The following is a 60,948-nucleotide window of genomic DNA, read 5'->3' on the forward strand; positions in this document are numbered from 1 at the left end:
AGGACTCACTCTCCCTGTGAACAGCCACAGCGCCACCTGCTGGGATGAGCTGGCCCGTGTCCCTCGGGTCTCCTGGATGCTCAGAAGCAAGACGGCTGTGGTCCAGCCCACAAATGGCTACAGGGACCTGACTCAGAGCAGGTATTTACACCTCTCCTTGAAAGACCCCGCGGCCACAGAGTTCTACAGACTGCCTAGCCAAACACAAGTGTGATCCCAGACTGCCTGTCTCCAGGAACAGTGTCTGCTTCCCGGGAGGGCACCTCGATTAAAGCTACCCAAACTGACCGCTCCTTTGCTCTTGTACCACTGAAGTTTCTAGGCAGGAAGCTGGCACATTCTAGAAGGTTACATAGGAAAGAGCGGGGTGGATTTTCAGGCAAAGTGACCCTGCCAGGCTTGAGTGATCTATTCCAGGGCCCCCCTTCCCATGTGGAGCCCTGTTTCATCTCTGCCTTCACTATTAGTCTTGGGTTCCCTGTGGTGGGAGGACCATAGGCAAAGACACAGAAATGTGGGGTAAATACGCATCATAACAGCAAGGGGGTGACACAGGGACTGGCCAACAATGATGGCTAAGGAAATTAAGTTGGCTTAAAGGAATGTTTGCTCTCTCTTGGGCACCTGACCAGGGACTTAGGTGTGTCTCTGCCTCCTAACCATCTACCTGTCCCACACAGGCGCAAGGCTTCCTGGTGGAAAAGTGTTTCTAGCCATGCTCCTGGCTGAGAGTAGCCCAGGGCAGAGGCCAAACTCGGTGTTGCAACCCTCTGATTGCCTGAAGTTCGGCTGAACGCCTGGGCTATGGGTAACTATAATAAATGGAAGTGGAGAGCAAAGACCTGGCCTGAAGTCGGGCATGGTGGTTATCCATGCACCCATGGTGCTGAGGCAGGAGGATTGATGTGAGTTTGAGAACCAGCTTGAACCACATAGGAAGTAACAGGTTGGTTCAGACCCTGACTCAAATACAAAAAACAAAAACAACGGTAGTGGTCTGGGCTCAGAAATAAATAACATGGCCATGGGACTGGGGGTGGCACTACTGTAGCTCACTAGGAAAGTGTCAGCCTAGCGCATGCAAAGCTCTGGATTCCAGCCTCAGGAGCAAAATAAATAAAAAATCCCTTGGCTTTGTCCTGCTAGGCCTTGGGAGATGACAGTGTGGGGACGTGTGTGGGCATTTTTATTCCTCAGGATTATGGAGATCTGGCATCACTTGTATGCAAACCAGGGAACCTGCCAAAATCCCACAGCAGTCCAAACAGCCTCACCCCAGCCCCAGAGACAAGATCTGGTACAGGTCATCAGTCCTACTGAGCTCCTGGCTGGGCTGTGGCTCCGTTGGTGGAGCCCTGGGTTAGATCCCCAGCCTACATAAACTCAGTACATTGCTGTTTGTCTGTAACCCCAGCCCTCAGGAGGTGGAGGCAGAAGGATCAGAATTTCAAGGTTACCTAGCAGTTTAAGGATAGCCTGGGCTACATGAGGGTCTATCTTTTTTTTTTTAAGTATCAAAATAGTGCTGAGTTCAAGAGGCATCACTGCTGTCTGACTAGCCATGTTCTGTGTCACTTGGCTCAACAGCTGGTTCCCATAATCACCTATGAGTCTTAAAGACTCTGTGGGGGCTGGGAATGGAGGTACGCAGCACCCCATTTAGACTTCCCATCTTAGATTCCAAAAAGCACAGCCCTTCTCTCCCGCCTCGTCTTCCTCTCCCTCCCTATCCTCATCCACTCTTCCAGGTAACCAGATTCATGGAGAAGCCCAGGTCTCCCCGTGCTGAGCATCTGGGAGGTTTATGGACAGCTCCCACGGGACAGGTTTAAAGGCCAGCTAGGCTGGCAGCCAAAGGCATGGGCCTCCTGGGGGCTTCCTGGAGACTAAGTGCGACGGGAACTAAGAAAGCAGTCCTCTAGGTATGAAATACCGCACCAATCGCATCCACAATTTATAAGCTTGAGATTTGGGTTTCCAGCCAGAAGGCAGGTTCTCTGCCTTTCAGTCTCCAGCCTCAGCCTCAGCACCCTCGTGTGGTCACAAGTGGACACTGCACCCACAGCTCAGACAGCCAGGGAGGAAGGAAGCCAGGATGGTTGGGGACCTTCCAATCTCACCCCCTCCCCAGACCTCGTACACACACACACACACACACACACACACACACACACACACACACACACACACACACACACACACACACAGCTCTAGCATGAGAGGGAATCAGGAAAATCAATTCTACTTTGACCACACAACATTCCCAGAGAAGCCTGGGTTCTCCTGACTGTAGGCCAACTATTCCCTGTGACTTTCCCTTCTTCTTCTTCTTCTTCTTCTTCTTCTTCTTCTTCTTCTTCTTCTTCTTCTTCTTCTTCTTCTTCTTCTTCTTCTTCTTCTTCTTCTTCTCCTTCTCCTTCTCCTCCTCTTCCTCCTCCTCCTCCTTCTTCTTCACTTATTATGGACACAGCGTTTTGTCTGCATGTACTCCACATGCCACTATAGATGGCTGGGAGCCACCATGTGGTCACTGGGAATTGAACTCAGGACCTTTGGAAGAGCAGGCAGTGCTCCTAACCTCTGAGCCATCTCTCCAGCCCCTCAGGCAGTCTTCTCAATATCACACTGTCTACAACCCTATCTCTCTGCCTACCTGTGAGTGGGGTGCCACATCCCTGTCCCGTTCTGGTGCCTCTGAACTGAAGAGAGAAATCCAAATGGATGAGCCTTCAGGGTTCCCGCTGGATGGGGAGGGGAAGAAGAGGGCTACCTCTCAACGTCCTTGCTTCTCCCTGCAGCAGACCCTGCCAGGGCCAGCTCCGAGGCAAGCCCATAGATCAAAGGAAGAAGGGCGTAAGACCAGAAGATATTCCTTAGACCCGACTCTCACCCTGTTCCAGCCTCCAACAGCTCTGCCTAAGAGTCCCCTCCCAGGCCCTTCTAACCTTGTTTCCGACTCTCTATAGTGTCTCAGCTTCCTGCCTGGGACTCTCTAGTGCTCCCTCCAGGCTTCACAGACGCAGTGGCCCTGACCGGCATAGTGGAGCTCACCCTGGCCAGCTCTCAAGTCTGAGCCCCCTCTTCTCTCCTGCAGGATCCCCCTTTCCCATCTCCCATCATGCCCAGGTCTTGCATGAGGGAGTGGCTCCAGCCCCTTCTTGTCTGAGTCTCAAGTCACATCCCGACACCTGAGGTCACCAATCTTTGACACTGCGCCCCCACCCCCACCCACCCACCACAGTAGCTGCCGTGTATTTTGTAATTTGTTCCCCCTTGGGGAGCTGGAGAAGACCTTGGTCCTTGAACTAATTTGCCTTCGTGTTTGCTACTATGCGTCTTACACTCTCTTAAATCACACAGCTCAAGTGAGCCAACATCTGTCTCCCCAGGAAGGCTGCCAGTGGGAAGCGCGGCCCCTCCTCTTATCCACATCACCACCTGATTGGTGCAGCAGTAAGGAGCAGAGGCACCAGTCATTCACCTAACATGTATTTGTGCACCTACTGTGTGCTAGGGACTGCTTGGAATAGCTGACACAAATCTCCCCCTTCCCGTTTCTTTTTCTTTCTTATTTATTTATTTATTTTGGTTTTTCGAGACAGGGTTTCTCTGTATAGCCTTGGCTGTCCTGGACTCGCTTTGTAGACCAGGCTGGCCTCGAACTCACAGCGATCCACCTGCCTCTGCCTCCCGAGTGCTGGGATTAAAGGTGTGTGCCACCACCGCCCGGCTTCCTGTTTTATTTCTTACTCCCTTTGTCCTTCCCTCTTTCTGTCCCTTACTATAGTGGGTGCTTTTATATGTCACATCCAGCTTGAGAATCCTCCAAAGTCAGCATTGAGCACCTACTGTATACATGAGTATCACATTCAAGACCTGCCCACAGAAAGTTCTGCCTGCCCTGTCCTTTGCCCTCAAACAAAGTCAGCACAAATACATGAAGAGTTTAGCCCTGCCGAGGGACTAAGGACATAGCTCAGATGGCAGAGTGCTTGCCCAGCATGCAGACGTCCTGGGTTCAGTCACTAGCACCAGGCATGGTGGCTCACAGCTGTCATGCCAGCACTCAGGAAGTAGTGGCAGGGGGTTCGGAAGCTCAGAAAGGCCATCCTCTGCTACACAGGGAGGCCAGCCTGGACTATAAGATACCCTGTTCTTAAAAAAAAAAAAAAGGCAGGGTGTGTTGGTGCACGCCTTTAATCTTAACTCTCAGGAGATCTATGTGAACTCAAGGCCAGCCTGGTGTACATAGTAAGGTTCAGAATAGCTAGTTCAACACAGAGAGACTCGGTCTTTAAAAAACAGAGTTTACAGCCGGGTGTGGTGGTGCCAGTAGTGACAGAGACAGGCGGATGGATCGCTGTGAGTTCGAGGCCAGCCTGGTCTACAAAGCGAGTCTAGGACAGCCAAGACTCTACAGAGAAACCCTGTCTCGAAAAACAAAACAAATCAACAACAAAAAGAGTTTACCCCACCATCGCCACACGGGCTATACAGAGGTGAAAAAGGAGGGACATCAGAGCTAAAGGTCTCCCCCAAGTAGAAGACAGAATTAGCTATGAAGGGGCACTGTGATATCTGAGGGGACAGCAAAGAAATCCCTGTAGATTAGAAGCACCCAACAAGCTAAGAGGCCCTTGGTTTGACTTGAGGAGTAGGGAGGCAGAAAGGACCAGAAAGGCACCTGCCCAGTCGAGAAGCTGGCGGCAAAGTCGGGCAAGTGAACTGTGGGCGTGCCCTGGGTCAAGGTTGTGGGCGTTCCCTGAATCAGGACTGTGGGCGTGTCCTGGGTCAGGGTTGTGGGCGTTCCCTGAATCAGGACTGTGGGCGTGTCCTGGGTCAGGGTTGTGGGCGTTCCCTGAATCAGGACTGTGGGCGTGCCCTGGGTCAGGGCGAAGAGCCGCAGTTCTCAGATTAGATCTGGCTCCCAGGCATTTTACGCAAAGCCCAGCGGCTTCGCCAGTGGTTACCAGCAGATTGGTTTTCAGTTGCCGAGACACAGCTAGTTCTGTTCCTGAAAAAGACTCTTGTACAATTAGTTTTTCTGCCCTGTATCACCGGGAGACAGGAGCTCCACCAAGATTCCTTCAACAGAAGGGAGGGGAGGAGGGGAGAGAGGTGTAAGCCTCAAATAAAACTCATGGCCAAGCGCTCATCCTCCTCTAGGGGGCTGATCCACAGTAACAAGTACAAGACAATTACATTCTGTTGTGAGTTATTAAATTGGGGGGGAGACAAACATAATAAAATGGAAACATTTGTAGAGAGCTTGAAATAAAATAAAAGTGGTTAAAAATAAAATCAATAGTTAAAGTTTCCTGGAGCCTAACCTCCAAGCCATTATTATATAAGAGTCAAGGCTAAGTAGGTGCTAAGGAAGTTAGTGCTGGGTGAGGGAGGGAACTGGGAGGAAGCCAGCGGGCAAAGGGAACGCTGCCTTCCCAAAGCTGACACTTTCTAACATGTCTGAAGAAGTGATGTGTGGTGGGGACTGAGCTGAGGAATCCGGCCACGGGAGGCTCAATTCTTGGCTTGGGCGATAAGCCACGTCTGCTTACCCAGAAGTTCTGCCCCACCTGATAAAGTGAGACATACAAGTGTCCCTTTAGAATATCTTCATTTCTGCCAGGCCTGTTACGAGCATGAAGAAAGCGGATGACCTGACTCTGTCTCAAAAAACAACAACAACAACCAAACAAACAAATAAACAAAGCCAATCACTTTTGCTCCTGGAGAAAGAGCTTGGTCCAGAGGGAGGGGTTGGCAGCCTCACTATCCTTTCCTTTTAGGAAGCTGCGCTACTAGTCTGAACCAGAAGAGGGCAGGGCTGCCGAAATGGAAATAATGAACGCCCAAAAAAAGGTTCTTGGTCCTTGGCAGACACCGTATACAATTTCCTCCGTTGGGCGGGTTTAACTTGCCCGGAAGCGGAAGCCGCGTTCTCTTTCCGTTCTTTTCGGTTCTTGCCGCTGTGAGTGTTTTGGGTACGGTGGGGGAAGGAAGTTAAATCCGAGGCAATCCGCAGCCTTGCGGGGTCTGAGGAGCGCGGGTCTGCGGGGAGAGAGGGAGGGAGGAGCAGGCGGGGCGGCGTGGAGAAGCGGGATCGCGGCCGGTTAACTCGGAGGTCTCTTCCCACAGGTGCGATCCCCAGCGCCGGGCACCCGTAGCCATGGTAAGTCCAAGCCGAGGGACCGGAGAGGGTTTACGCGCTCCCAGGACGCGTGTGTCCCCTCCCAACCCCCGAGCTTATTCTCTGCTTCTCCTGTGTTGCAGCCTCGGAAAATTGAGGAGATCAAGGACTTTCTGCTCACAGCCCGGCGGAAGGATGCCAAATGTGAGTGGGGGATGGGGGGCTCGGGATGAGCCCGTGGGGCGAGCCGACGGAGGGGTTGGGCGTCGGGGCGGTGGGGATCCAGCGTGTCATAAACGCTAAGGTCTGCAGTGCCGGTTCCGAACAGTGGACCACAAGTGATCAGCAGCGCGCTTCACCGTTTTTAAGTACCTTGCCGGCCCTCACGTGGCGGAGGCGGGAGGATTCCTGTGAGCTAAGAGACAGGGCTCCATAGTGAGACTCACTCTGTCTTCAAAAGGAAAAAGAAAAGTCACATACCTGTAATAATATCCACTTTCCAAATGAACAGGAGAAGTAACTAACCAGAAAGCAGAGCCGACGTGGTGCCCGCCCCCCACCTGCTTAATCTTAGAAGGCCATCCTCTGCCTGTGTAGCAAGACTCTTTACAAATCCAAAGTAGAGTTGGGTCTGGGGGTGTCGCTGGGTTGGTAGGTTGCTTGCCCAGCATGCAGGAGGCCCCTAGTTCACTCCTGCCGTGTCAGACCTGGTGCACAGAGAGTAATCTCCAACGTGGGAGGCAGAGCCAAAGGATTGGGGGAGATTCGATGTCCTCCGTGGCCGCATCATCCCAAAAATAGATGATTAAAACAAAACAGGTTCAAAGTTGTTTTTGCCAGCCCCTGCTGTTTTTGTATTGTTCTATATACGGGGAGGGCATTGTCCCCTATTTAAAGGATGTTTGGGAGGATGTGCCTAATGAAAGACCTTGGGCGACATTATCTCACATAGCAGGAAAAAGGGAGCCTATTTTTCTGCTATGTGGGATAGCCCTGCGGGTCTTCCTTTTCCTCTCAGATATGTGTTTAAAAGAACCAGATAATGAGTGGAAGTAGAGAGCGTTGGGCTGTCATGTTGGCTTGGACAGGAAGAGCCTTTGAATGATCCGAAAAGGTCTTAGGTGTGCCCTGTCACGTCAGACAAGCAGTAGCCTTTGATCTGGTGCTGTGACGACTGGCGGCCACCAGTGGGAAGGATGTCTCCTGCTGGTGGGCTCAGCGGTGTTTTCCATCTGGGCTGTAACATTTGACCCCACCTTCGCATGTCTCAGCTCTGTGAGAAGTGACAGCTCTTTCTTTAACATGGGTGGTGAGGACGTCTTAGCAGACCCATCAAGTTCTTTAACAGATACAGAAATTGAGTCAGGCTGCGCATGGTGGCCCACGCCTTTAATCCCAGCACGCGGGAGGCAGAAGCAGGCAGACAGCCAAGGCTACACAGAGAAACCCTGTCTCGGAAAAAGCAAAATGAAGAAAGAAACTGAGTCAAGCCAGGTGTAGTGATGCATGCCTGTAGTCCCAGCACTCTGGGAGACAGAGGCAGGAGGATCGCTGTTGGGCCGGCCTGGTCCAGGACAGCCAAGGATACACAGAGAAACGGTGTCCTGGAAAAAAAGAAAGAAAGAAATTGAGTGTAATGGATTTGTTGGGAGGGTGCTTTCGAACCTGGTTTCTGGTGGGTTTGGTTGGTTGGTTTTAGAAATAAGCGGCAGGCCTGAGTGGCCTGGCGCTCTGTTTGTAGCCTAGGCTGACTTCAGATCTCGAGCCAGTGATTCTTCGTCAGCCTCCTGAGTTAGGATTGCAGACCTGTGCCGCCATTTCTGGTTTGTTTTCTTGTTTTGCTTATTGTGTATGTGTACACACGAGGTCAGAGGGCAGCTTGAGGGCTTGATGCTCCTATAGGGCTCGACTCAGGAACCATACTCAGGTCATTGGGTTTGGCAAAACGTCCCTTTGCCCACTCGGCTGTTGCACGGGCATCTCTACTTTGGCCTTGAACTGTCTGTCTCTCAAGTGCTGGAATTACAGACATGTGTTGGGATGCCCTGGTCAGCATTTCCACTGTGTGTGGGCACTATGTTGAGTTTTCTCTCAGCCTGACTCTGCATTTCTTCATCTTGGCTATCTACCCAGAAGTAGAATTGCTGTGTCGTGCTGTATGGCCACCCTTAGAATAATGCTTGGGGGCTAGGGGTGTGCGAGCACCTACCTATCACACCTAAGGTCCTGGGGTTGCTTCCCAGCACTGACTGAACTGGACATGGTGAAGCACCGCGGTAACCCCGCGCTTTTGGTTGGAGGCAGGAGTGTCGGGGCGCTCAAGGTCCTCAGCCACACAGTGAATATGGGGTCTGCCTGTTTCAAGAACTGCCTCACTCTGGGAGCAGGTAGGGGTGCTACCGTCAGATGTCTGGACTTGGTAAAACAGAAGCCAGAGTGGCCGATTCCTTGAGCAGGGCCTCAGGGCTTCCTGTTATGTGCCCTGTCCCAGCAGCAGTTACTGGCAGAGGTGGAGTTGAGAGTGCACACGAGTCTTGTGCTGTTTCTGTGAGGCTAAGGGCCAAATGCATGTTAGCAACTTGAGTCTTTGGCGCATTGGGCACTTCACACAGGTTGCTGATGGTATCTGAAAGGTTTGCAAGGAAGTTGGGAGCAAGAGATTTGTCGAGTACCTAGATGCCAGCTCATTCCTAGGGCGTAGATGACTGTCCTGCTGCTGCATAGCTCAAATGTCTCCACGTGGAACAGAACCAAATCGTGTTGTTGGATTTGAGGCACACCCGGACCTGTCTGAGCTAGAGTCACAAGATAAAATTAAGAGTAAGAACCAGGAGACTGGTGCTGGAGAGTTGAGAATCCCTAGTGTTCCTGCAGAGTTTGGTCCCTAGCACCCCTAAGCTCTCATAACTGTAGCAGTGATGTCCTCTTCTGGACTCCAGGCACCTGCAGCTATGTGCCCATGCTCACTCACATTTGCACATAATTGCAATATAGTAAGAATTTAAAAAACAAAACAGGTTCCACAAAAATCTAGGAGGTGTTTTCCTGCACACTGGAATGGAGTGTCCACAGTGCAGAGAGTTGGTTTCCAGAAGTGGGAAGATATTAATCTCAGCAGATAAGTCATTTCCTTCCTTTACAGGCTGTCCCTTTAAAAAGCTTGTCAGGGATCATTCTAGAATGTTCTGTGGTGCTTTGTTTACTGTGCCACATGCAAATGAATTGAGTAAGCCCAAGACCCATGAAGTGAAATGAGACCAGCACACTTTCCAGTACACTGAGCATTTGAAAGCAGAGGGAAGTGCGAGGAGGTGGGGGCTTGCTCGGCTCTGGTGGTGTGTCTTGCCACTTGCAAGAGTGTAAGGCACGTGACCTGTGAGGCTCTGCACCAATTCTCTGTGTCTGTGGCAGCTTCATCCTAATTCTGTTCTCCTTGGCAGCTGTCAAGATCAAGAAGAACAAAGATAATGTGAAGTTCAAGGTTCGCTGCAGCAGGTACCTCTACACCCTGGTCATCACAGACAAGGAGAAGGCGGAGAAGCTGAAGCAGTCCCTGCCCCCTGGTAAGCAGGCCTGGGACAGTGCGTAGGGGGGGCAGGGGCCTGTGCTGCAAGTCTCCCCGGGGTTAGGAGAGCCACTTTGGTGGTGTTTATATTTATATTTCTAAGGTTCTGTCTGATCCCAGAAATAGCTTTTACAGTTCATTAATGCCCATAAGACCATACTCTGATATCCTGAGTTTGCAGTGGGGTGGCTCAGAGGGGAAATTTTTTTTGTCAACCATCTCTCTCTCTCTTTCCCCAGGTTTGGCAGTGAAGGAGCTGAAGTGACCCAGTCCTCTGCATTGACTATTAAAACCCCTGGAAAGTCTTTGTGTGTGTGTGCTCGGTCTTTACACAGGAAATGGTATTGCTATGGCGGAGATGAGAGGTGGATGGAGGTGCTGCCTTCTGCACCCCAAATCTTGAACTGGGTTTTCAATGGATGAGTGAATCACCTTCCTTTTACCCTAAGCTAAAAAAAAACACTGATCCCCTGAGAAGGCAATGTACACTGCCGTGGCTTGGAAGTGGTCTGTGAGGTGGCCTACCTTCTGGTGGGCGTGGGTGTGTGGAAAGGGTGGACTTGTCTGGCAACTAGCTGCATGCTGTTGCCCCGGGTGTGAGAGAAAGAAGTGTTCCGTGCTATGAGGCTTGGGGTGTGAAGTCAGGAGAGCATGGAGCCCAGTGAGTGGAGAAGAAAGGGAGGTATGTGATAAGAGGGCAAAGTTTGCATTGACATCTTAAATGATTCCCTGCCTGGGCTTAACAACCAGCAATTTTCAGTCCTGCATAGTTTCTGTGAGCCACACGGGGCCCGCCACCAGGTGGCGCTCTACTACAATGAATAAGCCTCATAATTGGGGAGGGGGTGGTTTTTGAGACATGATCCCATGTATCCTGGGCTGACTTTTTAAAAATTTATTTTAGACAAGGTTTCTTTGTGTAGCCTTGACCTTTCAGATTAACCAGCCTTTGCCTCCCATGTCCTGGGCTGGCCTTGAATCCCATCCTGCTTCCTTCCCCCCTCTTGAGTGCTGGGGCTGCAGGTGTGCAGTGAGTGCCAAACCCAATTTAATGTGCTAAGATTGGAAGTTCTGTCTCTGCTCTTAGAAATGTAGTGCAACATGTTGAATGCCTAAACAAGCAGGCTGTGAGCAGAAGCAATCTGCTGGAAGATGACCTCTTTGCATATGCTGTGAGCTTTTCAGAAGATGGTGCTTTTGTTTATCCTGAGAGGGTGGGACCAGAGACAACCTGTAGTTTAGGATTACCAAGAAAGACACTTTACAGCTTTGGCTTTGTCCCCAGCACATTTCTCAAAGTCTCACCCAGCCGCCTAGGAGACTGACAGCATTTGTCTGGCCTGTGGTCTACTGAAGGTGCCTTTTCATGCGGTGCCTCCTACTCTGGCAAGCCTGAGTCACTTAACGGTGCTTCTGCAGTCCCATGCTGGCTCCAGAGACGGAATGTCTCTGTGCCCTCAGGTAACAGGCTCACCACTGCTGAGGTCCCAGGTGGTGCTGGTTTGTCAGCTGTGAGGAACACAGCTCCTGAGTGGCTTCTCACTTCTGCGTCAGTCCACCAGGAGCAGCTAAGATGCCCTTGTGCTGAGTTCTCCCTTGGGTACACAGAGGTGGCCGTGCCCTATCCCTGAGAGAGCTTGGACCTTTGCTTTTGCCATGTAGTCCTTCTGGCTCTGTACCAGGTCCAAAGCCAGTATAAAAGTGAACAGGGAAAAAAAATTAAAAGTGAACAGCATTATCCTGGGGTCACTGAGGGTTAGGTTTGCAGGAAACTCACTGGGCAGCACCTCAAGGGGTTCTGGCTAAGGCTGCATCTCCTGGCTGTTACTGGGGTTGTGACGGTGCCTCTAGGAGATGGTTCACATCTCCCTTCCTGCTTGGCAGCCAGTGGGCTACATCAAAGATCTGGAGGCTGAGGGCACATGGATCTGCCCCATAAACTCAGTTCTGCTAAGATAGGTTTTCTTGTGAGGCCCTCACCTCAATGCCCGGGTTGCCTTAAGCTTGCAGTCCTCTGCCTTCACTTATGAGGGCAGCAATCAGGCTCACTGGCATAGGTCACTACCTCAGCTGTTTTCCTCTAAGATTCTCATGCAGTGATCTCAGTACTTGAGAGACAAGCAGGATTGCCGCAAGCTCGAAGCCAGCCTGGCTACATAGTTCCAGGAAACCAAGACCACCTGTCTTAATAGAAAACACCTTTCTGGGTATGGGCCTACAAATCTTAGCTGTGTAGCAGCTGCTCAAGTCCACAGGAGTTTCCATCAACCCCAAAGCCCCTCCCACTCCCACCCCGGCCACTGGGAAGCAGCCCCCTACAGCTCTCGGTTTTTCCTGACTGGATTCCCCTTGTGCCTCGCAATCTTCTGGAGACATCCCCAAACTACCCTCGCTTCTCATGCCAGGACAAGACTCTGAAGCGCTGGACATGTTAATAATTAATCACCAAGGTTTAAAGCCACACACACACACACACCCCGTCTAAACAGGAAACGGGTCTTAATCATCACTAGGTGCCCTAGGATAGGAGGGAGGGTTCAAGACAATGTGCTGGGTTTGTGAGACATCCTGAGAACTGGTGGGGCCAAGGGGAGAACGGGACATGACGCATGGAGGACCTTGAACCTTGACTGTCAAGTGCAGATAGAGTAGCAGCCAGGTCTAACAACTACAGAATGGAACTGACCATGAAGAGCGGTGGCCAGACAGGACTCACTAACAGGGTTCTTTGACAGCAGGGGCACCTGTCCTCACACCCCGCAGAACTCTTGCTCTCTTCCGGGCACCACCAGCACTCAGTGGATTCTTCCAAACCTTACATTCCCCTGCCCTTCTGGGGCCTCCGTTCTTACCTCTGCCTGCAACACCAAGTATCCTCCAGCTGGCTGCCCAGCGCTGTTCCCACCCCAGCCTGACCCAGAATTTGTCACCATTGCCACCTAACAGGTGACCACTGGCCCTTCCCTGCCTCTTGCCTAAGAGCCTTGCATTGGCCATACTACCTACCACATGAGCTGGGCTCGGCCAAATGTGACTGCTTCCGGTGTTGTCGCACCTTGTTTTATTTTCACCCAAAAATACTTTCTAACCTAGCATGTGTTTCCTTCATGTGTGTACTGCCATCCACACTCAAAGTGCAAGTCGGCAAGGGCTTTTGCGTGCTCTGGCACTCAGGTGGCCCTCCTTTCCTGTGCTCTTTTACCCACCCATCCCTTCTAGGAGCTCAAAAGCCCTGTCCTGCCTGCCCTACATATTTAAGCAATTAGTCCCCCAAACACCTGGCCTCACTTGGATGCCTAGCCAGCAGGTGATCGCTGCCCTGGGTCAGCAAGCCCATCTTTGTTTGTTTGTTTGTTTGTTTGTTTTTTGAGACAGGGTTTCTCTGTGTAGCCTTGGCTGTCCTGGACTCACTTTGTAGACCAGCCTGTCCTTGAACTCACAGTGATCCTCCTGCCTCTGCCTCTGCCTCTGGGAGCGCTGGGATTAAAGGCGTGCACCACCACGCCTGGCCACCCATTTTACTTCTGAGTGCACATGATTTATACAGTAAATTCCAGAATAAGCAATTCAGACTGAATCTTGCCGTGTGTGTCATGTAGCCAGCCCTCAGAAGGCTAAGGCAAGATAACCCTGAGTTCAAAGCCAGTCTTGATAACGTAGGTTTTTATCTCTTCCTCCTTTTCTTTTTTTTTTTTGGGGGGGTGGGGGTGGGGGGGGACGTTTTGTAGCTCTGGCCATCTTGGAACTTGCTCTATAGACCAGGCTAGCCTCAAATCCACAGAGATCTGCATGGCCTGGGGTTAAAGGCGTGGACCAAACTGTCTTTAAAGGGCTCAGTGGTAGATGCCTTAGCCTGCCCGAGGCCCTGTGTTCTAATTCCAATGCTGCAATAAACAAACCAGGTGTGGTAGTACATTCCTTTAAGCCCAGGATTTATAGGCAGAGGCAGCTGATCACTGTGAGTTCAAAGCCAGCCTGGTCTGCATAATGAGTTCCAGGACAGCCAAAGCTACATCATAGTGAGACTCAGTCTAAAAATAATAATTATAATTAATAATAATTATCCACTGGCACTTTATGGTCATTTTTTCCTTTCCTCTTTTTTTGTTTTTTTGGCACGAGGTTTCCCTGTGTAGCCTTGGCTGTCCTGGATCACTTCTCACTTTGTAGACCAGGCTGGCCTTGAACTCACAGAGAGATCTGCCTATGATTAAACCTGGCTTTTTGTTTGTTTGTTTGTTTATTTAAGAGCTGGGCTAGAGAGATGGCTCAGAGGTTAAAAGCACTGGCACAGGTCCTGAGTTCAATTCCCAGCAACCATATGGTGGCTCACAACCAACTATAATGTGATCTGACGCCCTTTTCTGGAGGGCAGCCACACATGCAGGCTGAACATTGTATACATAATAATTAAATCTTTTAAAAAAGAAAAAATCTGGTCTAGACTGGCCTCCAACTCACTACTGAACTGAACTGAACTGAACTGAACTGAACTCTTGGTTTGTTTGGTTTGGTTTTGATTTTCAAGACAGGGTTTCTCTGTGTAGCCTCGGCTGTCCTGGACTCGCTTTGTAGATCAGGCTGTCCTTGAACTCACAGTCATCCTCCTGCCTCTGCCTCCAGGAGTACTGGGATTGTAGGCATGCACCACCACGCCCAGCAACCTTTGAACTCTTGATCTTTCTGCCTTCCCATCCTAAGACGTGAACCATCAAACCTTGGCCACTATTTTGATGTGATAGCAAGGCATTGCTAAGAGCTTAGACTAAAATTCACTTCACAACTTTTTTCTGTCGTAACAGAGAATGCTTTTGGGCTAATCCGGGGAGCGGGTAGGTGTGTCCAGGAAGAGACCCAAGAGAGGTGGGGCGGGGCCTTGGCAGAGCTTCGTGCTGGGTGGGGCCAGTCCTCTCTTAGGGCTGGACATGGGGCGGGGCCTGGGCGGGGCGGGGCCCGATCGAGTCCGGAGCGGGTAGTAGCGGCTTTGGCAGTGGCAGTGGACTCGCTGCAGTTTGCCCAAGCCATGCTGGCGGCGCGCGTGGAGTACATCGCGCCCTGGTGGGTCGTGTGGCTGCACAGCGTCCCGCACCTCGGCCTGCGCCTGCAGCGGGTGGACAGCACCTTCAGCCCGGGCGACGAGACTTACCAGGAGGTAAACCCGCGCGTCGTAGATCCGAGGCACCGAGAGGGACCCTCAAAGCTGGGGCGGGAGCCAGAGCCGGCCCGCACTAGCCTAGGTTCCCACTCCATCCTCTCTTGCCTCCATAGCCCGTACTCTCCGCGCCTCTTAGACCCCTTTGGTCTCCAGCTGGGTCCTCTCCGTTCTCTGGGGCCCCTTCGCCGGGACGCTTGTCGTAACTGGGAAACCTGGGGTTCGTAAAGCTGAAAATGTTGGAGTAGAGTACGCTGGGAAAGGAGAGGAAGGACGGCGAGGCTGCGCGGGCGAAGGGGGAGTTGAGCCGTCCAGAGACTTACGGTGGGGGTGGGGCGTCTGAGTCGGGGAGACTGACAGTGTGTGGGTGTGTTAGGGGGTGTTCCGAAAGTCTCCTCCCGAGACTCGAGCACTGGCCGTTTTCTCTTCCGGTTCTGATGACTTGAGAGAAGTTTAGGCAGAAACTGACTTGACTCTCCAGCCAGAGTCCTCAGCGCTCCTTTCCCCCTGCCCCAGCCTGCAGGGTAGGAGCCGCTTCCAATACCTTTGCCTTGGCCCCTTCTCAAAGGCTACAAGGCTGAAAGAAGCAGCGTGGGTAACGAAGCGGCGTGGGTAACTAACCTCTTGGACGCTAAACCCACAGCTGTTTGAGCCAAGAAAGGATGGTGGCTTCAGATCAACCCCATCTCACACCATGTCCTGCAGCTGTCCTAGTGTCTCTCTACACCTTCTGGGTCCTAAAATCCCGAGGTCTTGGTTCCCCGGGCCAGCTACCCTCCTCAGCCTTACACGCAGGGACCTTTCCCCCTGCGACTTTGGTGGTCAGATCGAAGCTTCTGACCTCCCTTCCAGACCCAGCTACAGTCTCTCAGCCCATCTCCATCTCGGTCGGGCCCGGCTGAGAGTCCCCTCTGCTAGGTCAAAGATTCAGGAGCTGGGGCAAGCTGGGAAGAGGCCCATTATTACTAGTTCAGAGCTCTGTGCCCTGTTGGGACTTTGACCTTCACCTTCAGTGGCAAGGCACCATCTCCTAATCTCTAGTTGGGGCAGTCCGGCTGAGCAGGGCTTATCTAGACTGCCCAGGAGTAGCTTCTTGTCCTCTCTGACAGTCTTCATTCTGAGGCAGGGGGCTGCTGATCCCTGTGCTGTGGCCTGGCTGCTGGGGGGGGGGGGCAATGCAGCACTAACATCACCAGATCTGTGCACCCCACCCCCCACCCCAGTCTTGTCTGGCCATGGAAGGAAGGCCTGTCCCCTGAGCTGCCGGCATAGCTCCAGGGAGTCTCCCTTCAGCAAGTGCTGTGTTGGGGGTGGTGCTGAGATCCCATATCCTGTGCTCTGGGTTCTGATCATATTTTCTTCTCTCCCCTGGGGGAGGGGGGACGGGATCTAGCCCCTCAGCTGGGTCAAGGAGACTCCTGTCTGGGAGAGGGATGTGTGAGTAATCCCTCATCCCCACAACCTGAGCCTGACTCCACCCACCCAGTCAGTCTATGGATAGATAAATGGCACTTGTGTAGTGTGTGTGTGAGTCTCACTCACAGTCCCTGCCTCCAGGGTCCTGACCCCAAACCTTTTGTTCTGGCTCTTTCCCACGACCACTATACATGTCCCAGCCCTACTTCCATCCTGGTTCAGCTATAGGTGGAAGCAAATCTCTGGGAGATGAATGTGGTGGGCCTTACCAGAAGTCTGGCATTGGCTGTTATTTGAGGCCACCCCTATTTTGCTAAGTCCCCTTGTTGTCTGACCACTGGTCTCTTGTCCTCCTTAGCGCAGGAGTTAGACAGCCTAGTCGGTTCACAGTGTAGCCTGGGTGCCTTCTGATATAAGTCGGCATGGTCCTCAGCAAATTTAATTTGAGGCTGAGTGTTATGCCAGGGCCTGGGTGCCATGCTAACCAGGGTAGCAGTGGCTGAGGCATCTCCTGAAGCAAGCATAGTTTGAGGCAGGGGATTGCTATTCCACGGGCTGAGTTGTGTTCCAGTTCTATGCTGTTGTGACCACAGGCAGATGAAAAGTTTTTCCCTCATCTCCATGTAATTCCATGAGTTATTCTACTGAGAGTTTGAAGTCCAGGCATTTGCCTTGGACATAACAGGACCCAGTGATGCAGTCATTAAACAAGTGGCCTTGAGGTGACGGGTGTCTAAGGATAGTGCCCTATAAAGAGAAAGCTGAAGACCCTGGGCAACGGAGACTGGGGAGGAAAATGCATGCAACAGCCACAAACAATGGGGGCTTTAAGGGTTAGTGCTTGCGTGAGTGAGTGTGTGCATGCATGCGTGCGTGTGTGCCCACACATTCACATACACACCTCTGTAGGTAGGCTGGAAATAGGCAGTTAGACTCCAGGAATGACTATGATGTGCTTGGGACCTAGAAAGCAAAGTGGGGCTTAGAAGAGCAGATGGCTGAGGAACTGCAGCCTGGCAAGCACACTGTGATCGAGAACGTCCCTGAGCAAGAAGGGCCTGCTTGCTCCCTGGGATTTTCTGAGCCCTGGTCCTCCATCTTGCCAGCTCTTGAGATATATATGTCTGTGTGTATGTATGTGTGTGTGTGTGTCTGTGTGTGTGTGTCTGTGTCTGTGTGTGTGTAGTGTGTGTGTGTATTTTTTTTTTAAGACAGGATTTTATGTAGCCCAGGCTGGCCTTGAATTCACCACATAGCAGGGATGGTATTGAACTTCTTGATGATAATGATATTGAACCCTTGCCTCTACCTCCAGAGAGGTAGGAATACAGGTGTGTGTCTGCATGCCCTGTTTAGGGGTGCTGGGGGTGGAACCCGGGACTTCCCACATGCTAGACAAGCACTCTTCCAGCTACATCACCATTCACCCCTCCTCTTTTTTTTTTTTTTTTTTAATCTATTTACTTATTTACTTTTGAGGTAAAGTCTCCCTGTGTAGTTGAGGCTAGCTTCCAACTGGTAATCCATCTGCCTTCTAACCCTAAGGTCTGGAATTGCTGTTGTGTGTCATCATTCCTGGCTTCTGTGTGGGGTCTTCGGGTACAATGGAAGTTCCTAGTTTCCTGAGAGTTGGTCCTCCTTGCCCTCCCCCCCATTGAACTTGAGCCTGAGTCCCCAGGAAGCCTCTACCACCCCAGCGGCTTGCAGGAAGTAGCTCTGGGCCCAGCAGAGGTGGGCAGGGCAGTGGGCTGCGACTTCTGCTGGGCTCTGTCTCCGTAGCGGGGAGTAACCTAGATCCCATCCCAGAGCTCATCCCCTTTGACAGGAGAGCAAACCTGGAAGTGGGAGATGATCCCTGCTTCAGAGAACTAGCAAAAGGGCCCAAGAGCTCAGGGTGGGAAGCCGGTGGCCAGCACCATAATCACTGCTTGGGAAGGAGACCCGAGCTGGCTAGCTGCCCAGTGGGCAGTGCTCGGGACAGTTAGAAAGTCACAAAGTTTGGCTGTGTCTCTGAGAAGTCACTTCAGTTCCCTCCTGGTCTGGGGAATTGTCACCCTCACCGTCCACTCATGGGAGGCCAGACCCTGATGATGTCATGTCCATAGTACTTCCTGTTGGAGCTGAGGACAGCTCACCAGCTGGGCCTTCTGCAGGCCGTGTGTTAGGAGGCGCGGGAGATGTTCATTGTCGAGGTTTGCTTTGGCTTTTCCCCTTCACGGAGTCCCCAGTGAGAGGCTGAGCATGTAGTTCAGTTGTGAGTGCGTTGCCTAGCCTGCACAAAACCCTGAGTTCCATCCCCAGCACGCCATAAAACTGCCTGTGGTGGCACACACCTGAAATCCCAGCCCTTGGGAGGCAGAGGCCAATGGATCTTTATGAGTTCTAGACCAGCCTGGTCTATATAGTGAATTCCAGGACAGCCAGGGTTGTAGAAAGACCCTGCCTAAAGATAGAGATAGATAGATAGATAGATAGATAGATAGATAGATGGATGATAGATAAAAAATAAACTAAGTAAACGCAAAAAGTCATTTTTGGCTTCATAAGGACTTTTGAGGTCAGACTGGGCTATAGACTCTGTCTTTTTTGCCCCAACCAAGTGCATTGAGGACAAATTATGGAATTCTGGGAGAGCAACAGGATGCCCTGGCTCAGCTGGAGGCAGATCTGAGGAGGAAAAGGCAGGCTTTAGGCCCCAGCCCCATGGGAGAAGAGCCAAGGCCAGGAAGAGGAAGCCCGGTCATTCCATCTGAACATAGTGTCATGGTCATCAGGCAGTCACGCCAGTTCCCCAAGGGGTTAACCCTTCCCAGGCTTTGAGGTGGTGTCCTCCCTATAGAGCTGTGAGGAGAGACCACCTGCCTCCAGCAGAGACTGGCACACTACTGAAGTTATCACCCGTACTCCCTTGGGGGGGGGGGGTCTGTCGTCAGTGCCCGCTGCTGTCCCTCTAACCTGAGTACCAGGGTAGGGCTGACTACAAACCATAAGTCAGAAGTAACAGAAGGAGCTTTGACGACAGGCTGAGTTTGGGCATGATGCTGGGGCAGGCAGTAGTGGGGGTGGGGCAGTAGGAGGACTGGCCTTTCTAAGCTCTGGCCATTGCTTGAGGGTGTATGAGCATAACTACCCACCCCCTCCATCCCATGCATGCACTAGTTAGAAGCAGAAACACGGCCTGTTGGAGCAGCAGGTGACACCACGTTGACTAGACTTCCCTCTGTCTCCCCCACCCCACCCCCTCTTTTCTTCATACTTTCCTTGCCCTTTCTATTCCCTTGGCCCTTGACCCACCAACAACAACGTAGCTTCCAGCTCTAATCCTTCAGCTGCCCAGGGTTCTTGGGGTGAGCAGCTAACAAGCCTGGTCGCACCTGCATTTGACCTTCGTACTCAGGGCCTTCTTGCACTGGCCTGTGTTATCAGTGACCTAATTGAGGCTAACTGCCTGACCCGGAGAGGGCCCAGGCCCAGGGTTGTCCAGGAGACCTAGACTGCAGGAGTTGGGGGGGGGGGGGTCCACAGGAAATCTAGGCTCCCAATTTCTAGGAATCAGAAATCTGGAACCCAACTACGGAAAGCTGTGGAGCAGGTTTGTAGAGACTGGAAAGATAATCGCTGCCTCATCTCCCTCCTCAGTTGGGGGCACCTCACTTCTGCTTGGAGTGAACACAGAAGAGAAGAGAGCCCCCCCTCCCCCTGGGAGTGAAGGTAGCTGGGTCATTAGCTTGGCAACACAAGTCATTCGTGAAAATACACCCAGGGGTAATGATACATTGACTCAGAGGATAAAGGCACTTGCCACCAAACCTGATGACCCGACTTCAATACCCAGGACCCACATTGATGCCCTAAAGCTGTCCTCTGAGCACCGCACTAGAGATGGGCTCCTACACATAGATAAGTAAATAAATGTAATAAACATAAAATATGTATCTATTCATAATAACTTACTGGAACGTACCCATTCTTAACTCTTCAGCTTAGTCAATTGTTTTTACTCTTAAAGGTGTGTGTGTGTGTGTGTGTGTGTTGGATACATACACGTGTGCGGGTATACATGCCTATTTATTCATGGAGGTCAGAAGAAGACATTGGGTGTCTGGTTCTAGCACATTTGGCCTATTCCCTTCACACAGGATCTCACTGTGCTTGTAGGCTGGGGGCCAACAAGCCTTCCTGTCTCCCCTCTGTACTTCTGGGGTTATAGGTGTGCATGAAGTGTGTGTGTGTGTGTGTGTGTGTGTGTGTGTGTGTGTGTGTGTGTGTACAGCTTTTACATAAGAGCTGGGGTGCAAACTCAAGTCCTCATGCTTGGTACCAAGTATTCGAACCGCGGAGCCATCTCCACAGCCCTCAGCATGTATGTAACACAGACCCTGAAGCCCGGCCTGGTGGCGCGTGACCGGCACAAACTTATGGTCCGTGTCAGGTGTGCCCTTGACCACCCAAGGCAAATGCTGCATCTGCTTCCCTTCCCACTGCCACATGTGATCATCCGTTATGCCTGTGTAGTATTCCATTGTATGCCTACCGCCTGGCCTGTGTCTTTGTGAGGAACAGCTGTGCTGTTTCCAGTGTTTGGCAACTGCTGCTGGACTAAGTGACCCTGAACTGTTGTATGTGGATCTTGGGGGGATGGTTGGTGACACACACCCTCCTTTTTATGAAGTAGAGCCGCGGGGTCACAGTGTGTATAAAAGCATAGTGGCCTAAAAATTGTCTAAGCGGGGAGGGGATAGCTGCTTCTTAGCAGTGGGACTTCAGGGCCTATAAGAAAAGTGTGGGGCTTGTTTTTAGTTTTTGGAAACAGGATCTCATTCTGAATTCCAAATTGGCCTTGAGGGTTTTGACTACTAGGATTATGGGCACAGATGTGTGCCACCATGCCCAACCACAGAGTGTCATTTCTAGAGCTGGGTGTGGTGAGACACACTTACCACCCTGGCACTTACAGGAGAGGAGTGCCAAGAGTGCAAGGAAAACCTGGGCTACATAGTGAGTCCAGCGGCAATGTGGAGACCCTATCTTAAAAAAAAAAAAAAAGCTAAATTAAAATTAAAAACCAACAGTGGCATTTGCACCCACAAGGCTCTGTGTGTTGGTCCCTGAGGTGTGAGTCAGTTTGAAGGAGAAGTTAAGTGGCTGAGGGACAAAATTGTTAATTTCTGGTGACATTCATCTGCCACTTCTGCACTTGAAAACCCTTGAATGAGTGATGGTTGACGAGGGGTCGGCTTTAGCTTTATTCTAGTCTTGGGGATTTTGTTGTTGTCATTTATCCTAGCTAGGGTTCTATTGCTGTAAAGAGCCACCATGACCATTTCAACACTTATAAAAGAAAATATTTAGCGGGGCAGTGGTGGCGCACGCCTTTAATCCCAGCACTCGGGAGGCAGAGGCAGGCGGATCACTGTGAGTTCGAGGCCAGCCTGGTCTACAAAGCAAGTCCAGGACAGTCAAGGCTACACAGAGAAACCTTGTCTCGAAAAACCAAAAACAAACAAACAAAAAAACATTTAACTGAGGTTGGCTTAAAGTTCAGAGGCTTAGGCTACTGTCATCACGGCAGGAAGCACGGCGGCACACAGGCAGACATGGTGCTGGAGAAGGAGCCGAGAGTTCTTACATCTGGATCAGCAGGCAGCAGGAAGAGAGAGTGACACTGGGCCTGGCTTGAGCATCTGAAACCTCAAAGCCCACACACCCCCATCCTCAGTGACATACTTCCTCCAACAAGGCCACGCCTCCTAATGGCGCCACTTCCTGTGGGCCTATGGGGGCCATTTTCATTCAAACCACTGCACTGTTGCTCATTGTTGATTTTTGAGACAGAGTCTCACATGGCTCAGACTAACCTCAAATCACATATGTAACCAATGATGACGTTGAGCTTCTGACCCTCCAGCTTCTGCAGGCCCACCTAGCAGCTCAGGGTTTTCAAAGGAAGCTGTCGGGAGGCCTGGGTGTCCCAGCTAGGTGGGATTATAGGTGTGCACCACCATGCCCAGTTTTATGCTGGGTGTGGAAAACTGGTCTTCCAGCTTGCCTGTGTCACATCCTCAGCTTCTCCTAGCTCTGACTATGACAGGCTTGGCCCAGTGTGGGCTTTAGGGTCTCACTTGTTCTCCAGCTCCAGAGAGGTGCTGTGCTTCTGTCAGAGGCCAGCTCACAGTGTGGTGACTTTGTCGTGAACCTTTAAAGCTCCCCCTTCCCTCCTTTGCTGAAGGAGATGCCTTCCAGGAAGACGGGCAGTGACTTTCCACCTTCTCATTGGACAGGAGCCTCTTGAGGTCATTCTAAGGGGCAGGTGTGCTACGGAGTGGTCCAGCCCCCTTGCCTCACCTTCCACCTCCCTGAGGAGGGAGGATGACTTCCCATCCATGCTTGAGCGTTGCCCAGGTGCTAAGTGAACTGAGGCATCTCCTTTGTCCCCTCAGCTGTCCTCGACACCTCCAGGTTTGTCCCTAAGGCTGACAAGCCTGTCCACCCAGGGTTGGCATCAGGGCAGCCCAAGTCAGGGGTCCTATGGCTGCCTGTATCTTCAAAGGGATGGGCAGCTGAGCATCCACCCACATGGGTCATCTCCATACAGTCTACCCAGCCTGCAGTCACCATCTCTTGCGCTGCAGGTCACTTCCCTGCACTCAGTGTCCTGCAGCTTCCTGCTCTGGTGATCGCTACCACCCACACAGGTTCCCTGACAAAAGCTCTAAGGAGAGCAACACCCCCCCCCCAAACTGGTACACTGGGGACTCTGGATGAGGGCATCACCGAGGCCACATGGGAAGCCAGGAGACTGTCAGCTCAGGAACCTGACTTAGAGCCAGGTCCAGCCCTGGCTGGCAGCCAGTGATCCTGGGGCCATCTGGTGTCCATCTGGCCAAATAAAGGGATTGGAAGATGCTGTGGCGGGGGACACCTAGGCCTCCCAACAGACAACAGCTCCCTTTGAAAGCCCTGGCCTACTAGGTAGGCCTGAAGAGGTATCCGTACAAACCCCCTCAACATTCTGGCCTTACTGCTCCTACTGGCATATGCATCAGCTGTCCCTGGCAGGATAGAGCAAGAAGGGCACTATAGATTATCTACCCTGGCTCCTACCCACTCTTGAGCACAGAGCTGCCTTCTAAGGACTCTGGGTAACCCCAGCACCTGAAATAGGCACATTTCATTTAGGCATAACAAGACAGGTCTGGCAAGGTAGAGCCTGGGAAAAGTAGCACCTGTGATCCTTCCTGGCCTGAGCTTGGTTTCACTTGCTATTTGAAGTGTCCTGCTTAGACTTTGTCTCTTTTCCATTCCTTGTGGCCATAGGACTCGTTGTCCACAGTCCTGTTTGCAGCTGGCAGTTCTTTCTTGCTCTCCGGAGCGGCTCAGGGCTTGTCATCAGGCCTGGCCCAGACTACATATTCATCCAGAAACCGGGGCTTAGGCATGCTTAGCTGGGTTAGTTATTTTTTTGTCATTGCCATGACGAAATTCCTGACAAAAGAAGCTTAAAGAAGCGAGGGTTTAATTTGGCTTACGGTTGAGGGGGCATCCCTCGTGGCGGCGTGCAAAGCCGTTGGTCACATTGCACCTGTGGTTACTAGGCAAAGAGCTGAATGCTGGTGCCCAGCTGGCTTTCTCTTTTACATTCAGGCTGGAACTCCAGCCCATGGGATGGTCCCTCCCACATTTCCAGTGGATCCCTCCCATCTCTGTTAATGTAATCTAGAAGTGTGAGAGCGTTTCTCGAAAGTGTGCTCTCTCTCTCTCTCTCTCTCTCTCTCTCTCTCTCTCTCTCTCTCTCTCTCTCTCTCACTCCAGAGATTTGTCTCCTAGCAGATTCTGGATCCTACTGTGCTTGATAATGTTAATTATCACAACAGCTGCCCCCCCCCAGCTCCCCCTCCCGCCCCCCTCCTATTGTCTAGCTTGTCCATTTCTCCACCCACCGTCCCGACCCTGGCACCCAAATATAGGATGGGCTGTTTAGCGGGTTGGGCCTAAGGGTGTTGTAGAGCTCCTAAGACTCCCTGCCGGCTGCTGGGCCCAAAGCTGACACAGCCTGTCCCTCTTACAGTCGCTGCTCTTCCTGGGGGTGTTGGCTGCCATTGGCCTGGGCCTGAACCTCATCTTCCTCGCCGTTTACCTGGTGTGCACATGCTGCTGCCGGCGGGACCACACGGTGCAGAGCAAGCAGCCCAACTCATGCTGCGTCACCTGGACAGCGGTGGTGGCTGGGCTCCTCTGCTGGTGAGTGCCCCACGGGCAGGCCGCGGGGTTTCAAACTCAGCTTTTACAGGGGGGCAGGTGGGGAGGGGCACTCAACAGACAGGATGATAGCCTGTGGCCAGGACACCCCTCATGTCCATGTGACTCATCGGCGTCTAGCCACATTCACTGACCAAGCTAACACTTGAGTGAACAAATCTGTCTCCCAAAATGAATACTGTCTGGTTTTTGGTCAAGCATGTGGGGGAATCAGTCCCTAGTGTGGTGATGGGGGACTGCAAAGTGGCACCCCCAACCCTTATACCGGACCAGGGCTAGGCCTCACAGCCACATGGGTCCCTCCCTGAGTTGACCAGGTGGACAGTGGGCATTTCTTTTCTCTGCATCCACTGCCACCCTGGGTCTGCAAGATCAGAAGTTAGCCCCAATTGCTTCCATCATCATGCCCATGGGGGGGGTGCCCTCTTGCACTCTGGCTGAGAAATGAGGGTCCCCAGCACTGTGTGAGGGCTCGTGCTACCTCCCCATCCACCCAGCCCCCAGCCCATGAGCATGCTAGCTCCATGTACAGGAGTTGGTGTAGTTTTCTTGTTTCTGTATCTGCAGGTGTCTTTCCCCAATGTGTAAGTGCCCCTTGAGATGTTGAAGGGTGTGGGTCACCTTACTCTTGGACCTTTCCTTCTTTCTTTCTTTCCTTCTTTCTTTCTTTCTTTCTTTCTTTCTTTCTTTCTTTCTTTCTTTCTCTTTTCTGGTTGAGACAGGGTTTCGTTTCTCTGTGTAGCCCTGACTGTCCTGGAACTCACTCTAGACCAGGCTGGCCTCAAACTCAGAGATGCACTTGCCTCTGCCTCCGGGATTAAAGGTGTACAACACCACCACCCGGCTCATATTTTTCTATTATGCTGTTTGTCGGCTTCATTGTTTATCAGCTTTTTGGTCAGGATGGAGTATGACAACATGTTCATGATCTCATCTTGTTAGGCGAGTGTGGGGCTCACTGAAGCCAAAAGATGAGCCATTCTCAAAGCAGGGAGCAAGGACTAAGACCTGGTGACACTTGGAGCTGGAGGCAGGGCATGGAGGAAATTGTTCCTGCCCAAATAGGAAGGTCAAAGAATGGTCAGACTACCTGAAGAACTGGGGTGCTAAAACCCCCTACCTGGTGTGGGGTATTCCAGGCAGCCAAGGAGGCACACTGGCAGTGCTTGCTCCAGTGCAGCAAGTCATGGATTCCCAGAGAACTGAAGGTGCTCTTAGGTTTTCAGTAGGACTACTTCCAGATAAGCCTATTGTCAGATATAATGTCATTAGAATAAAAAAACACCATAGCCAGGTACACACCTCTAGTCCCAGTACTTGGGAGGCAGAGGCAGGAGTTCGAGGCCAGCCTGGTCTACAGAGAAAGTTCCAGGACAGCCAAGGCTGTTACATAGAGGAACCCTGTCTTGAAAAACAAACAAACAAAACAAAAAAGAGCACTTCCTGCTCTTCCAGAGGACCTAAGCACCCACATGGTGGCTCACAACCAGCTGGATGGGGGGCCAGGGGATGTCAATATCAGGGGTCCTACACCTTTCTGGCTTCTGCAGGTACCAGGCACATTTGGTACACACTCAGGCAAAACACTCCTACATATGAAATAAAATTGGAGAAAAAAAAAAGGCAGAAAAGGGGAGTTTTCAGAATAGTTGAGCTAAAGAGAAGGAGGAAGAGGAGGAGGAAAAACTCAAAACAGAAGGGGTCATTGTGTGGCAGGATTCCTCCTAGGCAGCATTCTACAACTGGTTCCAGGCAAGAGGACATCAGCAATTAAAAAAATTTTTCTTTTTTTCACCCTACACAGTGTTTCTCTGTGTACCCTTGGCTGCCCTGGAACTTGTTTTATAGACCAAGCTGGCCTTGAACTCACAGAGATCCTCCTGACTCTGCCTCCTGAGTGCTGGGATTAAAGGTGAGCACCACCACCTCCCAGCTACCTTTTTTGGTTGTTGTTGTTGTTGTTTGGGTTTTTGTTTGTTTTTGTTTTTCTAGACAGGGTTTCTCTTGTTATATGGAGCCCTGGCTGTCCTGGAGTCTCTTTGTTGACTAGGCTGGCCTTGAACTCACAGCAACCCACCTGCCTCTACCTCCCCAGTGCTGGCATTAAAGGCTGTGCACCACCAATGCCTGGCTTTATTTTTGAAGCATGCTTTTCCCCTGTGAATGTTTTACCTGTACACTTGACACCTCCAGCGATACCGTGGAGAAAGGATGGACAGAGCAATGGTGCGGTGATGCGAACTCAGGCTGGGGTTGTGCTGTTGTTTCTTAAACAACACTGACTAGAGCAGGCATGGTGGTACCCAACTTTAGTCCCAAAACTCAGGAAGCAGAGACAGACATATCTCTCTGAGTTCAAGACCAAATGAATTGGACATCCAAGCTACAGTTGTCTCAAGAAGGGAGAGGGGGAGGGAAGGAGGGAGAGAGGGAGAAGAAAAGAAGGATATCACGTGTGCATGTGTGTCATGCATGTGCACCCTCTTGCACTTATCTTTCCCCAATTTGGAGTTACGGATGAGAACTCAGGGGGCTGTTTGATTGGCCCCTGTGATCCCTGGAGGAATGGACCTCATAGAATATGAGGGATGATAGAGTTAAAATTGCAAATGATTTGCCCAGGCTGGAGTGTTGGATTCAAGCCAACCATGAAATTTCACACCGATGGAATTCAAGCTTGTCTTTTGGTTAAAATCAATAGGAAAGAGAAGAGACTGAGCTTGACTGTTCCTGAGGAGAAAGTTCTGGGAGGGCCTGTTTACTGACCATGATGTCAGTGAGGGCACAAGGGCAGGCCAGTGGGGGGGGGGGGAGAGTCCTAGAGCATTAACATACAGTCACACACGCACATGCACAGACGCATGCACTCAACGCACGTAGGCATGCACGCACCAAACAGCTCCCCATACTCTGCTCAGTCCCAGTTGAAGAGTGACATTGTAAACCAGGCATGGTGGCTTATGCTTGCAATCCCACCAAGAGATGGAGACAGGGTGAAGGAGACAGGAGTTCAAGGTCATCCTCTGCTGTATGGGGAATGTGAGGCCCAGCTGTGGATACATGAGACCCTGTCTCAAGTGTCTGTCACAGAGAACAGAAGGCAGGAGATGACAAAGGAGCCACTTTGAGATATCAGATACGGTTTGTGACAGAATTGGAGACTTGTTCCAGCCACCCGGAAGCACAAATCAGGAGCCAGAGGGTTCTGGGTTAAACAAGACAGACAGGCCTCAGCTCTGTAAGGGAGAACTTGACGAAAGCTAAAACTTCATAAAGAGGACTAGATTGGGGAAAGTCAGGGGTTGGGGGGGGGGGGCGTCAGGGAGTCCAGGGATTTTGACCATGTCAGGAGGGACCTGGAGGCTAGCATTGAGTGTGTCAAATCAGATCTCAGGGCCCCACCGGAGCCACCGAATCATGACCCCCAGGCTTGTCTGCAGTTTTGTGCCTTTCAGAAGTATCTAGCCAGCCAGGACGAGCAGGCTTCTGCTGGGTCACTTTGGGTGGCCCCTTCACTTTCCCCCTTAGACAACACCCCCTCATCCCAAGCCCCAGAGTACAGCTCCCCAGCAAAAGTAAAAAAAAAAAAAGCCCACACTGTGGTTGTTTGTGGTAGCTTTTATTCCCAGTTCCCCAAACCTGGAACCAAGTAAAAGATATCCTTCAGTAGCTGAGTGAATAAATAAACTTGGACACATTTGGACAATGAAATATTATGCAGAGCTGAAAGGAAATGTCTTGTTGAGCCATGAAAGACACTGGGAACCTTGAATGCCTGCCACCAAGGCAAAGGAGTGATCGGAAGAGGCTGTGTGCTGTGGCTCCAGCTGTAGAACATTCTAGAAAAGGCCCTGGACACTGTAAGGGCTGGGGTGGGGGGAGGAGGGGAATAGGCAGAGCGCAGGCGAGTTTTAGGGCAGGGATCGTTGTGATGGTAAATACCTGACACTGTGTCATTGTGGGCCTTGATTCCCGTGTTCCCACTGGGTTACCAGTTGGATCAAGGACTCTGCTTCATAAAGGAAGTCATAAAGATTCATTTATTTATTATGTATACAGTATTCTGCCTCCATGTGTGCCTGCACACCCAAAGAGGGCACCAGATTTCATAGTAGCCACCATGTGGTTGCTGGGAATTGAATTCAGGACCTTTGGAAGAGCACACAGTGCTCTTAACCTCTGAGTCATCTCTCCAGCCCTAAAATATCTTTTTTACAGATTTATTTATTTTTATTTTATGTGTATGGATGGTTTACCTGTGTGTGTGTCTGGGTACCATGTGCACACAGTGCCTTTGGAGACCGGAAGACGGCGCCCGGTCCTGCTGGAAATAGAATTATGATGGTGTGAGTGCTGGAAACTGAAAGTGGGTCCTCTGGAAGAGCAGCCAATGCTCTTAACCATTGAGCCATCTGTACAGCCCTAAAAGCTAGCTAGCTATTTATTTTTACTTATTTATTTATTTATATTATTCAAGGCAGGGTTTCTCTGTGTATCAGCCCTGACTGTCTGTCCTGGAACTTACTATGGAGATCAGGCTACCCTCAGACACACAGAGATCTGCCTCCCAAGAAGTGGGATTAAAAAGGTGTGCCACTATGCCCAGCTATAGAAACATTTTTTTAAAAGATAACTGCAAGGGTCGGGGGAGGGAGGGAGGGAGAGAGGAAGGGAGGGAGAGAAAAACAGACAGAGACAGACAGAAATTGACAGTTCTTTATGGACTGGGGAAATAGTGGATAAAGTGCTTATTGTACAGACTTGAGGAACTGCCTGAGTTTGTATTCCCAGCACCCACATAAAAAGCCCACATATCTGTAATCCTAGTGCTAAGGATGGGGACTGGAGACAGGCAAACATCTGAGGCTCACATGCTCCCAGCATAGCCATTTCAGTGAACTCCAGATTCAGTGAAAGACTGTCCCGAGGGAGTAACACAGAGAGCAACAGATGAAGGCATCCAGCATCCTCTTCTTTCTGGCCTCCTTGTGTACATGCACACACACACGTGCACACACACGTGCACACACACTACACAAAGAGCGATAAGTGTGCTCTTTTCTGGGTATCACCCCTAACCTTTGTTTGGGGTTTTTGCTTGTAGTGCTGCGGTGGGTGTTGGTTTCTATGGAAACAGCGAGACCAACGATGGGGTGCACCAGCTGCTCTACTCCCTGGACAATGCGAACCACACCTTCTCTGGAATTGACGAGCTGGTAAGGATTATGGGCAGGTGGCTGGGCACAGCCACATCCCATGAGGTCAGCAAGGCCAGAACAAGGGTACCAGTCAGATCTCAGGAGCCCAGCTGCACCCTGCAGAGTTGTGTGATGGATGTTGTGGGGCCGGGCTGCCTTCTGAGCAGTTGCCCTGCCAAAGGCAAACACACTGTCTGTGATCCAGGCCTAGAGAGAGGTTTCAGGGCAGCTCAAGCCCACGGGCCCCAGTTGGTCGCAGAGCATCTGAACGCTTGTGCATCCCTTAAAGAAACCTCAGCTGCTGGGTTTCATCTGTTTCACCCCGGCCCCTGCCTGCCTGTCAATTCTGCCGAGTGCCAGTCCTGGCTGCTGATTTTCTAAGTGGCCAGCCCCATGACAGCTCCTGGTGCCTCCTGAAGACTCTAGTGGAAAGGCCAAATGCAGACTTCAAGGAAACTGGTCCTGGGACATCTGACTCTCTCTAACCCAGCTGCCCCTAGAATACCAAAAGTGCCAGCAAAGGCACATTTGTGTTAGCAGGCTCCACCATCAAGCCAGGCCTCTGCCCTGTCATCCGCCTAGGGAGGACTAAACCTCATCTGTCCCCTCCCCGAATGCTCCTTTAAGCTCCTCTATGCTTCTAATCCTTTCATCAGCCCCTCGCAGGGGCAGGGACAAAAAAAAAAAAATCTCACCTTAAAGAGACAGGCAGTACTGCTGTACATGTACATGCCCCATATTTGTGGGAGGTGGCCCCTGGGAACTCACTCACTTTTATTTACCTTGGTCCTGATGAGGATCAAGCCCCCCAAGGACACCTTCTGCCTGTCCTTGGCATTGTACTGTCTCCCCCCCCCCTCCCTAGCCATCAGAGTTCTTGGAAGTGGGAGCAGCCTGCGTGCTGGAAAGCCCTAGCTAGTGCTGTGACCTTCACTGATGGGAAACTTCAGTCTTTATCTCACGGGAGGAACTTGCTGATATCTGGGAACATGCCCTGGGCTCCCAGCCCTCCTGAGCCAGGTTTGAACATTTGGCTGTAAGTCCTGCTCTCTAGACATTTTTCCTTCACCTTGTCCTTGAAGACAGCCCCTTACCCTTTGGCTGTTACCGTGCTGCCAGCTATGGAAGTTTCATTCGTACCTGAGGGGCTGGTGAAGGCTCAAAGTGGATGCCCAACAGTCTCAGGCCTGAAGACTCCCAGAAGATGATAGATCCTTATAGGCCCTTCCCTCTCATCCAAGGGGTGGGGTCCAAATTACAGGTAAATGGCTAAATGGCATCAGGTGAATTACCACCAGCAAAAGTGGTAAACTACAGAGTGCTCTCTCCTTAGGGGATTAAGATAATGGTGTCATTATAATAATTACTGCAATCACCATGAAGGTAGAGGTGCTGGGATTGTGGGAGGCTGTGGGTGGCAGAGTCAGGATGGAGACTCACCCAGCAGCCAGATGACAGATCTAGCAGCCAAACGGTCAACCAGAAGCCCTTCCAGGGCTGCCTCCAAACACAAAGGTCAGGGACCCTCTGCACTCCCCTCTTGGCTAGAAGCCCCCACCATTCTGAACCCATAGTAGGTCTATGGGAAACCGCTCAGTGGAGAAACTGAGGCATGGAGAGGTGTCATCGCCCCACAGCTGGGAAGCCAGTACATCTCACAGCAAGACCACAGAGCCCAGGCCTCGGGTCTTAGCCCTGTGTTCTTTCCCTCCCTTTATTTCCATGAGTCTGAGATGGCGTGCCTCTCACCACAGAGGTTCTCAACCTGGCGCTTGCATCAGAATTGCCTGGAGAATCTTGTTAGGCTGTGGTGACAGGCCCCGCCCTGCTGGGGCTCCAGTTCACCTTCAGAGGCAAGCTGAGAATTTGTATTTGTAATGAGCTCCTGCGTGACTGACACTGCTGGCCTGGGGACCACAATTAGAAAACCACACCTTTGTCCTTAGTGACCTTCTAACTGGTCCATGTACCTGGTGGAAAAGCTCAGCTGTTTCCCTTATCCTTAGACCCCAATCTAGCTGTCATCTACCTACCTAATCATCTCTTCCCAATAAATAATACCAGAAGAAAATAATGGACTTTACAGATGTTTATTATCTTGTGGCTTTGTTTCCTCCTCTTCCTCCTCCTCCTCTTCTCCTCCTACTCCTTCCTCTTCTCTTCTACAAGGCTCTGCTATGCAGCCCAGGCTGTCCTTGAACTCTTGTTGTCCCCTACCTCAACCTGAGCTTTCAGATTACAGGCCTTGGACATCGTGCCTGGCCTAGTCTCTAATTTTAATTGTTGCTGTTTGTTTGTTTATTTTGTTTCGGTTGGTTGGTTTTTTGTTTGTTTGGTTTGGTTTGGTTTGGTTTTTTGAGACTAGGTCTCTCTGTGTTAGCCGTGGCTGTCCTGGACTCACTTTGTAGACCAGGCTGGCCTCGAATCACAGCGATCCGCCTGCCTCTGCCTCCCGAGTACTGGGATTAAAGGCGTGCGCCACCACGGGTTGGTTGGTTTTTTAAGGCCGGTCTCGCTACAGAGCTCTGGCTGTCTTGGAATTCTCTGTGGCGACCAGGCATTTGGAGACCACATTTGACTAATCTCTAAAATTTTAACTTCTTTATTTCTTCTTGGAATTTTGTTTGTTTGTGGGAGGGACATATATGTTTTCTTTTCTTTATGTTTGATTTTTTTTTTGAGTCAAGGTCACTGATAGCTAGGGCTGACTTCAAATTCCCTATGTAACCAAGGATGAGCCTGAACTCCTAATCTTTCCGCCTCAGACTCCTGGGTGCTGGGATTATACTGTTCAATACAATAACCGATCTGTTGGGTGCTTTGGGTCTAAGTCAGGGCCTCCTGCATGCTAAGCAAGCACTCTACCAAATGAGTTTCGTGCCCAACCCAGAGTTTCTCTGTGTAGACTTGGCTGGCCTGGACTCACTTTGTAGACCAGGCTGGCCTTGAACTCACGGTGACCTGCCTGCCTCTGCCTCTGCTGGGATTAAAGGTGTGGGCCACCACTGCCAGGCTGAGATAGCCTGGGTTTGAGATAGCAGCTTGTCTGCAGTCCAGTCTGGTCTTGACTTCAGGGCAATTCTCCTGCCTCAGCCTCCCAAGTGCTAGGATCCTACAGGCCTGCAGCAGCACGCCCAGCCATATCTGTCTTCTGTACTGGTTTCTCTTACTCTGTCACCACCTCCTAAGAACTCAGCAAAAAGCCAGAAAACAGAAGAGGTGCTGACACAGAGAGACAGAGAGACATTCTCTCCTCTAGAATCAGGAAGTCACAGCATAGGGAAGACATGAAAAGCCACATGACTAATGCAAAGTTCCCATGATTTCCTGAGCTCAGCATGCTCTCCTGTGAGCTTCCTTCTCTGCCCCTCTTCTGTGCCTTTCTCTTGCAGGCTGTGGGTGGGAGCTCAGGCTGCTGGGTAAAGATTTACTAGGCACCCTGCCCTCCTTCCAGCTGTTTGTGTATGACAGTGTCGAAGTGGCAAAGGCAGACCCTGGTAGCACAGTTCTACTGTCCCAGCTATTCCAGAGGCTGGGGGTAGGGAGGTCTCAAATTCCAGGTCTACCTGGAATATGTAGCCAATTGCAGGCTAGCCTGGGCAATTAGCAAGACCCTGTCTAAAATCAAAATAAAACAGAAACAAAGTTGTTCTTTACTCATCAGTCAACATGCAGGCTCTGTTCTGACGGCTGTGGGCCCCCGGCCACCTGAGTACGCACCTCGCCCCTTGTTTTGGAGCTGGCAAGGACAGCCACTGCATTATCCTTTCACTTCTATCTGGACTGACAGATGTTCTTTCGGGGTCCACTTACGGTCCAAGCCAATGACAGGTGCCTCTCTACTCACTCACCTAGCAGAACAGCCATCATGCGGGGTTGGGGCACATGAGCCCAAGAGAAGACACTTGATTTCTTCCTCCTGTCCCAGGGCCAGGCTGGGAGGAGCCCAGCATCTGTTCCCTGGTTTCAAGGCCTCATTGTTCTGCCTTCCGGTTGGGACGCTGTGGGCTGATTCTAACTTAGAGACAAACCCTCTTCTCTTATAGGGTGCCTGTAGAGCACAAGGCAGCAGCCTGGAGCTCCAAGCCTTTGATGTCATAATCCCAAGTGACTCAAACTTTAGGAAAACGTTCAAGGAAGAAAGATGGATTCTTTCAGCTCCCTATTTGGAGTCCAGCTTGGGCCTCCCTCCCTGGAATTCAGGAGGCCTGAGGTGTTTGGGGTTTCAGAGTTTGGGGCTTGGGGGAGGGGTTATATTTGGAGTTATTTGTATAGCAATTCCTGCTAACAGTGTTAAGAAGATTTGAATGTTAAGATTAGAGCAACTAAGGCTGCAACCAGGTGAAGGCCAAGAACAACGGGGTCAAATGTGACTGAGCTGTGCATGTCTATCGTCAGCTTTCCAGCACTGTAACAAATCCCCGAGGCCATCAAATGTATAAAGAAAAAAGGTCTGTACACCCGGTAACCCTCCACCTAGAGGTGGAGGCCAGGAGATCAGGAACACAAGGTCATTCTCATCTTCATAGTAAGTTGGAGTCCAGCTTGTGTTACCTGAGACCCTGTCTCAAAAATAAAACACTTTTTAAAATGAAAGTGAGAGGATGGAAAGAAAAAGAAAATAAAAAAGCTTTACGGTGGTGCGTAACTTTAAGCCCAGCACTCAGGAGGCAGAGGCAGGTGGATCTCCGTAAGTTTGAGAGGCCAGCCTGGTCTACAGATCAAGAGTTCCAGGACAGCCAAGGCTACACAGCGAACCGTATCTCAAAATACAAACCAAAAAACAAATGAGTGTCATCTTTGAAGAAGGGCATTCCTTGATGGCCTGGTGGTCCTGTCACAGATCTAACTGCCTCTTAAACACTCTGCCCTTGCCCACCATCACCAAGTTTGTGCCTTTAGCATGAATCTTTGGGAACATTCCAGACCCACAATATGGAAGTAGGTGACAGGACCCCTGCCTGTCTTTGGCCACTCCTTTGGGGCAGCAGTGTCATGAGCTCCCGGATCTGTGTCAACGTGGAGCATACCGTCAAACCCAGTTAGCCGATTGCAGACACCTTCCAGGGCTATCCCAGGACCAGACTCCCAGCCCCTTCCTTACCTCCCCTAGGTATCCGGAGACACCCAGAAGATGAAGGTAGACTTACAGCAGCACCTGGCCCGGCTCAGCGAGATCTTGGCTGCTCAGGGTGACTCCATCCAGATCCTAAAGTCGATGCAGCAGATGGCAGGCGACGTTGTCAAGCAGCTCTCCGGGCTGCCCATGTGGAGGGAGGTCACCACGCAGCTGACTGAGCTGTCCCACCAGACTGCCTATATAGAACACTACAGGTGAGGCACTGGGGATGCAGTGGGAGGGACAAATCCGGGCTACAGATGGAGACCCAGCCACTCCCCTCAGCCACACTGTAGCAGCTGAGCAGTGAGGTGCTGAGGGACGCCACCTCCCCTCTACCCCATCTAGTCTGTAGTTTTCTTGCTGCTGTGACTAAATGTCTTGACACAAACAACTTAAGGAAGGAATAGGAGTTTGTCTTGGCTCACAATTTAAAGGACTACAGTCCATCATGGCGGGAGGAGCCATGGCAGCAGGAGCGTGAGGCAGCTGGTCCCATAGCATCCACGGTCAGAAAGGAGTGATGAATGTTGGTCTCAGCACTTTTTAACTTTGGTGGCTCTTTTCATCTGTCTGAGTTGGTGTCTTAGGGTTTCTTTTTTTCTTTTTCTTTTTTTTTTTTTGAGACAGGGTTTTTCTGTATAGCCCAGGCTGGCCTGGACTCGATTTATAGGCCAGGCTGGCCTTGAACTCACAGATCTGCCTGTCTCTGCCTCCCTGAGCTCTGGGATTATAGGCATGCACCACCGTACCCAGCCACACACAATTTTTGTTTTTTTGGGGGAAAAAAAAATACTTTCTCAGACATGGCCAGAGATGTGTTCCCTAGGTGATCCTAGATCCCCTCAAGTTGACAGGGTTAATCACCACACCACCTTGCTTAGATTTTCAAGCTTGTCTCTGTCTCATCCAGCCTGTGGCATCTATTTATGTCCTTCTGTAACCCCAGGCCTGTCGCAGACCCCAGACTGGCTGCCCTCCTTCCTCATAGAGGGTCTCAGAAGAGTGGGTCTCTGTTGAGTGCCAAGGAAAGAGACAGCTGCCTCTGTCCTAGGTTGACCTTCATCCGAATGGTAGCATGCACTCATGAAATATGTGAGCATCCCGTGTGACACACACGTCATTGGGCTCAAAGGGGTCAGCCATCTAGCATTGTAGACACGGGGTGGAACAGATATGTGGGTCTTGCATGACAAGTGTTGGCTCTGTGGATCCCTTCCTTGCCCAAGTGACTTGGCACCTCTTCAAGCCACTGACGAAGCTCAGAGCGTCTGCCCCAACATTTCACAATGTACTCTTGGTTTTCTGGGTTTTTGTGTCCCATTATATCATGAAGTCCCACCCTGGAGGCCGCTGCTGGGCTGAGTCCAAAGGAAATGCTCAAGCCCTTCCCCCCGCCCCATCAGACTCCCTTTCCCAAAGGAAGTGCTCTCTCCAGTCCTGAGCTGTACGCAGTGCTCCTAGGTGCTCCCATCCCACATCCCACAGTTCGAAATTCCTTGACGTCATAGATATTCTAGATGGACAGAGCCTGCCCTTGTTATTCCTCATAGGTAAAATGCCTACCTACTAGGGGCCTGAAAGGAACTGACAGCTCAGAGGAGATAGTCTGCCATCACCTGGGCCCCTCAACAGTGCAGTCTGATGAGCTTCTTGGTATGGGGGCTATTCACTACCCGAGCCTTTGCGATCACACCCAAGCCAGTGGCATATCCATGGGGTGCGGGGTCCTTATTGACCTGGACACCTTGAGTGCACCTATCTGATCTTCTGGGCATTTTAGTAAAGACTGTGATGAGATGGGTAAGGGTTTTATATATGAAAGAGTGAAAGAGGCTTCTTATTCAGGTCATGTTGAGTAGCAAGAATAGTTCAAGTAGGTCCCCCAAATGCTGAGGGCCACTCCCTCCATCTCTGCTAGTGTTTGTGGCTCACAGGCTTCTTGGAGGGAACCTTCCCAGAAAGGCTTTCCAACAGTTGTTAAACCAGACATTCCCTCCCATCGGAGCACTTTACTGTTAATGTCCAGCTCGGAGGACATAACAAACTGAGGCTTACTGCCTGGGGCTGCGATGTGGACACTAGCTTACAGATGCCGGATGTGGTGGTGGGGTTGGGGCTGAAGCCAGCAGCATTAGCTCAGCAGGCAAGAGCCAAGTTCATGGTGAGAACTCCTTCCCCCACTTCCCAGGGACTCCTCTGGGAGAACACATCCGCCCAGGAGCTGTTTCTAGGAACAGCTTACGCTAGTGCGCTAGTGCAGGAGCTGCGAAAGCACAGCTGTGGCGGGGTCAGGAGCCCCTCTACGTCAGGACTTCCTGCCGATGGGAGAGGAGGTGGAAGTAGCAACGCATCTTTAGGTTGGGAGCGTGGAACTTAACGTTATAGACAGTGCCAAGAGCAGCGGGTACCTATGTCTCTAGAAGGAAGGAGGGTGTATGGTTCTCATGCAATTCTCAGCTTCTATGAGAGACAAAGTTCCTTTCAACTCTGGCTCTAAAACTGGCTCCCTAGTGGCCTCTAGCAAGTGGCAGGCCAGCTCTATCCAATGTCCCAAAGCTGCAGCCCCATTTCTGGGACCCCAGAGGCCTGCTGTGGGGTGTCTGCTGCTCTGTTTGGTGACCAAAAGTTTCAGTTAAGCCCTTGCTCTTAAGCATCAAACCTCGCCGGGCGGTGGTGGCGCACGCCTTTAATCCCAGCACTTGAGAGGCAGAGGCAGGTGGATTGCTGTGAGTTCGAGGCCAGCCTGGTCTACAAAGTGAGTCCAGGACAGTCAAGGCTACACAGAGAAACCATGTCTCAAAAAACCAAACCAAACCAAAACTTAGGCAGGTAGACTGGGATGTAGCTCAATGGCAGGCAGATCTCTTGTTAGCGTGTATGGGGCCCTGGGCCTGCTCCCTAGCATTATTTTTTTTTTTAATTAAAATTAAGAAAACTGAAACATTCATACCCTTTGTGGGAGTTAGGGAGTTGGCCAGGTTTGCTATATAGCCCAGGCTGGCCTGGAACTCCCGAGGGCTGGGATTCCAGGTGTCGGCCACCACACCTGGCTTCATTTTCTCTCTTGGGGTAATTGGCATCTCAGGTGCTTAGTGGCTGTTTGTTTGTTTGTTTGTTTGTTTTCCCTTTAGGTTCTCAGTAGACAATGGTGAGTAGTGGCCAATAGAGTGGACAACGCAGATGTAGCTTGTTTCCATCAATAGAAAGCTCTAGTGCCCAGTACTAGTCCGGATACTCCAATAGATGGTTAAGGCAAGGGATAGGAGAGTTCTGCTTTTTCTGGGAAAACTAAGGCTGCTACTAGTCGAGCCCCTAAGGACCTTCCACCTCTGGTCTGTGTTCCCATTGGCCTGGGCTGCTGTTCTGGTCTCCCAAGGGCAGCACGTGGGGAGTTCTACTCTGCCAACGCTCACCTTGTCTTCCCCTCCACCCAGGTGGCTCTCCTACCTCCTACTTTTTATCCTGGACCTGGTCATCTGCCTTGTCACCTGCCTGGGACTGGCCAGGCGCTCCAAGTGTCTCCTAGCTTCGTGAGTAGCCCTGTTTATAGTCCTGAAGCAAAGAGTTGGGCAAGGGGCCACCTGTGGAGGGAGATGAGGGCATAGCCAGACTGTGAGAGTGGTAGCAGCCAGGATGCCCCTCCTCAGCACCCAGCTCCCTTCCGGGCAGGGGCTCCTTTTGTATCACGTGCCCCGTACTCCAGCTATCTCTGTGCTGTCACAGCTGGGTCTCTTCAACCAAAGCACTGGGATCTACAGGCCTCCCTACCAGTTAGTGGAGATGGGGTGGAGGCTGGGGGTCAGTGCACCGCAGGGTAGGGCTCTGCCTGGGAGGAAGGGTGCTGAATTTAGGTCGGATAGTTGCTGTCTCCTCCTGCCACCTTCTGAGATCCCGAAGTGTCTCCCTCTCTCCTAGCATGCTGTGCTGTGGAGTACTGGCCCTGATCCTCAGCTGGGCTTCTCTGGCTGCTGCCACCGCTGCAGCAGTGGTAAGTGGAGGGGATTACTTGTGGCTGGTCTGACTGGAACAGTTCGTCCTGTCCCATCCGAAGACCCCAGACATGCTACCTTTGGCTCAGTCCCTTACCCACCATCCCAGAGTCTCAGAACTAAAGAGGCTTGGATCACTTTGGCCAGGCTCAGAGACAAGAAGGGGCTTGTCCAAAGCTACAGTGCTTCGGGGACAGAGCCAAGACAAGACACACTGCTTGTTTGGGCACAGAGAGAACGCGTGGGTGGCCAGGTTGGCTTCCTTATGGGTGAAGAGCTAGGCTGGTGGAAGCCGAGTGAGTTCCTAAGCTTATTCCTCCTGACACATGTGCATAGAAGGTGGCATTTCTTACCTTCTGTCTCTGTGGTCCTCTTGCCCTCACACATCTAGGGACTCTTCCTAGATAAGAATGTTAACAGAGCTTTGATCTTGGAGCTGAGCTGTGGGAGTGCTTGCTGGATCACTCAGCAGGTGCGTGTGGCTGTATGCCTTGGGCTGCAGAACTCAGAAGAGCGTGGTGATCCCTCACTCAGTGGAAGACAAACTCATAGACAGGTCACCGGGACATGTGTGACTCAGTTACCGGTGCTTGCTCTCTAAGTGTGTGGCTGTGTGCCTGCATGAGCGTGACTTGCTGGGGAAGACACATTTTACTGGGTGATTCAAGGAACTGCTCTGATTTGAGGGCTGTAGGCCAAGCCCTGGGCTCTGAACCTATTCCTCCCTACCCACATCACACCTTGCCTCATGTCCCTGGGCGATGGCTAGGAGCTCTGGTCTTGGGTACTTTGTCTGTCATACGCACAGGATAGATGGCCACCTGTGTCACCTGGCTCTGCCACACTTGACAGAGGCTTATTCAAAACTGCTAAGGAGACAGTTCTGGTGACACAAGCCTATGGCCCAGTTACTCTGCAGACTGAGGCAGGAGATTCGCAAGCCAAAGGCTTGTCTGAGCTACAGAATGGGTTTAAGGGCAGCCTGATCAACAGAGTAAGACCTTTCTTTAAAGGGAGCTGAGAGGTTGTGGGGCAAGAGAGATGGCTCAGTGGGTAAGAGTACCTGTTGCTCTTGCAGAAGACCCAATTTCCATTCCTAGGACCGACATTGTGGCTTGCAACCATCCACAACTCCAATTCCAGGGGATCTGATGCCCTCTTCTGACGTCTGAGGATACCAGACACACACAGTACACACATACATACATATACACGCTACTCATATATATAAAATAAAATAAATCTAAAGGGGGGGGACGGACTGGAAACATAGCTTAGTTGCAGAACACTTGCCTAGTATGTAAGAAGCTGTAGGTTTGAGCTCTTAGTACTATAAAGGGGGTGGGGAGGGCTGGGGATGCTGACACAAGGCCTGGATTCAGTCCTCAGTACTGTATCAACTAGCCACCATGGTGTACATTTGCTGTCGCAGCGCTTGAGGGAGATAGAGGCAGAGGGGTTGTAAGTGTAAGACCAGTTTGGGTTACATGCGGTCCTGTCTCAAAGCAAACAAAACCAAAAGGAAGTGGGTATTTCTCGTCTTTTTTTTTTTTTGTCCTTTGGCCACATACCATGGACTGGTACAGAAAAGACAGTGCTGGAACCCAGGCTGGGCTCAAAGCATCCTGTGGCCTTGAGGGTTGTAAACAGTGGAGGGAGGGGCCCTGCCCACCAGAGTGATGGGCACAGCTGCTTGGCCGGCAGCCTCTTAGAGATGAGCACAGGGAAGCTTTCCAGGCTGAGCCAGTGGGGCTGATCCTGCTTCTGGCAGCCTCTGCCTTTTGAAGAAGCCATGACATCCAGCTTGTCACCAGCGAGGTGCCCCTTGGGAGCTGGCTCCCTCCCAGCAGGGGCTTCTCCCACCAAGCATCTTGCCGTTTAAGGAACCCATAGGCTGTTTTATCTACAGCCCGGTGCTACTTGGAATGCTAGCGAGCTGGGAGCCATGCCATTTCCCTAATTCCTTTAGTCAGGCCCTTGTGCGGGAGAGGCGGGCTGGCAGTGAGGGCGCTGAATGGGCCTTTGACAGAGCAGAGGCTGCTGTAGCATTTTAATAGGAAGAGGGGTAAAGAGGCGCTGCGGAGGGGGGAGGGGGCACCAGCTGTCAAGGGGTCATTGTGCAAAAGCTTTTGTGTTCCAACTCTGCCACCCTGCTGCCCTCTGAGGCCTATTTTGAGGGCCCGGGGACCGGATTCACACCATCACCCCTCCTCCAACCTGCCCACCAGGCAGGGCATCCATAGGACAGAGTATGGCCTCTGAGACTGATCCAGGGCTTGGTGAGTGGAGCGAAGGTAGGAACTCGGGAACCAAGCTCAGAGCCTCCTGGCCTGTGGCCAGCCCTCCTGTGTAGTCAGTATTGAGCCACAGACGAACTGTAGGAGCTAAACGCCCCTCGGACAAGGGAGAGGCAATACCAAGGAGGAAGAGGGCAGGAGTTGGTGAGGTGCTTTGGTTGCAGCAAATGGGACAGGACATGCCCAGAACGTCCAGGCCTGGGGGGCAGCAAGCCCAACTTCTGGGTCAGAGGCAGGAGCTCAACCCCCCCCCCCCCGGCCTTAGCCATGGCATCCCTCCCCAGCAGCAGAACCTCTGGAGAGTAACTAAAGTTCTCTGTGCCTCAGTTTACTCCTGTTTGAAATGAGGGGTATAATAGTGCCTGGTGTCTCAAATGGCACACTGACTGTTCAGTATATAGTAGCCATTTGGCTGCTGACCCTGGCTGGGATGGCCCTTCAGATAATCAGGAACTTCCCCAATGCTCAGCCATCACCTGAGCTGGGCTTTGGGCAGCTCCTCCCACCCACCTCACTTGCACTAGATGCTCTCTCTCTCCTCCTCACCTCTGCCCTTCCTCCATCCTGTTCACTACTGAAATAACAGCAATAACGGATGGACACAATCATGCCTAAACACACACACATGCATATACACACACACATGCATATGTCACCTTGGTCGACAGCTTTGCCTTCTCATCGTAAGCCACGAGCCCCACAATATCTTAACCCACTTTCTCAGGAGATGTGGGTTAAAGCTCAGCCCTGGCCTAAGCAGAGAAAGAAGAGAAGCGGCAGCATTAGTAAGGCCACATAAAGGGGTTTCCTGGTCCCCTTTCTTGAGGTGTGGCTCAGACAGTGGCCTTGCCTCTCTAGCAACCCTAGCCTGGCTCCCGTCTCCACTACTCCAGCCAAGAGGTGAGGGTGCCCCACCAGGCCTGCTGGCACTGCATCTGCCACTCATAATAATAGGCTGGCTGATTTATTATGCATGTCGGTAGTTTGTATATAAAACCATTCTCCATGGTCCTGAGTGCATGTGGGTGATCGCATATACTGTGAGGAGGGTGATGTGTTTGTGTGGAAGAGATGAATGTCAGGGTATTCTAGAGACATTTTGAATCCAGGGGAGCCTACTGCTCCCGAGGGTAGCAAGAGCCAGACTCCCGGTGCCTGGGGGCCTGACCTTCCTCTACCCTCTCCTGTCTCCAACAACACAGGGCACCAGTGACTTCTGCATGGCTCCTGACGTCTACATCCTGAACAACACACAGAGCCAAGTTGGCTCAGGTAATGTCCTCTGGGACCGTCTGTCCCTAGAGCCATTTCCACAAGCTCAGGCCCATATGGGCCGACTACCTATATACTATAACTCTAACTAGGCACCCAGCATCTCCCTACCCTAGACTTAGGTTTCTCTAGACTACTGAGCCACTTCCTGGAAAACTGCCTCCTTTGTGAGCATGAGGAAAGAAGGGAGTGGGCTGGACCACTGAGTAGGCAGAGGGTCTGGTTTCCTGTGAGCTTCCTGACGCTGATGCTATTACCTTGCAGAGGTGACCCGCTACTACCTGCACTGCAGTCAGAGCCTGAGCAGCCCCTTCCAGCAGGTACAGCCACCCAAGAGCACCCTCACCCTTCCCACAGTCCCCTCATCTCTGGACCCTCCCTCTATCTGGACCCTGAGCTCCACCATGCACAGGATGGTGGACAGCAGGCATCACTTCACTCTCTTTGAGTTTGAGGCCAGCCTGGTCTGTAAAGTGATTCTAGGTCAGCCAGGGCTATTACACAGAGAAACCCTGCCCTCCCCTCCCCCGCAAAGAAAAAGAGCTAGAGGAAAGACATCTTATGTAGGAAGAGCATGTTCATGCCATAGAGGTTGGGTTGACCAGATGGCTAGAGTTCTGAAAGCTGGGAAACAGCTTCCCTTTATGAGTTGAGGTCCTCCAGTGTTCCAAAACCAATGGGATCTAATTTATTATGTTTGTCCCCTGAATTCAGAATCCAAGAACCCCTTTAAAGTGGGTACAGCCTGCCCAGACCCTCCTGTGTATTTGCCTAATGGTGATGCGAGAACAGGAGGACAAGCCTCCTGGTAGCTGTGGGACTTGTGGGGAAATGAATTCTCATGGCAGCCTTTGGTCTCTCTACCCAGTCACTGACCAACTTCCAGCGCTCACTGAGCACCATGCAGATGCAAGTTGTAGTCCTGCTACAGTTCGCCGTGCCCCTCTTCCCTACAGCAGAGGTAAGGGAGCTGCCACTCACGGCATCTGTGTTAGGAGGAAGGGAGCCCTGGTTGACCACTACCACCTGCCACCTGTTCCTCTGCCAATCTCCTGCCTGTAGGGTTTGGGTGAGCTTTCTGCCAGCTGTGCATCCCTCACTCCCCTGTGGCTCAGGCCTTTGCTTCTATCAAAAGGCCTCTGCACGGCGGCTCTTTGTAATCAAGTGCGCGCCCTCCTCAGCTGCTCACTCTGCCTTCTCTTTCTCTCTTCCTACTTCAGAAAGACCTCCTTGGCATCCAGTTTCTGCTAAACTCCTCTGAGACCAGCCTGCACCAGTTAACTGCCATGTTGGATTGTCGGGGGCTGCACAAGGTACTGGCTCGCCAGCTGTAGAGAGTGTGGGGTGTACACCAGCAGGATACATTTTGCCAGAGAGAAGCCAGCAAAGAGGTAGGGATAGGACGACCTGGGCCTCCTCCCTTCAGGCCCAGAAATGAGGCTAAAGCCAAATAATGGAAAGTGGAAGGACTTCTTGGTTTCTCTGATGGCTGATGGGGGCACCCCATGGAAGGGACCTAGAATAGGGACCTAGGAGTGGTAGGCAGGTTAGTTTTAGCACATTGGAAGACCCTGACTTAAATGATAAATATACAGTTCCCCACTGCCTAGATTCCTGGCCATCTGGTCAACCCATTCTTCTCCCCGTCTTGCAAGCCAATGTTTCAATCTCATTGCCAGGATGAATTATACTAAACATGTTGATGCATGCTTATAATCCCAGTACTTAGAGGCAGAAAGATCATGGGCTATATAAGTCAAGTCGTGTCTGAGACAGACAGACAGACAGACAGACATAGTAGCACATGCTTTTACTACCCAATACTTGGGAGACAAAGGCAAGTGGATCTCTGTAAGTTCCAGGCCAGCTAGGGCTACATAGTGAGCTCCTCACTGAAAAGCAAAAACAAACAAACAAAAAGACAAAACAAAAAAACAAAAAAAACCAAAAAACCAGCCTCATATGTGTACAATAAAATGCAAAGAACACTGGAAGGTACATGATTACCTCACCCCCAAGCAATGAGCCAATGTCAACATCTTCTATAACTCATATAGATTTAGAATAAATGTACGCCCATACTCACATACATCATATACATTTATATACTTATACATAAAATCATAAACTTTTTTTAAAAATGAAAGTTAATGGATATAACCTGTCTCCAGTTCTATAACTAGCCACCACTTCATCTGTCTAGCTTGAAGTCAGCCCCCAGTGTCTGGCACACAGTAGGAGGTCAGCAAATGCTTGTCCCAAGGAGCCTGTCAGGTAGACCCTAAAAGGAAGCGGAAGGTGCTTTGGGTGAGGAGCAACCAAGAAACTGGAGGTGCAGGCAGGGAAGAGAGGGGCTTCCATAGGAGAGCGCAGGTCCCCGGCTTTGCTGCCCATCCCTCTGCAATGACATGTCCCTGTTTCCCCAGGACTACCTGGACGCCCTCACTGGCATCTGCTATGACGGCATTGAAGGCCTGCTCTTCCTAGGTCTCTTCTCCCTCCTGGCTGCCCTGGCTTTCTCTACCCTGACCTGTGCAGGGCCTCGGGCCTGGAAACACTTCATCAACAGGTAGGGTACCAGAAAAGGTAGGGCCGCCCCACCCCCCACACAACACAGTCTGGAGTTTTTCTGCAGGGGGGACACCTGAGACAAGAAAGGCAGCAGAAAGTCTGGCCTAAGATAGTGACGACCCTCCTGACAATGCCCAGTAGACTTGATTTGCTTCCTAGGCAAGACTTCCGCAAGGTGACACGATAAGAGAGAGGCCCCAGGAAATAGCAAGGAAGGTCAGAGACATTACTGTTAAGATGGAGCCTACAAGCCGAGGTGTGGTGGCACACTAATCCCAGCACTTGGGAAGCAGAGGCAGGTGGGTCTCTGTGAGTTCCAGGACTGCCTGGTCTACAAAGCGAGGCCAGGACTACAAGAGAAACTCTGACTTGAAAAACCAAAAAGAGACAGACACAGAGACAGACAGAGGGGGAGAGACAGAGGGAGAGAGGGAGGGAAGGGGGGGGGAGGAAAGAAAAACCTAAGATGGAGCCTCCAGGCTCCTTGAGGAGACAAAAATAAGATGGGATTTCAGGGCCTTGTGGATGGACAAGAAGGAGTGAGTGGGCTACCTTCTCCACCACATCCCCAGCCTTTTATGTAGCTGTTGTGGTCTGCTTCCTGGAAGAGGTGGCCATGGATTTATGGTCAAGTAGAGCAAGCTATGCCGCCAAGGCCCATGCTTTTGTATACGGCCATGGTGGCGCACGCCTTTAATCCCAGCACTCAGGAGGGAGAGGCAGGTGGATATTCGTGAGTTTGAGGCCAGCCTGGTCTACAAAGCAAGTCCAGGACAGCCAAGGCTATACCGAGAAACCCTGCCAAAGAGTAAGTAGCCTAGGAAGAGAGAGTGAGGGCCATAACAGAAACCCCACGGCCTTGAGCCTCACCCCTCATGGCTGGCCAACCTCCACATCTTGTTCCAGGGACAGAGACTACGATGACATTGACGACGATGACCCTTTCAACCCCCAAGCTCGACGCATCGCAGCCCACAACCCGACAAGGGGGCAACTGCACAGTTTCTGCAGCTACAGCAGCGGCCTCGGCAGCCAATGCAGCCTTCAGCCTCCCGCCCAGACCATCTCCAATGCCCCTGTCTCCGAGTACATGTGAGCACAGTAGGGATCCTGTCTCCCACACCAGCCAAGCAGCATAGCCCTCCCCGCCCTGCAGTGAGGCTGGATTTATAGACAGAGCATTTGGTCCCCCCAGAAACACGTAGGGACGAAGGGCATCAGAGGCAAGCCCTGGTCCCCTGACTGTAGTAGCCCAGGATAGCCCTCTCACAGTCATGTGTGCTTGGCAAAAGCACACCACAGGTGTCAAGTTGTGGACTTTTGCCACAAGCCCCCAAGTCAATGCCAGGTCTGAGAAGCTGCACTTCTCCAAGCCATGTTGCTCCTGGCATCTGTCCCTTGTTAGCTGCCTCTCCCCTGGTCCCCCTAGAGCAGTGGTTCTCACCCTGTGGGTCACAATCCTCACAGGGTCACATACCAGATATCCTGTATATCAGGTATTTATATCACTATTAGTAACAGTAGCAAAATTATAGTTATAAAGTAGCAACAAAGTAATTTTATGCATGTGGGGGGGCATGGCCACCACAACATGAAGAACTGTATTAAAGGGTTGCAGCATCAGGAAGGTTGAGAACCACTGCCTTCAGGTCAGATGTGATGGCACATACTTTTAATCCCAGGACTCAGGAGGCAGAGGCTGGTGGATCTCTGTGAGTTCGAGGCCAACCATGGTCTACAAAGCGAGTCCAGGATAGCTAGGGCCACACAGAGAAACCCTGTGTCCAAAAAAAAAAAAAAAAAAAAAAAAAAAAAAAAATATATATATATATATATATATATATATATATATATATATATATATATATATATATGAATGATCGATCTCTCGGCCCACAGGAACCAGGCCATACTCTTTGGTGGGAACCCACGATACGAGAATGTGCCACTCATCGGGAGAGGCTCCCCTCCGCCCACAGTAAGTACCTTTCTGTGGCAAAGTCACTGCCCTGACCTCTGTCAGAGACATAATCAAAGGTAAAACCTATCAATGCAATGTGTGATCGCCACAAAGAGGAGAAAGAAGGTAATGGCTTTGTTATCAAATAATATTAAAGCAGACTGCCTCACGTGTCACGGGCCATCACCTACCCAGACCATAAAGACATAGCGGCCTCCCCTGTTAGATGGCCTCCCCGGCATGGCCCATTGCACAACTGTCCTCAAGATAAATGGTTTCTGTCTCTAAGCAAGAGGACTAGGGACAACATTTGTCACACTGGCCCATCATAAATCCTCCTGGTAGTTAGGGTAGCCATGCTCAGTTGGCCATTGTTTTTATTCAGAAGGAATTTCTTACATCACATGACAATCAGGGAGCCAGGCATCTGAGCTGTCTTCTCACAACTGTCTTCTGGGATAATGACCTTTACAAGGCCCTCAAAACTGGTCCTAGGACTAGGGGGTGTGAATCAGTTGGTAGGGTCCCTGCCTAGCATGCATGAGGCCTTAGGTTCAAACATGGTGGTCCAAGAAGTTCCAGGTCACACAAAACAATATGAGATCCTACTTTTAAAAAACCATAAAAAAACTAAAAAAAAAAAAACTAAAAAACCCATAAAAAAAGCTATTTCCGCATTGTAAGACCAGAAGGAACTTGCTTTGGCATTTATTTATTTAATGTGCATGTTTTTTGGTTTGGTTTTTTTTTGTTTTTTGTTTTTGTTTTTTTTTTCCCTGCATGTATGTCTGCGTACCATGTGCATGCCTGGTACCTGTGGAGGCCGGAAGAGGGCTTCAGATCTCTATGGAACTGGAGGTATAGATGATTATAAACTGCCATGTAGGTGCTGGGACTTGAACCCAGGTCCTCTGGAAGAGGAGCCGGTGCTTTTAACCACTGAGCCATCTCTCCAGCCCCTCTTCCACCTTTTAAAAAGGTTAGGGTTGAATTGGCTCAGTGGCAGAACACTTTGCATGTCAGAGGCCCTGGGTTGGCTCCCGGGGGGGGGGGGGGGGGGTGTCACTCACAGTAAGTGTCCTACAGAGGATACTGCAAGAGGAAAAGAGGATCTCCTGCAGTCTGTCTGTCTGTCTGTCTGCCTGCCTGCCTGCCTTTCCTGTCTTAGTTTGCTGTCCACTGCTGTGATAAACAACAGGCAACATGGAAGAAGAGGTTTATTAGACTTACTTGTCTTCTTAGTTCATCATTGAGGGAACCCGAGGCAGGAAGTGAAGCAGAGTTCACTGGCTTGCTCAGCCGCCTTTCTTACACAGCCCGGGACACCCGCCTAGGATGGCCCCACACACGGCGGCGGGCTGAGCCCTCATGTGGCAATCACCAGTCAAGAAAATGCCCAACAGACATGCCGACAGGCCAAACTGATGAAGGCATTTTCTCAATTGAAGCTCCCCCTTCTCTGATGACTCTACCTCGAGTCAAGTTGACAGGAAACTAAGAGCACACTTCGTGTGTGTGTGTGTGTGTGTGTGTGTGTGTGTGTGTGTGTGTGTGTTGAGATAGGGTCTCAGATAGCAGAAGATGACCTTAAACTCCTGATCCTCCTGCCTCCACTCTCCAAGGTGCTGAGACTACAGCCCTCTGTTACTGTCTTCTTGTCTCCTTTTTATACCAGGGAACATTCAAGAGGTTTCTTTGAGTTCTGATGGTGGGGGTTGAGCCAGGACCTCCTGAGTAGTCAGTTACTGCTAAGCCACCGAGCTGTATCCTGGTGCTTTTCTTTGATTTGTGTTTCCCCTTAATCCTGAGGCCTGAGTGTAGTCGGCTGGCTTGGGGCTGCGGTGACCTATCTAGGAAAACTGCTGCCAGGCACAGCCTTCCTCCACGGCAGCAAAACTCAAAGCTCCCAGGGCCCGACACATGAGGCCCCTCTGCCACTTCCAAACAAGAAGCAATACCAGGTTAGGACCCCTGGATGTGCCAGGTGCGTGTGCAATTGGAAAAAAGGCCATGCCATCTGTTCCCAGAGCAGCATCCTTGGAGCCCAGGATTGTTGCTAATGCAGAGAGCTGCAGGTAGGAGCAGCCTGGACAGTGGTGCCCAGGTGCCTGGGTTCAAATCCCAGCTTATAGCTGTGGCCTCTATGACATGGGACGTGGCCTCTGCCTCTCTGGCCTCAGTTCTCCTGTATGAAGAGTGGGGATGATGGTGACAGGGCTGAGCACTGAAGGGATGGGCCATCGTAAAGACAGTCATGTACAGCAAACAGCTAGTGCCATAAGACAGCAGGCTGGTTCTCTCTCTCTCTCTCTCTCTCTCTCTCTCTCTCTCTCTCTCTCTCTCTCTCTCTTTCAAACTTCTCCATAGAGATGTGGGATTCATAAGAAAAGGCCAGAGTGGAAGTCTGTGAGGAGAGTGGGTAGACTTGCTGTCCTGTGTCGGCCTCCATGGAGGCATTCCGCCTGCCAGCCCATGTGGTTTCAAGGGGACCACTGACTGATAAGGAAAAAGTACTCGATACCAAGGGACAGTGAAGTGGACCAGGCCCCTGGGAACCCAGGAAGGGCACAGATGGGCAGTTAGCAGCACCCTGGCCTGCCCGGTGCAAAGCCTCCCACAGCAAATCCTGCTTTTCCTTTCCACTTCAGCGTTTTGCCTTGAAAACTTTACTTTTATTACAATTATTTTAAGATTTATCTTTATTTGTGTGTGTGTGCATGCGTGTGTGTGTGTGTGTGTGCGCGCGCGTGTGCGCGCGCGCGCACGCTGGGGGGGGGGGAGTGCACATAGAGGACAGAAGAGGAAGTTGTATCCCTTGAAACTGGGGCTACAAGCTTCCTGAGGTAGATGCTAGGAGCAGAACTCAGGTCTTCTGGAAGAGCAGCAGGTGCTCTTAATTGCTCACCCATCTCTCCAGCCCCCTATTACCTATTAAAACTGGGTCTCGCGTTAACTCTTAACTCACTATATGGCAGAGGCTGACCTGACCTGGATTTCTTTTTTTGTTTGTTTGTTTGGTTTGGTTTGGTTTGGTTTTAGTTTGATTTTGGTTAGGTTTTTCAAGACAGGGTTTCTCTGTGTAGCCCTGGCTGTCCTGGACTTGCTTTGTAGACCAGGCTGGCCTCGAACTCACAGAGATCCACCTGCCTCTGCCTCCCAAGTGCTGCCACCATGCCTGGCAGCCTTGAACTTCTGATGCTCCTGGCTGTTTCACAAGTGTTGGGTTCCTGAACATGCCCCTCTATGTGTGGTTTATGTATTTTGACTTGGAGGCTGCACCTTTAAAATCCCCTTGCTCTCCTTGCTAATCAAAGCTTCCTAGATCCTTCCATCTTCTGCCAGCTGCCAGGCCTTAGGGACACAGACTGACCTTATTATTAATCTAAGCCAAGCATGATTTAGGAAAATCTGCTGCTGTGAAAAAAAGAATTAATCACTATGCTATTGGAAATAAAAGTGATATATATTTAAGATTGCCTTCTGTCAGGCCACTCTGCCTGTCCTTAGCAGAGGAAACAATAGCTGACCTTATTTGCAAGGCTGGAGGACAGAAAAACCCTCCCTGCTTTGGCGAAGGTGACTACCAGCTGCCTCCATCTCCACCAGCTCTGGGGGAAGAGTCCCACCCTTTGCCCCTGCTAGGGACATCGGGAGCGATAAGTGTTGCTGTCCATGATGTTGTCCATGGAAACAGGCAGGATGAGGGTGGTGCGGGGAAGACAGCACAGCTGGCTGCTCTCCACCCCGTGTGCTGCTTTCCAAACGGCTCTCAGAGTTCAGGGCTGTGAAGTCGATAGGCTCCCCTCTCCGTCTCACCTCTCCCTGCCTCACCTCCCTCAGTTAGTGGGTGAGAATGGAATCCAGGGCCATCAAAGGTTCAGCCTGTTCCTTGGCCACAAAGTGTCTTCCCTCAGCTCTGCCTCTGGGGAATCGCTCTTCTGTTTCTAGACCCTTTCCTAGACCCAGAGCCACTGTGAAGATTCCTCAGCTCAAAATTGTCGCTAGCGGGCTGAGCGTGGTGGCACACATCTTTAATCCCAGCACTCAGGAAGGCAGAGGCAGGTGTATCTCTGTGAGTTTGAGGCCAGCCTAATCCACAAAGCAAGCCTAGGACAGCCACGGCTAAACAGAGAAATCCTGTCTCAAAAAAAAGCTGGTGTGGTGGCGAGCGCGCACCTGTAATCCCAGCGCTCAGGAGGCAGAGGCTGGTGGATGGATCACTGTGAGTTCGAGGCCAGCCTGGTCTACAAATTGAGTCTATGACAGCCAAGGTTACACAGAGAGATCCTGTCTCAAAAAACAAAAACAAAACAAAACAAATCGTCACTAAGTCTTCCATAAGACAGCAGTTTTGCTGTAAGCCCTGAAAGGGATAGTAAAGTTTTATCAGGGGTTTGTTTGTTTGTTTTGGTGCTGAGGACTAGAACCCAGGACCTCACACGTGTCCTATCTACCATCAGTCTATACCCTCAGCCCCAAGAGACAGGCTTTACAGACAGCAAAGGACCAAGGAAAGCAGAAACAAGGAACAAAATAACAAAATTCGGATTCATCTTTTCCAAGTTCTCTTTCCCGTAAAAGAAGAGAGACACTTTCAATCTTAACATTTTGGGTAAGGATTAAGGAAGAGGAACCTAGTCATCATCACCCTGCTTAAAACTGGCCCGTTTCAGAGGAGCCCTGCCTGTCCTCAATCCTGCAGAGCTTTAGCATTTGTGACTCCGTTTAGTTTCCAGTCCGGCCCAGTGCAGGACTTGGGTTCTCCCAGGGAAGCAGCCTGGGAGATCTGAAGTGTAACAAACTTAGCAGGCAAGTTTGGGGACCACTGCTTTCAGGGTGAGGGTCTGGTGCTTGTGTGCACACTGGAACCTTTTAAAGGGCTTGTGGAATCTGGGTTGGGACCCAGGGATTTGCAGGCCTAGCCTATTCCCAGGCAAAGCCGATGCCGCTGGCCTGGGAGGCAGAGTAGTAGAACCAGCACTCTCAGGCTGCCTTGCTCAGCGGTCCTAGTGCCTTGTTGGGCAGGATAGTCCTGTGGGTTGAGGCTGCCCCTGCAGTGTGGGAGGTTTACCTGGCTTCTGCTTGCTAGATGTCAGTAGCATCCTAGCCAATCCTACCCGAGCTGTGACAACTGCATCATCATTAGAGAAGGTTATTTTAGGTATTGCTGAGAGACAAGGTCACCTCTTGTAGAGATGCTCTGGGCTACCTGAAGTGCCCCGTGCCCCCTTTCTCCTCACCCTACCCCAAGTGGCATGCTTGCTGCTGTGTGTGAGACCTAGAACCCCTGGGGTCAGGAGACTGTGATCCTGGGGTCAGCAGACCAGCAGCAGTCATGAGCTGGTTAAGAAATGCAGGATCTCGGGGCTGAAGAGGTCGATCAGGGGCTGACAGCACCGGCTGCTCTTACAGAGGACTCAGGTTCAATTCCCAGCACCACATGGTTTCTCTAGTTCCACGGGATCTGATGCACTCTTCTGACCTTTGCAAGCCAGGTACACGTGTGGAGCAGATACATGCGCGCACGCTAAACATTCCCACACATAGAATTAACCTAAACATTTTCTAGAAGGAAAGGAAATGCTGACTCTCGGGTCCCATGTCAAGAGTCTCTGGTGTTTTAGGCACGGGAAATGGAAGGAGAAGCCCCGGGTCTGCTGCTAAGAGTGTAACTGGGTCTGCTGGGCTTGCACACACGGGCCACAGCTTCTTTGATTCCGGAATTGCCATAGCAACACTTTAAAACTGTTGGTGATACCTTAAAAACTCTGTTTTCTATTTTGTGTACCCTACCTTAATAGAGGAAAAAAAAATATCCTGATAGGTGTGGCCTGAGTATTGGGATTTTTTTTTTAACTCTCTAGATATTTGAAGACCCTTATAGAAAGGGCCTTGCTGAGTTCTCTTAGGTCCATTTTTCAAGTGGGGAAACAGAGGCCAGGAAAGATTAGACCTCAGCCAGAGTCACCAGCAAGTAAAATGTATAGATAGGGACTGGGTGAAAGTCCACTCAGTACATGGTACACCTTGTAAGAACCCGAACTGGAGCCTCCAGAACCCACATTATAAAAAGCTAGGTGCGGTAGCCTGTACTGCAATCTCAATGCTGAAGAAGTGGAGACAGGCAAGTCCCTGGGGCTCGCTGGCCAGCCAGTCTTGCCCACTGGGCAAGATTCAGCTCAGCTGAAACACCTTGTCTCATAAAAGCAAGGTAGATGGCAGTGACACCCATACGATGCACGCGTGGGATTTGAACCTGGCTCCTAGGGCCTGTGGCCCTGTGCCCCGCTGGCTGCTGGTTAACTGCACTGAACTTCCCCTGGTACAGCGCTGTGCCTCATGAGAACGCAGCCTCAGTGCTGCCGGGTGTGGAGGAAGGAGGGTCCCTGCTCCGTGTGTGCATGCTTTGCTGGGGGCTAAGTGCCCCGGTGGATGCGAGACTGGAGGCACCAGGGGTCATGAAGCTTCTCAAGCCTCCTGGTTTTCCCCCAAGCTACATGATGCCTTGTGATGAAAACTAAGTGCCTGGCTGCTGCGCCTGCCCAGGCTGTCATCTGAGAAGTTCCTGGCACCTTTGCTAGTGCCTTTCCCTCAGTGTCCCCAGAGGACTGGCTCCAGGGATTCCCAGGAACACCCAAATTCTGAGGAAGCTTCAGCCCCTTGTGTAAAAATGGGTGTCTGGTTTCCATGTAACCTGCACACATCCTCCTGTATGTTCAGGGTCCCAGTTGGCTTACTTGCAATAACTAACTCAAGGTAACGTTGCAGACAGTGGCTTCATTGCCTCTGGGTGTGGTGACATACACATACAATCCCAGCTGGAGAGGGACGGGGGCTGGGACTAAAAGATCATTTGAGTTGGAGTCCAGCCTGGCTATATAGGGAGTTCTGGGCTAGCCTGTACTACAAAGACGCTGTCTAAATAAATAACAGAAACAAAAGAAGAAAACCAAAAGTATAGGCATTTTTTTTAGTAGCTTTGATCCAAAGTTAGTCGATTCCATGGGTGTGGAAGCAGCATAAACAGAAAGGGAAGGCGGGATATGCAATGTCGGGTCGACCTGATGGAGAGCCACGCGCTGTTCTGACTGCCCCTCCTCTCCTCCACAGTACTCTCCCAGCATGAGGGCCACCTATATGTCCGTGGCAGATGAGCACCTGAGACACTACGAGTTCCCATCCTAGGTACCTGCCTCCTCCTGCCAGCTTGGTTTTCAGCGGATGCAGAGCCCAGCTGTGTTGTCTGTAATAGAAACCGAAGAATCCTGGACATGAGCAGGTTCCTGTGGCTGCAGAGACACAGCTGGGATTCCTGACCAAAGCCTCAGGTGGATGTGGGGAGGGGGTCCCCCTGACTAGACCAGCCTTAACTCCCCAGGACTCAACTGCTTTCCCTGAGCTAGCCGCCTGGTCCAGCCCACCTTAAGTCACACCCGGAACAGATGAGACTTGGCCTTGAGGAGAGAATCACCTCCCCGAGAGCCCTGTTCCTCCTACCACCAGGCCCCTGCCTCTGGTTAGCTAAGCCCGAAGCCCAGGCCACACCATCCAGTTGCCCTGTCCTCGACCTCTAGGCAGAGGACAATTGGAGGTGTGTTAGAACACCTGCGCCAGGATCCACGTTCCGGGGCCACACAGACTCTGCCTAGATCCCAGAAGGATAGCATCAAGATAATTCCCCAGAGGGGATTGGTGACTCCAGGCTGGGCACTGCAGCCTGGCAGCCTTGGACAGACGTGTGGGAGAAAGCCTTCCAGATTCTCTAGGCTTCACCAGCCACCCCGGTTCTGGAACCAGGTCGCTGCTGCAGGTGGGGGCAGTCTCAGGTATGAACAGACACTTTGAGAGAGTTCAGTTGAACTTTCCTGGTGTTTTAAAATATTTTTGATGATCCAAAGACTCACCCCCTCCCTCACAGGCACATCCAATTCTTGCAATAGATACAGGCTCCGGTCTTCCACCTGATCCTATACTGTGGCTCTCACACAAGCCGTCTGTCAGATCTGGAGGAAAGGCTGAGAAGTGGGTTGTGGTTGTTGTTGTTTTTTTTTTTTCCATTTTTTTGTTTGTTTGTTTTTGTTGGTTTTGTTTTGTTTTGTTTTTGTTTTTGTCTTGCTTTGGTCTCATTATTATAGCCCTGACTGACCTAGAACACACAGAGAGCTGGCTGCCTCTGACACCAGAGTGCTAGGGTTGTTTTGTTTTGTTTCAGGGTGGGGGTTGTTGAGACAGGGTTTCTCTGTGTAGCCCTGGCTGCCCTGGAACTCTGTAGACCAGACATCCACCTGCCTCTACCTTGAGAGTGTTTGGGAATAAAGGCTCACACTATGCTGCCCAGTCCTTTTTTTTTTTTAAATAAAATAAAAGATTGGTGAGGCATTCTGTCCCAGAAGGTTGGAGAAGGATATCTGGGGCCTCTAAGGGAGAGACACGATGATTGAGAAGGCTGAGGGGCTTTCTATTCTGACCAACAGCCATTTTCTGGCCAGGAGAAAATAAGGCCCCCTGTCCTGCCTGCTGAGGGAGCAGGCTAGGGTCTCTGGTGCTTCCAACCTCCTGCCAACCCTGAGTACACTACACACTGAAGCCCCGCGGCCTTGGACAGCTACGCAGGGCCTGCGTGATGGTGTGGGACAGGGCTCTTTGTATTTCAGAAGAGCCACATGGTCATCACACTGACAGCTTCCCAGCCAAGCCCCTGCTAAGCGGAGCCACGGAGCACAGGCGTCACTGCGTCTCATGTTAACCTGTGTATACTGTGAGCCACCTTTATACGGCTGTGTCCTGTGCAGACTTGGAGCTGCGGCCTCAGGCATCGCTTCTAATGTTTCCTCTGCGGCAACGAGAGGACTTTTTAATGCATGTACATTAAACTAAAACTCCTCCCGTGTTCTATGGGACTCAAGTGGGCAAGCTTCTGCTTGATGATACGCGGTTGCCCTCACCTGAACCAAGAAATAAACCACTTCTCTTAAGATGTGCAGTTGACTGACTGAGTCACTTATTGGAGAAGCCCTGGGGACTCTCAAGGGTAAATGCCCCCTCCAAGGAGGTCTTGGCGGGAGGGGTTACAAGAGACTCCTCCAGCAGCAGTGCTGGATTTCGGTGAGAGATAAGATAGGGGGCAGTGAGGGGGCTGGAGAGATGGCTCAGCAGGTCAGAGTACGCGCTGCTCTTCCAGAGGCCCTGAGTTTGGTTCCCAACATTCATACCAAGCGGTTCATAATCACCTGTTCATAATCATCCCCAGGAGATCCATTGCTCTTCTGATCTTCAAAGACAACCACATATGCATAGCAAACACACAGAGAGACATATATAGAAACTAAAAAGCAAATCTTGGGGCCGTAGAGATGGCTCAGTAGTTAAGAGCACTTCCTGCTCTTGCTGAGGACCTGGGTTCTGTTCCTAGCACCCACATGGTGGTTCATAGCCATCTGACACTCCAATTACAAAGAACCTGTTACCAAAAAAAAAAATTAAAAAACAAAAACAAAGAGCATGTTACCTGCTTCTGGCCTCCACATATAATGCACATACATGAAAGAAAACACTCATACATGGATCTCATTATGTAGCCCAGGCTGGCCTAGGACTCACTGAGATCTGCCTGCCCATATATTCCAAGTGCTGAGACTAAAAGCCATTATGCCCAAAAGACAGCTCGGGCTATCTTGGAACTCTCTCTGTAGACCAGGCTAGCCTCAGTGACCTCTGCCTCCTTAATGCTGGGGGACTAAAGGTGTGTACAATCATCACACCTAGATATAAAATCTCTTTTAAGAGAAAAAAAAGAGGGAGCTATGGGTGAACGGCTCAGGTCACATCACAGGTGCCTGTGGCCTTTACTTATATTGGTTGTTATTATTATTATTGTTGTTGTTGTTGTTGTTATTGTCAGTGTGAGTGTGTGTGTGTGTGTGTGTGTGTGTGTGTGTGTGTTAATCACATAGGCCAGAGGACAAAGGACATTGGCTCTTCTGCTCCCACTAGACCCTCTCACTAGCCAGAAACCCCCAGAAATCCTCCTGTCTCCCCCACTGAGGTTAAGGGCATGCATCTATCACACAGCTTTTTAGGTGAGTACTGGGGACTTGTACTTGTCATCTCCCTGGCCCCGGCCTGTAGCTCGGCTTACAGAACCAGGGCTAGTTCCCGTTTCCACTCTGGGCTTTCCCCCAGAGTTCCCTTTGAAGGCCATCCATTGATCACTGGGCTGCTAATAGCCGGCGGCCTTTATTAAGCATTTACCAGGAGCAGCTGGCAATCCTCCCTGTAATTTTTCATTAGCCCTCAGAATTAAATCTATAAGACCATTTGTGTTGTAGACTTAACAGGGGCAGGCACCCAGGCCCTGGGCTAGGTGCCTTTGGGTGGGCATGGGATGAGGCAGTGGTCGGGCAGGAGCTGCCCAGGCTGCACTTCTCCATCAGCAGTGCATGGGCTCCGAACTGCATTGCTGAGCACCTTACAGGCTGCTGCTGCTTCGGGCAGGGATGCCTGAATGCAATGTCTCTGGGGCAGCCCCTCAATCCACACACCCCCCCCACACACACACACCCCAAGTCTCTGCTGGCTCTGGTGCCTCCCCACCAGCCTAGTGACTGTTCACACTCGTGCACAGCCGAGTTTTCTGAACTTCATGCAGCTCCTGGGTAAGCTGCTTTGGGCGTGCTTGAGGGAGAAGCTGAGAGCCTCACAGCAGATGACCTCACCGGCTCAGAGAGACATGTGCTCTTGTGGGTTTTCCTGGGCTCTGCCTGCCCTCAGGGAACCCACAACCTTGGGGAAATGAGTAAGAACAGTGTGGGAACTCCCATAGTTAGTCTGGTATTTGGAGAAAAGTACAGCTCAGCACCCAGGTGACGTGGGCTGTGGGGGCTTTTATGGTCTCTGAGAACTGAGTTGTAAAACGTCTATAAGACGTAGAAAGGTCAGGACTGGAGAGACAGTTCTGTGGTGAAGAGCGCCTACTGCAGCTCTTCCGGTGGACCCTGGGCTTGGTTCCTAGAACCTACAAGGTAGATCAAAGGGGTCTGTAACTCTAGTGCCAAGACATCTGGCGCCCTCTTCTGGCCTCTCTGGAAACTGCATTCGAAGTGTGCTCAGACAATGTAATCAGTACACCCATACACATAAAATAAACATTTTTGCTGTTGTTGGTTTGGTTTGGTTTTTCTAGGCAGGGTCTTTCAGTGTAGTCCTGTCTGTCCTAGACTTGCTTTGTAGACTAGGCTGGCCTTGAACTCACAGCAATCTGCCTGCCTCAGTCTCCCAAGTGCTAGGACTAAAGGCGTGTGCCACCACACCCATCTCCCATAAAATAAACTTAAAACTCTAGTTCTATTATTTAAAAAAAAAAATAGGAAGGTGACTCAGTGCACAAGCCCACGAGTGGGTAGGTCAGCACCGTCTGTTGTCACTTCTCTATCTCTGTCACCTCTCTTCTCTGGGGAAGAATCATACACCCCCTGCTAAGGGGAAGTGGTGTAGTGTTGAGAGGTCACTGTCCCCTGCTGAGCTCATCTGACTGTCATCTGGCAGTGACATAATTGTACACATGGAAAGAGCCAGCTGTAGGAAGATGACAGCTGCTTAGCCTGCTCCCTGGAAAAAAGCAGGACTCCATAGAGGCCCTCAGTCAGCACAGCTGTCAGTGGACATAACACAGAGCAGAGTCCCTTTGCCTGCCTTGTGCCACTGTTTCCCTCTACTCCCGCAACCCCCAGTGCTTCAGACTGAACCCAGGGCCTTGCTCACGCTAGGTGGCCACTCTGCCCTGGAGCTACACTCAGATCTCGGCACCCCTGAGCTGCACACCCAGGTCGGCACTACCCCTTAGTTCCATACAAGGACTCAAGAAGGCCTGCCATGTTCACTCATCAATACACTCAGTTAAGGGCTCCAGCCCCGGAAAGATGGCTCAGTGGTTAAGAGCACTGCTTGCTCTTCCAAAGGACCCAGGTTCAATTCCCAGCACCCACATGGCAGCTCACAACTGTCTGTAACTCCAAGATCTGACACCCTCACACCAACACACGTAAGTTAAAATTAAATAAAATATTTAAAAAAAAAAAAAAAAGAGCTCCAGCCCCCAGGAGAGCTTTGATTTGTGCCTCCTAACCCCTTACTTTCTCTGAATTCCAGGGTAGCAGAGATGTTTAGGCAGTGGTGGTTGCGGTCTTGGGGTGGAGTTTATAAATTACGTCACAGAACCAGCTCTGCGTGCTTGGTTATTAGTTGGTTAGTTTCTGTGGGCAAGACTCCCACGATCTTGTGTGTAATGAGAAGTGTGTGATTTTGGTTTCTTTTAAAACACAGAAATGGGGGCGTGGAAAAGCCAGGCATGGTGGTGCACATCTTTAATCCCAGCACTGGGGAGGCAGAGGCACGCAGTGAGCTCGAGGCCAGCCTGGTCTACAAAGTGAATCTGGGACAGCCAAGGCTACACAGAGAAGCCCTGTCTCAAAAAAAAAAAAAAAACCCCAATAAATAAATAAATAAACAAACAAACAAACAACAAAACACAGAAATGTTATGGGAATATGTTTCCATCTTAATCCCAGCCATGGGCATATAGGGCTGCAAACTGACTATGATTTGCCTCGTGCTCTGGCAGAGGCATGGTTTTGCCAGCTGCAGATAGTTGTTGCAAGTGTGTGACTTCTGGGATTCTGGGGACTTTTCAGAGGCTTTATAAATGCTAGGGCCCCAATAAGCATGGCTGGTTGCTGGGTGGACACTGTTGGTTGCAGTTTGTGCAGTTTGCCAAGTAGCTATGTGCAAAGAAATGCAAAGGAATTAGATATCCGGCCGGCAAAGATCAAACTTGCTCCAAGGAACTCTATGCCCCTAATCAGCAGGAAGCAGTCTAACGATAAAGTCATCCCGTTTGCCCTCTGTCTTTTTCTCTCTCCTATCTAGTGTTAGGGGACTGAAAGGGAAGAAGTAAAGGGGTGGAGACGGTGGAAGAGAGAAAGGAACCTACAAAGTAGCCAAAACACTGCTTACACTTGTGCTTCCTGTTAAGGTGTGTGTGTGTGTGTGTGTGTGTGTGTGTGTGTGTGTGTGTGTGTTGTAGACCAGGCTAGCCTGAAAATCAGAGTCTGTCTGCCTCTACCTCAGGAGTGCTGGGATCAAAAGGTACCCAGATTGATCTAGTGTTGTTATTTGTTTAAAGACAGTCTTATAAAGCCCACACTGGCCTCAAACTTACTATATTAGCCAAGGTTGAACTTGCATTTCTGATTCTCTTGCTTCGGCCTCAGAAGCATAGATATCATATTCTCACTCAATTCTAAAGTTAGAAAAACAGGCCGGGCGGTGGTGGTGCACGCTTATTAATCCCAGCACTCAGGAGGCAGAGGCAGGCGCATCTCTGTGAGTTTGAGGCCAGCCTGGCCTACAAAGTTAGTCCAGGACAGCCAAGGCTACACAGAGAAACCCTGTCTCAGAAAAAAAAACAACAACAACAAAAACCAAAACATGAAAGCAGAAGGAAATGGGGAGCAGGTATGATCAAAGTATATCTTACAAATGTATGCAAATACCATAATAAAAATCCTTGCCCTGTACTGTTAGTGACATTAAGAAACTACCAACTAATCTTTTTGTGGAAGAATTCTAAGGCCTGGTGTGTTGGAATGTGCTTGTACTTACAGCATTTGGAAGATAGAGACAGGAGGATCAGAAGTTCAAAGCTAGCCCAAGCTACATGAGACCCAGTCTTAAAAAAGAAAAAGTAATGGGGGGGGGGGGAGACAGGGGGGTGAAGGGCAGGGAGCCAGTGGTGTAATAGACTGGGGACCTGCCTAGAGTTTGTCTAAGGCAGGGGCTGATCCAAGCAAAGAATTCTGTTGCTAGTTAACACTGTGATTGGGTGGAAATCTGAGTCTTGAGCAGGGGGTTGGGCGGCGTGCAGCTCAGCAAACTAGGACCTTATGAACACTCCTAATTATATGACCTCATGCTGGCCTCCCAGGGCGGCCGAGTTGAACCTGCCAAGAGCTTAAGAGCT

At 51.0% G+C, this 60,948-nt stretch overlaps 2 protein-coding genes and 1 long non-coding RNA gene across 4 annotated transcripts in view; all 3 read left to right on the plus strand.

Moving 5' to 3' along the window:
* Positions 1 to 338, plus strand: part of LOC311579468 — a 4,236-nt gene extending 3,898 nt beyond the window's left edge. Inside the window, exon 3 of the long non-coding RNA XR_014773164.1 lies at positions 1 to 338. This exon is cut by the window's left edge and continues 207 nt beyond it. This is a non-coding gene — a long non-coding RNA (uncharacterized lncRNA).
* Positions 339 to 5,884: 5,546 nt separating this feature from the next.
* RPL38 (ribosomal protein L38) lies at positions 5,885 to 10,000 on the plus strand. The gene is made up of 5 exons (XM_084751650.1): positions 5,885 to 5,971; positions 6,139 to 6,172; positions 6,274 to 6,334; positions 9,571 to 9,693; positions 9,935 to 10,000. Exons 2-5 carry the CDS (start codon positions 6,170 to 6,172, stop codon positions 9,958 to 9,960), a joined length of 213 nt encoding a protein of 70 aa, XP_084607776.1. The 5' UTR covers positions 5,885 to 5,971; positions 6,139 to 6,169; the 3' UTR covers positions 9,961 to 10,000.
* Positions 10,001 to 14,652: 4,652 nt separating this feature from the next.
* On the plus strand, positions 14,653 to 55,906 carry TTYH2 (tweety family member 2). 2 transcript variants are annotated; one of them, XM_084750089.1, is made up of 14 exons: positions 14,653 to 14,847; positions 24,332 to 24,504; positions 29,627 to 29,738; positions 34,834 to 35,054; positions 38,277 to 38,372; positions 38,758 to 38,830; positions 42,331 to 42,400; positions 42,665 to 42,720; positions 43,269 to 43,361; positions 43,621 to 43,713; positions 44,827 to 44,969; positions 45,878 to 46,063; positions 46,871 to 46,949; positions 54,042 to 55,906. In XM_084750089.1, the coding sequence occupies exons 1-14, from the start codon at positions 14,719 to 14,721 to the stop codon at positions 54,114 to 54,116; spliced, it is 1,599 nt and encodes a 532-aa protein (XP_084606215.1). In that variant the 5' UTR covers positions 14,653 to 14,718; the 3' UTR covers positions 54,117 to 55,906. The 2 variants fall into 2 exon arrangements, with proteins under 2 accessions (XP_084606215.1, XP_084606216.1); XM_084750090.1 differs by lacking the exons at positions 24,332 to 24,504; positions 29,627 to 29,738.
* The last annotated feature ends 5,042 nt before the right edge of the window (positions 55,907 to 60,948 follow it).

This window comes from Acomys minous (genome assembly GCF_964271855.1).
Source record: "Acomys minous genome assembly, chromosome: 12".
Lineage (NCBI taxonomy): Eukaryota > Metazoa > Chordata > Mammalia > Rodentia > Muridae > Acomys > Acomys minous.

Excerpts from the sequence above, each read along its gene's own strand:
- RPL38 (XM_084751650.1), top strand. Across the intron at positions 6,335-9,570 it reads CCGGCGGAAGGATGCCAAAT|CTGTCAAGATCAAGAAGAAC; the intron begins GTGAGTGGGGGA and ends TCTCCTTGGCAG. Across the intron at positions 9,694-9,934 it reads GAAGCAGTCCCTGCCCCCTG|GTTTGGCAGTGAAGGAGCTG; the intron begins GTAAGCAGGCCT and ends CTCTTTCCCCAG.
- TTYH2 (XM_084750089.1), top strand. The coding sequence starts at position 14,719 with ATGCTGGCGGCGCGCGTGGAGTACATCGCGCCCTGGTGGGTCGTGTGG. Across the intron at positions 43,714-44,826 it reads ATTGTCGGGGGCTGCACAAG|GACTACCTGGACGCCCTCAC; the intron begins GTACTGGCTCGC and ends CTGTTTCCCCAG. Across the intron at positions 46,950-54,041 it reads GAGGCTCCCCTCCGCCCACA|TACTCTCCCAGCATGAGGGC; the intron begins GTAAGTACCTTT and ends TCTCCTCCACAG.